Below are 53,026 nucleotides of genomic sequence, written 5' to 3' on the forward strand. Positions count from 1 at the left end.
TAGTCTTTAGTCTTTAGTCTTTAGTCTTTAGTCTTTAGTCTTTAGTCTTTAGTCTTTAGTCTTTAGTCTTTAGTCTTTAGTCTTTAGTCTTTAGTCTTTAGTCTTTAGTCTTTAGTCTTTAGTCTTTAGTCTTTAGTCTTTAGTCTTTAGTCTTTAGTCTTTAGTCTTTAGTCTTTAGTCTTTAGTCTTTAGTCTTTAGCCTTTAGCCTTTAGTCTTTAGCCTTCAGTCTTTAGTCTTTAGTCACAAAAATAATAAACGACACACATTTTTGTCATATCAAAACATCAACTTTCACTTAGGAGGTAGATTAACCCTTTCAACGGCATCACTTATCAAAACGCCATTTCGAAATCCAATCTCTGCCATTCTCTGTAAGTTTACCTACAGCTTCGACATTTTTTTTTGCTTTCATCGACCGATTTTCCGCAAAACTGTTATGTTCCCTCAAAATGACTTGGTTGGTTACAGAACAGGAACTTCCAGACCGCGTCGTCAGCAATAGGGAGCCAGCAAGAATTTATACTAAGCACCGATGGCAGTTTCTACGAGTAAGATCTCTTATCTCTAGACTATTGTGTGCTGCTTTGAACCGGAAGTGGTGAGACTGCAGCAAAGTAGTAGCGCCATTTGTAATTATCGTCTAGTTTTATGTGCTTCTGCCAAATTGGCTCATGCTGTTGATATGGCTATTTTTTTTGGTTTCACTCTCTGGAGCCACTTTTCTGGTCCAATTTCAATCTACTTTAAAGGTTGGTTTTTCGTTTCTAAATGAGTTGCAATCATTAAAAAAAATATTTATAACAAAATTCTTTCAGTAATTATTTTTTATTAATGTAATTATTTACTGTCATTAATTTTTCATTTTCGTCTTCGGGTTAACTTTTTCAATTTTTTTTCTTCACCATTTTTTGTTATTTGCTCACGCCCGATTCAAACTCGTGAGGCCATTACAATATTAAGTTACCTGACCCTTGCCGGCCTATGACATTTCCTATACATACATTTACCGGATTCCGTCGAATGTACATTTGACCCACCTGAAAAACTCGACAATGGTGAGCTGTAACTAATATACTGGAAAGCAATCCTCCTGCTCCCCGCAAGCAGTTGTAAAATGATGATTTATTAACTGAGTCGCGAATGTTGGGAGCAGTTTACATGCAGCAATTAAAAGCTTACAACACGTTTACCCGATCATGGGGAAAGAATGCTATTTAAATATTTTAGTTTGGCTCGCTCCCTATAATTTAATTGCTTTTGCCCTTAATTGAAAGCCAAAGTTTGTGCAGCGAATTTATGCATTAACGGATGACAGAGAGCCCCCAGGTTAATATTTGAACTGCAGCAGAATTAAAGTTTTATTTTTTTTCTAAAAACATCCTCAATTTTCGACAAACAAAGGGTTTTAACACTTTCCAGTAGTTCATATATCAAGCATGCATGCACTGCACCCATGCATGCCATCGCATACTGCGGAAAAACCCTAATGCTTGCCTATGGAAAGTTTACTTTGTTAACATTTCTTCTCTTAGCTCGTGACACAAAGTTCTTGTTAAGGACTAGTCCAAATGAGACGTTGTGTGGAAATTTTATAGGATTATATATGAAAGATTCATGATCATATATGAATTTTCCTCTAACTTCTAAATTTTCAGATTCAAAAGTGGACTGTAGTAAAAAAAACCATTACATAAAGTATGAATATATATATTGTTGGGTTACGAGAATCCTAATTACAACTCTGGGTTCGAATGCTCGGAGTTCAGGAAGACAGAGAAGGACGAAACATCTCCAGAAGCTACAGCTGATCGATGCAACAAGCTGTTGAAATTGGGCCATAATGAACTGTTTATTGTAACAAAATCTTGCCAAAATCACCATTTTGTATTATATCCATTAATTTTAGTATTAAGTCGAATAGTCATTGGTGCAGAAGATAAATTGTTTTGCTCGTTAAATATTATGTTGTAGTTTTCGTAATAAATGTTAAATTATAGTGTTGCATTTCCTTAAAGAACGTTGTGTAATAAATTGTGCTAAAACATTAATCGTGTTGTGAAATAAACTTTGTATGTAACTTACCAAAATAAGTGTTTAATTGGAATCTGGAACCCACAAGGAACGCCGAGGAACACCACCATACTCCAACCAAGGAACCCAACCCCACCTAAGGAACCCCAAACATCGGAAATTGGTCATACAGTCCACCCAAGGTACCCCAGCCCCCCAACATTTGGGTCCATCCGAACCGGATCAACCAGCACAACCCAAAAAGCACCGCCTAGAAGCACAATTTTAATCGCCATTGCCCCCGGAGCACAACAAAAAGATTCAGAAAACCCGCAAAAATCATCTCACAACCCACGTCGCTCACCATTAGTCACCAACTCACAACTTTGTTGGTAGACTTGCACCTTGTGAAACAGAAGGCTCAGCTATCGCCTTTTATCACTGGAAAAACGTTGCGTTTAGCATTTCTTCTGTGGATATCTTCTGGATCTTCGGAATAGCAACACTCACTTCTCCAAATTGTGGCCCGAATCTTCCAGAGCAGCGTACAGCAGAAGGATAAACCAGTCACAGCCGAAATACTGGTTTCTCAGGTAAACTTTATGAACAGTTTATGTCCAGCCGAAGTTTTGGTTTTGTTGTTTATTACACCATCCCTGTTTCCTTCTATTTGGTAAACAACCCGCTGTGAGAATTGGATCTCACTCAACCCAATACGCTGCACCACGATCACTACAACAACCTCAACATCCCACGAGCCTCACCACTACTTGGACTTTGGCATTCGGCTTAAGGAGGTACCAATACCACCGACATCAGTGACGTCGCATCAATCATCATCTACCGATCACCAATCATCATCCACCGGTCATCACTGATTGAAATTAGTGGTGACGTCACTCCATCTTGGTTTCGCCAAATACTTTCCGCATGAATGATCACCATGAAACCAATTAATCGCAACCGCGATTAAACACAACACCACCGCAGTAATCTTCAGCGCACGTTTCGCAAGTTTCACGAGGAATATTGGATCGGTTGATTAATGAGGCAATAATCACTATCCACGGATATCCAATTTTCGAAGCCGCCATTGTGGTTGCTGCGCACTTCAAGTTCAACGTCGGAACAGCTACTGGAGCTTCAAATATTGAACCTTGATCTTACCTGGAATCAGCTGTGTTGCAGTATCTCATGTGCAGGATTCAAATGGTTCACCTACTGCACTAAATAACTGTCGTCACTTGGCCAAAAATCGCGCGGTCACCAGCGAACTACCCGGAGGACAACACTTCTGTTTCGGTGAGTGAAATTCAGCGAACTACTTTAGTATATGAACCAGCCGAAGCTGGACCCGCATGAAACTACATATATATTTTCCCGTCTCACGAACACACTGATACTCATAACGGTATTTGATTGAGTTTGAATCATCGCATTCGGATATCGATTGATACAAGGGGTCTTCTGATGCACTTTCGTTATCGAGTGCATTTTGAAATTGTGTACACCGTTCAACAAAAATTGGATTCAAAATATTTTGGAAATTGAATCTGCGGAACGAGTTTTTCGGTCAGGTTAGTAGAACCGATGGTATACGTCCTGCCGAAGCTATATTTTGAATGCAAATACTACATAAACGTTATCTCAACCCACCACCCCCTGCTACACTGTTTGGTACCGAGAACATCCAAGAGTTGGTCTGAGGCACCTCAATAATAAGGCGCGCAATTATATTCATTGAACGAAATCTGCGGCTAGGAATTCATACCTGTAAAGGTGTTCAGCTTTAGTTTCTGTCAAGTAAGTTAAGCTTTACAGTGCATGTCCCTTGCCGAAGCTTTGACGGAATTTTTACTACATCGCATATTTCCTTGTCGCGTATCCTGAAATTGATCTGATCTGAGGGCAAATTATTACAACCGCTTGTATACGGAGAGGCGCACCCACGCGTGAAGGCAACGCACGCGTTTCAACCGCTAGGTCGTTCGGAATTCGGAGTTCGATACCTGAGAATGAGTGCAACTTAAGGTTTCTTAAAGTAAGTTAAGCTCTACAGTGTATGTTCCTTGCCGAAGCTAGTTCAAAGTGCGAATACTCACCGGTTATTTTACTACCATACACCACCGTGAATCATCTTTTCATCGAAAACCATGGCTACCTCCGGCGCAACCTCTTCTGCTAAAAATCCACCGCTGAGGAATCTTCAAACCAGGTTGAAGGCGTTACTTGAAATGTTTAAAAACTTAACCACGTTTGCGAACACATTGGGCGAGGTAACATCAGTTCAACAGATTCAGGTCAGGTTGGAAAAATTGAACGAACTCTGGGATAAGGTCAACGATGCTATCATGGATGTTGAAATGCATGATGAGTATCCAACGAAGGAAGGCAACTGCCCAGGCATAAGGTTGGACTTCACCACGCGCTTCTACGATGTTAAGGCGAGCATGTTAGACCGGATCAAGGAGCTGGAAGGAAATGCTGCGAACACTAGTGTCTTGCAGTCCACTCGTATCATGGATTCATCCATTCAGCCAGTGACGGAACATGTGAGGTTACCCCAAATACGTCTGCAGACATTCGACGGCAACATTGACCAGTGGCTGAGTTTCCGAGATCTTTTCCTGTCGCTGATCCATTCAAAGGTGGACTTACCGGATGTGGAAAAATTCCACTACCTCAAGGGATATCTAGCTGGAGAAGCTAGATCGCTCATCGACCCCTTGGCATTGACGAGGGCCAACTACTCCATCGCTTGGGACACTTTGATGTCAAGATACAACGACAGCAAGGTTTTAAAACGTCGTCAGGTTGGAAATTTGTTCAAACTTCCGAAAGTTTCCAAAGAATCGTCATCGGAGATCCAGGTGTTGCTCGAAGGTTTTGAACGTGTTGTGCAAACCTTAGACCAACTAGTGAAACCTGAAGACTACAAGGATTTACTGCTGTTCGAAGTATTGTGTTCCAGGGGAATTGTGGGAAGAGCATAGCGCGCTGCAGAGCCAGGATACCGTAAAGGATCTTACGCAGTTCCTGCAAACGAGAGTCAAAATTCTTGCCTCACTGCCATCCAAATCACATGATCCCAAGCCGGAGCTGTCACAGTTACCCAAAAAGAATGTCGTCCCCAGAACCAGCTATAGCGCAACTCAATCATCACAAGGATCTTGTATTGCTTGTCCAGATTCGCATCTCCTCTACACGTGTCCAGCGTTTTCGAGACTGAATGTCTCCGCTCGCGATAAGCTACTGAGACAACACTCGCTATGCCGCAATTGTTTCCGGCGTGGCCATCAAGCTTCGGAATGCAGATCAATGCAGGTGTGTCGGAAATGCAGGGGAAGGCACCATACTCTAGTGTGCTTCCGAGAAGATAACGCAGGATACAGCAATACGCGAATGGTACCACCCCCCAGAAGTAGTCAACCAGCTGCTCTCCAACCGAATACTTCAACAGAAACAGTTTCTTCAAACGTAGCAAGGAGTCGTTCATCAACTATTATTCTCGCTACAGCAGTCGTTTTAGTGGAAGACGACACCGGCAAGACCTTTCATGCAAGGGCATTATTAGATTCAGGGTCAGAGTGCAACTTCATGACAGAGGGGCTCTGTCAGCAGATGAAGATTTCAAGAAGGCGTTCGAATATCTCAGTTCTGGGAATCGGCAAGGCGAATACCACTGTGAAGCACCAGATTTCAGCAGTTGTCAAGTCGCGAACATCGGGTTTTGCAAGAAAGATGGAGTTTTTACTTTTACCAGCGGTTACTGCCGATCTGCCTACTACCAGCGTGACGGTTTCATCTTGGAAGTTCCCACAGGGTGTGGAACTAGCAGATCCAGTTTTTTTCCAATCCAAATCAGTGGATTTGGTCTTCGGCGTTCAACATTTCTTCTCCTTCTTTCAAACCGACAACAAAATTCCACTAGGCAGGGGGCTACCAATGCTGATAGATTCGGTATTTGGTTGGTTGGTCACCGGTGCAGTCGAACATCAGGATTCATCACCACACATCGTTTGTAATACGGCATCTACAGTAAATCTCGACGAACTTCTCACCAGGTTTTGGTCGTGTGAGGAGATAGGGTCTCCGAACACATTTTCCCCGGAAGAACAACGCTGCGAGGAGCAGTTTGTTCGCACAATCCAGAAGAGTTCTGATGGGCGATATACTGTTGGCTTACCGAAAAACGACCAGGTGCTTTTGACGATGGGCGAGTCGCGAGGCATTGCACTTCAGCGACTGAGTGGCTTGGAACGCAGATTGGTGAGGGATCCAGATTTGCGGAGCCAGTACAACGAGTTCATGGAGGAGTACATACAGCTAGGGCACATGCGCAGGGTGCATGCGGGCCCGGAAAAACGTTGCTATCTACCACACCATTCAGTCATCAAACAGGCCAGCACAACCACGAAGGTTCGAGTGGTGTTTGACGCATCATGCAAGAGCAGCACCGGTATTTCCCTAAACGATACACTCTTGGCAGGACCCGTTATCCAGGACGAGCTTCGAGCTCTCATCATGCGTTGCCGCACGAAACAAATTATGATTGTCGCGGACATCGAAAAAATGTTCAGACAGATCGGAATCGATGAAGAAGACATACCGCTTCAAAGCATTCTGTGGAGGAAGAATCCATCGGAGGAGGTGAAGACCTATGAACTGACTACCGTCACATACGGAACAAAACCGGCACCGTTTCTTGCCACCAGAGCCTTGAAACAGTTGGCCACAGATGAACAGGAAAGATTTCCTAATGGAGCCAAAGCTATTATGGAGGACGTCTACATGGACGACGTTATAACCGGTACAGATAAAGCAAGCGCAGCCTCGAAACTTTGTGAGGAATTAATCAATCTAACGAGGAGTGGAGGGTTCCGACTGCGAAAATTTGCTTCGAATTCAACGACAGCCTTGCGCGTAATAGAAGAGGAAGACCTAGTGCTGCCGCATAGTAACGAGATACAGCTCGACCCAGACCCTGCAGTCAAAACCCTAGGTCTTGTTTGACAACCTCGGACAGACATTTTGCGATTCAACTTTACCATTCTGCAGATATCAGAAAACGAAAGGTTAACCAAGCGGAAAATACTGTCGGCAATCGCAATGTTGTTTGATCCTCTTGGATTAGTCGGAGCAGTAACCATTACCGCCAAGATATTTATGCAGAGGTTGTGGAAATTGAACGACAAGGGAGAAAGGCTCGACTGGGATCAACCAGTACCAGTTGAAGTAGAAAAATAATGGCGTAATTTCCACCAGCAGCTTCATTTGATGAACAATTTGAAGATTAAACGTTGTGCAGTCATCCCAAATTCGGTACGTATGGAGCTACATTTCTTTTCGGATGCATCGGAGAAGGCATACGGCGCCTGCGTGTATATCAAGAGCATCGACACTCAAGGATGAAGCTTCGTACATCTACTAGCATCGAAATCGAAGGTCGCGCCGTTGAAATGCCAGTCGATACCAAGGTTGGAGCTATGCGGAGCTCTTCTGTCAGCCGAATTATCCTTCAAGGTACGAGATGCGTTGAAGACCCAGATTGATATGCACTTTTGGACGGATTCAACTTGCGTTCTACAATGGTTGAAGGCGGTTCCAACTACCTGGACAACGTTCGTGGCAAATCGTGTAGCCAAAATCCAAACAGCGACGGAGAATTGTGTTTGGAGACACGTTCCTGGCATACAGAATCCTGCAGACTTAATTTCTCGTGGATTAAATCCAGACCAGATCCAGGACAGCAATCTATGGTGGAAGGGTCCCGAATGGCTACTACAGAACCATTACCCGAACCAGCCAAGTAGCTTCAGCACCGAAGGAGTAAATACAGAAGTACGACATGTAACAGCGAACCTGGCAACTAGTCAAAATGATTTCGGAATGGATTATGTGAACAAATTTTCGTCATTTACTAAACTTGTCCGATGTACTGCGTACTGGATGCGTCTAATGCGAATCTTGAAGAAATCAGAACCAAATCCAAGAAGTCTTTTAACTGTGGTAGAACTTTGGGAGGCCGAATACGTCATAATACGACGAATACAGAAGGAGACATTTTCCGAAGAATGGAAGTGTTTAGCTGAGGGAAAGGATGTGCATCGGAATTCGCCGCTGCGGTGGTTCGTTCCTCAAATATCTTCAGAAAACCTTATTCGAGTTGGTGGCCGATTAGGAAAATTAGAGGAGTCGGAAGATACCAAGCACCCAATAGTGCTACCTGCAAAACACCCTTTTACAAAGCTCTTATACGAGTAGGGTAACGGACCTATTTTGGACCGCTTTGGGAAGTGGCAATGCTACTTTCTGGAATAAAAAAGGATATTTTACAATTTTCGACTGCTTTATCCGTTCATTACGACGATCAAGGTTTATTCTATCGAAAAATATCGTCGTGTGTTGCAAAGTAACAAGATTTAAGCTTAAAAACACGTTTCTTCAATCATTACTCTGGTCAGTATTTTGGACCACCAGGTTTCTATTTTGGACCACCCTTTGGACCTATTTTGGACCACCCTTAAACTAGAAAATTTTTTTTTCTAAATTTTGCTATATTTCGACAGCGATTGATGCGCAATTGTGCGAATTATTATGATAATTTTGTCTTTTCTTGTTGTTATAGAGTTGTTTTTGACATTTCTTACGCACACTTGCTGAGCGTGTACAGATGAGACGGGACAATTAACCTCAAAAACTCTCGGTACAAAAAACGGGCACACATGGTTGTTTTTGAGGTTGATTGTCCCAAAACTGATAAGTGTTGGTGAAACAACCAGCATAATACACGCTCGAAATTCTTTAACCAATTATCGTTAAAAAGTAACCATTTTCACACCTTTCCGCGTTAAGTGATTTTTTGGTTTTTTCCATAGAAGTCATTTTTTGACTTCTCTTGAGAAGTGGAAATATGGTTACTTTTTAACCGCAAGAAATTATTGCGGAAAAGTTGAAAAATGGTTAATTTTGAACCATATCGCAAAATGGAAAGGAAACAGGTAATTTTTTTCTTTAAGATACTAGAATTGGGATGTTTTGAACTGGAAAAAGAAAAATGATGCGGGTTTAAGAGTAACTTCTTTATTTTTCTCAAAATTAATCCTTCCGGCTCAAAATTACCAGGAAGCAACTTTTGAAGAGTCGTTGCCATCGCTGGGGGCAGGCCACCGGAAGCACCAGCAAGAGCACAATTGGCTTCATTTTCCACCTTGAACAGTCCGTTCGGAGGCAAGCCCCAGATGATTAGCAACGCGTTCCCTGCTGGTTGAAATTTTGGTAAAAAGTTTTCGAAGTTTCTAGTATCGGCAGAGGCATCACGGGTTTGAATCTCTTTATTGTTTCGCTCCCGTTGCGGTATTGCAGTTGTGGCAGAACCATGTTCCGAATTGAGGAAACTGCAATCACTCTTTTTGGTTCTGTTAGGCTAGTGCGTGGAACCATTATGCAGGCTCAAATTTGCCAGCTACCAAGGGACAGGCCGTTTCATATCTTCTATTTCTACTCGCCGTATATCCCGGGTTCAAAATCAGGAACCGGACAGTGAGAGGAAAATTCCTTTGAGTTGTCACTTCTCTTCTGTCTGGCAGACAATCGTTTCCACGGGAGCATACAGCTGAAAAAAGAATGAAATTTGTTATTGATATTTATTTTTGTTATAATACTTATTCCACTCACCTGTTGCAATTTTCATGGTCACGGTTGTTATCCATTTGCCCAAGCCTCTATTCTATGTGAACTTCCAGCGGAACTAAAATTTCGACAGCCGCCATACAGCTGGATAAAAACCTTACAAAAATATTTTGGTTTTAAAATCAAATTCTCAAGAAATCTAGCAGGAAGATTTTCAGGTTTACTACCGGAAGGCTTATTATTTCTTATATTGGATTTTTGGGAATCATTGAAACTTCCACCAAAGAAAACGGGATTCCGCTAGTAAGCCGGGAAGTTCCTCCGGAAATTATCTACCGTTACCATATTTGTGTAAACCAACTTACCGTTGCATCCGATGCAGATACAGGTTGTCATGAATTGATAGACACACATTTTGAATGTTTTTGCTGAAGTTGAGTCTTAGCGGGTGGCAAACGGGTGTCGGAGTGGAGTCATGGCTGGGTAGCACTAATCCGAGGGTCGCTGACGACGATGGGCATCACACTCAATCATGCGCCAGGCAAACATATCAGCTGGTCGACGCGGATTGCTGTCTTTATCGATGCGTGCCCGTTCCGTATCTGGAAATATTTTTTCGCAGCCCAAGTAAGGTGTCCGGTACCATCTACAAGCTGACGACGAAACAGATGACGCTACGGAAGATTCTTTCTGTTTTTCTGCAAAGAAATTTGTTATCTAATTAAAAAAAAAATCATCTTTCATAAGCAATCTATTAAAATTACCTTTCGGCAGAGTGAGATCCTCCAGTCGAAGAACTTCAAACAAATCCGGTGGAATCCAAGCCTTGATTGAACTTGGATTTAAAAACGAATGTAACGCGTACACCTTTATTGCTCACTTCCAAAATAAAATGGCGAAGATTTGGCTGTCGAATTTTTAACCATATTTGGTTAATGCGCAAAAACTTCAAAAATGGTTGATTTTGTAGCTTAAAAAATTCTTAAAAAATAACCATATTGGCAGTTTGGAGGCAGAAACCAAAAAATGGTTATTTTTGAACCATAAATGGTTAAATAAAAATGAGCGTGTATCGCGAACACTACCAGCGGCAAATAGGACTATAGACTAGTCAAGTTTTGTTTGTTCGATAAGAACAGAGTAAAAACAGTAAAATTCCTCTGTTATAGAGTGTGTTCCAAATGTTATGAAAATTATGACAGCACACTGAAATCTCGACAAAATTTGGTTCTGCAGTGTTCAATACTGGCCAGTTGGCTTGTCTTTAGGCTCAATTTTCAGAACGCAAATCTTCTTCAGGCGACCCAATGATAAGTTGAGAAAGTCTGACATCATGAACTTCGCGACATCAATTGATGCATTTACTTCCAAAACCTTAGTGGATTTGGTTTGGCTTAAGTTCTGTAGATAGATTCAAAAAGATAAAAATGTGCGAGATTTATGCTATCTTTTAAGCCATCTAAAAGCCAGATTTTTTTTCACAAAAATTCAGTTTTGTTTTAGGTTAAAACTTATCGTTAGAGTAATTTTCCAACAGTTTTTTTTTTAAATTGCATAACCACAGGGGCTGAAAAACTAGATTTTTAGTACTTTATCGCTTGTAAAATTTACACATTTAAACCACCTTTTCCCAAGTTTTGAAACCTATATAGCTATAATTGAATATATTTTTTGATAAAATTTTTCTAATATTATCTAACTAATATATTTCAACTGTTACAAAAACTAAACTCGTTGCATATTTGCCGAATTGTTGTCGTTTTTTCCAAACCCCTCCTTAAGACGGGTTCTATATTTCGTTTCTTCTACCTAACCAAGTTTTTTTTCCTCAAAAATCATTCCTGAATGCACTCATTTTACTGGCAATCCTAAATGGTTGAAACTTTCAATAATTTTTCATGTAGCATAAAAAACATATACTTAATAAAAAATTGGTGCAAGTCCAAGTTTTCATGTTTTGAGGCTTTATTAAGCTGTAGCTTTTAACAACTGCTTATCAAACAGTTGCCATTGATGTACATAGATTGTTAGATTAATGTGATTCAAAGCATAGTGCACAAAAAGTAAGTTAAAACTATATGATTGGCTTGGTTTTATGCCGATTAAAGTGAACGTCGTCTAATGGCGAGTTTGGGCTTTGGCGAGTTCATAAAATAAAATCATGCTTAAATTCCAAATTTAATTCCTAATGAGTGGTTGAAATAGTGTGCATCATTCTTTCATATCGTCGTACAACGTCTTATTACGCTCATGAACAAGTTTTATACCCAGGTTATGTTGAGTGGTCCAAAATAAGTCCCTAAGGAATAAAGTAGGACCTATTTTCGACATGGGTCAAATTGCTATCAAAACCAGTTATTTTACTTTTTCCAGCTTGCCAAATAGTTTTCGCGTGTTTTATCATAGCTGTGAACATGTTTGTATTTGTAGAATTCATCACAGCTATGCAGTAAACGTCTTGAAAGTTGACTCCAATAATGGCAAGTCCTCCTGAAATGGCCCTGATTCGGTCCAACTATGAAAAATCAAAACTTTATTTTCAATTTTCTCTCCGTTAACAGCTTACTTAAGTAAAATTTTAGATGTGATTAGAATCATAAGAAGTAGCTTTAAGTATATTTGTTCAAAATTTTTATGAATAATATGATTTATGAGAGAAATATTAGCAAAAAGCTACAAGGTGGTCCAAAATATGTACCCGGTCCAAAATAAGTTCGTTACCCTACTACCATCAAAAGCTTATGCACGCTGGATCACAGTTGTTGCTAAGCTCAGTTCGCCTGAAGTATTGGCCACTTGGAGGTCGTAACGTTCCACGCCAGATCATACATAATTGTAAACAATGTTTCCGCTCAAAGCCAAATCCTATTCAACAATTTATGGGTGAGCTGCCGTCAGATCGTGTTACGAAATCAAGACCGTTTATGAAGACCGGAGTTGACTATTTTGGCCCAGTGTACTTGCGTTTGGCACCAAGACGACCAGCAACAAAGGCTTACGTAGCAGTTTTCATCTTCCTTTGTACCAAGGCAGTGCACCTTGAATTAGTTTCGGACCTTTCGACAGAGCGGTTCCTCCAAGCACTACGCCGGTTTATTGGGAGAAGAGGATACTGTGCCGATATTTATTCGGACAATGGGACCAATTTTGTGGGAGCCCGTAGCTTTCTGCGGGAATTACTGGAGATTATTCGCAACAGCCAACATCAAGAAAAGGTATCCAAGGAGTGCGTCAACAATCACATTCAATGGCATTTTATCCCCCCAGCTGCTCCTCATTTTGGAGGCCTTTGGGAAGCTGCGGTTCGATCGGCCAAGAAGCATCTCCTGAAGATCTACGAATCTGAGCGCCTTTTACCGTTCTTGCAGCAACACGACGAAGCTCCGCTATTTTGACCAGATTTGGCATCATGCCACTATTCTAAAATTGCCCTGGAGTGATAGTTATGAGGCCGATTCTGTCCATTTTGTTCCAAAGCGCATGAACCCGCCAAACTGTCCGGAGCTGCGCCCGAATGGAGCAGTACTGGGCAATATTGAAGCTGGAACTTCGGAAAAACAAGAAGACCGTCAAAGACGAGAAGATGTTAAGAAATTGAAATGAAAAACTGAGAAACTGGTACTGGATGACACTGTAAAGACTTTGATGGAGGGCATCAAACGAAAATGCGTTCAATTTTACACTCTAGACTCATCGATTAACTTTTTTGATTTTTGAAGTGAATATGTGTATAAAACTACCCTAAAATTTTGGCTTGATTCTAAAAATTATAAGAAAATTTGCATGTGTTCGTACAAAAGTTGGCATAATATTTCGTGTTCGCCCATTAAATACAAAAATCCAATCATAAACATAAAGGGTGATTTTCCAATCGTTGTCCCTTTACCCATTGTTGCACGGAATGATGTAAATTGTCAATATTTCATCTGATTTTAAACTTTTTCCCAAAAATAAAACTGAATCATGTTAATTGGAATGATCATTGATAAAATAAGGCTTTTAACGATATTTTCTGCTGTAAAATATGCATCTAACGACAGTTTTAATTTTTTTTGTTTTTTTTTTTTCACGCGATTATTGTGCTACTTGTTTAACAAAACCTTAAGATTCCTTCTACGGCAAATAAGGTTTTACGCCAGTATTAAACATCTTTTGAATTGGTTTTCTTTACGAGGCGTTTGTTGGACAATTTTAACACCATGATTTAGGAAAAAAATTACGATCCATACAGAATCGGGAAAAATATCGGATCGTGCAACAATTAGTCCGCTCAATCTCTTCCTGCCCCATTGTTGTACATAAGCCCAATATAAAATTTGAATGGAAATTTCAAATTTATTAATTAGTATGCCTAAAAAACTATAATAAGTTGTTTTAAACGCCAAAAATAATATCAAAATTTCTGAAAGCGATTAATATAGTCCTGAAATAGCGCAACGTGTTTTGATAAGTACGGGAAACGAAAGATTTTATTCAAAAATGACCAGAGGTGTACTGAAAGTTAAAACAACTTATTTTTTGGAATTTTGAAATATTTGTTGGATTATGCAATACGTTTCGTCGTGTGAACAAAAATCAAACCTTAAATGTAACCCAGAAATGGATGAAAATAAAAAATCGCAGTTAACTGCTTTGCATAGCTTGCAATGTCTGAATAGTTTCAAAGTCACTTAAATTGCTTTGGCTTTGAGGAACTACTTTTTTATCAGAATTATTTTGAAATCCTTTATCTCGACCATTCACTAAAAATTTTATGCAAAGAATCTAAAGATAGTTTGAAAAAAAAAATCTGTTTCTCCAATTTCGAGACGACAAATCTTAAAGAACTGTATTTCATGTCAACAGCGAACCCCTAGCTTTTGTTAATAATATTGTTAAAATTGGAAGGTTAGAAGACCCGAAATATTATCTATCATGTGTTTCTTTCTCTCAGAAATTCAAAACTGCCGTCGAGCTAGACCAGAAATATTTGAGTAAACCTTTTTTTTGGCTCTTATTATTCCGAAAAATAAACAGTCTTAACTTTGTGAAGCTTAATTTGATCAAATCAGTTTTTTAGCTGGAAAATTCCCAGCAAACATTTTTGTAGGTGTATTTCTCAACAACTTTGTTATACGTTTCATATACATTATAGAATGATCGTATGAAACTCGAAGTTAGGGCTTGTGATATAGCTCAGTTGCCAACTGCAACGTTGATAAAGTCGCGAATGCCATAAAGATGGTAAAATGACTATAATCGAAACAAAAAAAAGTATGAAACTCGAAAAAACAGCATTTCCCTACCAAAGTGAAGGCAATATACATACATAAAAAGAATGCAAGAGAGCACAAGTGTTTTCTTTCAATGCATGCGAATGCCAGCGACAATATTTGCTGCTTCTGTCATTGAACAATTCTTGCAAACACACCATCTGATTTTTATCAATCTGGTTGCACTGCTGGTCGCAGAGAGAAAATCAAACTGTTCTTTCACTTGACCCAGGGCGTGTAAAGCTTAGGGTGTGTTCTTATACCAATGCATGGAATCATCCATCTTGTGACAGGCAATCGTAATCGTAGGCATGGTAGGCGAACAATTGGCTGTCAAAAAGCGCTCCGTCTCCACCCCCCACCAATGAGAATCTTTTGGTACCCCTTGCCTACTTTTCCTCAATATGCATCCACCCGTATCTGAAGGCACTCTGACTTGACTCACGCGAGAGAAAAAAAAGGAACGAAATCGTCTTCAAAATCTGCAAACATGGCGGACTTTTTATCATTTCAGATTTAAACCATTTAATCCGAGTTCGAGTAACAATTTTTAAGACCTTTTATTTGCGTTAGTTGGAATTATGATTAGCAGTAGCGTTTTTAACGACTTGAGTTATCATTTTTAATGCGATTTCATGTTTGCTGGGTTGTTGGGAAAAATTTCAATTTGAAATGAATGTTTCTTGAAGATTGATGAAATGCTACAAAGGCTACATTCTTTACAAATAATCCCACTTTCATGAAAAATATATTCAAAATAAATAAATTTTTGAAAGCTATATTCAATGAATAAGACGAACAATCTGAAACTTTGTGTGCAAATATTTTATAAAATCACATTTTCTTCATAGGGGTAAAGGGGGGCAAAACAGATCGCGTCCTTTTTTAAAACGAACACACACATATAGGATCTCAGTGAAACTTCATGTTTGTTTGAAGAGATCTAAATTCTACTTAAGACTAAAGCGTACATCTTTCAAGGATATAATAGCTACACCCATAGAAGAGGTTGCAAATATCCAATGCCTATTTAGCAAATCTCTGTGCCGATAATGCGCTGAAATGTGCACTGTGCCGAAGATGATATGTTTGAAAAACCGTAACTGGCATAAGGACTCGGCTCCCAACCAAAATGATGCATGACCACTACATTCAAGCAAAACAAGAAAAACATTCTATGGGATTTCCTTCCTATTGGATAATTCATCCCAGAAACAAGAAAAAAAAAATATAAACTACAGCGCCCGTAGGGAGAGTCGAATTCAAATCACCAATTATATCGTCTTGCAAGTCCGACATCCTAACAAGTGTGCTATTTGAGCTTCATGAAGGACGAGGGATATTTGTCATAGGCTTTCTGCCACCGAACAATCACAAAAAAATCGCACAACGACGGCTTCCCGGCGTTTGGCCGCCTTTCAAGGTAGTCCTTTGTCTTGCGATGGTAACGGGAAAGGGAACGGGAGTGAAGGCAAAGGGAAACCCATTGAATGAGAACTGTGCTTTGCTTACTGCCTGCTATTACATACACACGCTACATATACACAGCTGCCAAAGCCGGGCAGCTTGAAGCAATGTTTTTGTTGTTGCTTTTGCTACATACGCACAGCTTAGCCGTGGTTGTTTGCCCATGGATTGAATTGAAGCAATGTTTTTTTTGTTGCTTTTACTGCATACACACGCAAAGCTTGGCCGTGGTTGTTTGCCGGTGGATTGAAGGGATTGAATTAGAAGGATGTTTTTGTTGTTGCTTTTGCTACATTCACACGCACAGTGCTCGGTTCGCTGGCTGCCTGGTGTTGGCCGGTATTTGTTTCCATCCTTCTTCGTCTTATGATGCGATAGGGAGGGACGTGAAATCGTTTTTATTTTGTTTCTTTCAGACATACGCAATTCGGTTGACTTGGGAGGTTAATGCCGGTGGGAGCAAATCGAATCAGCACCGGTCGCGTTATCTTCTTGTACCAATGATGCTATGTAATTGACTACACGCCATTGGCACAGAGGCTGAATTTTGGGTGTAGCATCTTACTAATGCTAACACCGCCAGCCCACAGAAAGAGTACTATGTATGTCGTGACCGAGACTCGATCTCATGAACTCTGGCTTAGAAGACTGAAACGCTATCCTCTAGGCCACAGTCGGCGGCTAAGCTCCTTTTATCCTTTCACCTGCAAATTGGCACTTTAAAAAAATTTAAATACCATTCCGTTAAATCTATGAAATTTCAATGACACAAAATTTTATGTTGGTAGGACACATAAAAAAAAGCTCAATACTGTGCAAATATGGTTAAATTACACTTCACTTTGATGGCTCTGGTTAAATTCAAAGGCAGATTTGAGTTTCTGAGGAAAGTTCACGAGTGATAAATACTATTCCAGACTCTCAAACCGGCTGCTTCGTGTTTTTTCGATTTTGGCTCCGAATTTTGCCATTGAACCTTGAACGGTTTATATGATAGACCTCGTCAAAAGGGGCCGTCTTTAAATTGGATTTCATTTGAACTGAAAGTTCTCATAATAAGCTTCCGTATCAAATATCAGCCTCTTTGACTACATGGTGGCTGAGTCTTTAGAAGGTTTTTAAAATGTGCAACCATTGGATAAAGAAAATCGGACATCATTAGGCACGACATAAGATTTGCCTCTGCAACTATATAAGCCACAGACAAGCTATTTAAAAATGATTTTGTAAATTGTTATGTAACTTTTTTCGAACACATAAACTTTACGATCTTGTTGACCAATCCTCTATGAGTGCAATCGCCAAAAAAAATCGAGTGAATTCTGTTGAAATGAATAAAATCTTATATATAAAAATGGAGGCATTTTCTTTGTAACAACATCACGTATGAATGGTCGGTCGTAATGAAGTGAAATTTGGTATCCGAGAGTTTTTCGGGTCAGAGATGGTTTGTATAATAGTTGCAAGAATCTCACTTTTTATGGAAGGGGAGCTCCTAAATAAAATCAACTAGAAACGGGACAAAACTCGAACAATTTGAAGACGATTTTTATGAAAACAGATTCACGAGCACGAAAAGTTATAGAACTGTAAACATTTTCCAACGATTTATTAGGTAACGGGTAAAACGAAGTTTACCGGGTCAGCTAGTACATCATGAAAACCAAAATCTTGCGCTTAGTTGTGCACCGATTGGCAAATCACCTTAGTTGAGTTTAAAATATTTATAGTAGATTGCACAAAACCAGTCATTAAAAATATAGTTGAATTTATAATACTTAAAATTGTATGTAAGTATATATGTATGTATGTATGGTTCCCCCATCGATAGCAAGGTCCAGCCTATGTCTGTCGTCTGTGTGGCTCGGCCTTCGAATTGCTTCTCAGGCTGCCACGGCCGATGTTTCGTCGAGGGAAGGCATCCAACCTTCAGAAACCTACAATGGTTGGCAATCCACTCCGCTTGTAATAGTCTCTTCAGATTAACCCCAGATGCATTCCCTCTGAAATATATGATTATTCATACAATGAAACGCATCTTACCTGTCGGCAACTTATGGGATTCGAACCCAAAAGTTTTTCTTGCCGATACCGGAAATCGAACCCAGTACGCCTGGGTTACCAGACTCGCGCCAGCCTATCCACTAGACCACATCAGCGCTTAATTTATAATACTTAAAATTGAATGCATGAAATCGATCAAATGATATAGTTGAATGTACTATATCTATAGTTGAATACGAAAAATCAGTCATATTGGTATAGTTGAATCTATTATATTTATAGTTAAATGCACAAAACCATCAGAGAAACACATTATATTTATAATTGAAAATCTAATATTTATATTTGGTCGAGAATTAATCGGTTTGACTATAGGCAAAATATTGTTGGAAAAACTATTCTATATTCATCGTATATCTACTCGAAGCGTAGCCTAGCAGCTAATTTATCTCGAAGAGCTTGTCATTTCGTTAGAAATGGTAACAAAATGCCTCGAAAGTTGCTTTGGTGAGTTACGTTATACACCACAAGCAGAAAATTGTGTTTTTGTGAGTAAATATTATGTGTATGTGTCAATAGGATCTTGAATTATGTATATATGTGCGTGCACAGTGTATTTAGGTGAACTTTTCGTAAGCTACTATACAACTCGTAAGTTTATATTTTTCAGAATGCTCTTTATGCTTCAGAAGGTGCTTCGTTTTCCCCATGATTTGCAGCTTTTGGTACACTAAGTTTTCAAAGTTTTTATCTCCACTTTAAATTTTCTCTGGGAAATTCCGGCTTGCAGTCTTTTTAAGAGCAAAAACGGTTTTTGTTTTATGTATCCAACGTTTCAATCCGTTTTGGATCTTCTTCAGGGACTAAAAATTGTATTTTTCAATTAATTTTTGGCCGATTACAAATTATTTGTTGTGAGATGTTTACCTAAAAAGTGTCGTTTTCTTGTTTTTGTCGACTCGGCTGGTCTTGTAAAGCTGTCTATTTATCTGTTTTTTTTAATTTTCCGAATTAATTCGTGTTTTATGACAATAAGGTGTAGTGATTGACTTACTGTGTTAGATGTTTCTCGGATAAAATCCGGGACCTATTTCTGCTTCTACCGAAAAACGATATCAAATCTGTCAATGAAACTTTGAATGCTCAACACAAAAACTTACAATTTACAGTAGAAACAGAAACAGACGGTCGAATGCCTTTCCTGGATATGATGCTATTTAGAAACGAAAATTAAAAAATAACAACCGATTGGTATATGAAACCAATAGCATCGGGGCGGTTTTTAAATTTCCACTCGTTTCACCCGCTTCACCAGAAGATTAATGTAGCTGTGAACTTTGCTAAAAGAGTTACGCAATTTTCTTCACACTCAGGAATCATCCAAGCCAAGAACGTCATCCGAAAACAACTTAGCTTGAATGACTACCCTATGTCTCTCATCAATCAATCGAATCATTAATAAAACGAATGAGAAAACGATATCAGAAACTGAAAAAACGATACCAGAAACAGCTATGAATGAAACGGAAATACAGAAAAATGTATCTACCGTTCTCTGACCAACATTGAAAATCTTTCAACACAAATAATAAAAACATTGCACTCTGATTACAAATATACTAGAGTTGCAAACAAACAAATGAAGACAATTGGATCGTATATTGTTAAAGACAAAACGCCATACGATGAATACACCAACGTCATCTACAAAATAAAATGCAACGGCACCTGGAAAAACAACACCAGCAACGGAAGTGAAGAACACCAAGAAGAGGATGACGAAACTTGCAAGGCATGCTATATAGGTCTCACTAGCGTAAAACTAGCGTAAACACCGATGCCAAACCAACGAACTTAAACGCCTGTGGGACCTAGGATACACAAAACAAGACTACCCCATAGCTAAACTCCGACAACAAACTGCACTCCTGGACCTCGAGATAGCTATGAACCACCTGTTCGACATTGATGGAGTCCGAATCATCGACAGGGGAGACAACCAAGGAAAACTACGAATGCTGGAAAGTTGCCACATTAAAACCACACCTTACACTATAAACATTAAAAAAGATTCAGAAAACATTCATCCTACATATGCCAATATTTTCAAAACTATACAATCAATTAACGAAAACCCAAAACACAAATAAAAAACACCACCCTACACACAACACAGAACAAGCTGACATCTAGAAACAACAAAAACAAAAGGTGAAAAGTGAAAACTGTGCCAAAGTTTCGATGCTGAGGAAAGTTTATCCCAAAACCGGACAACCGGATTTTATCCGAGAAACATCTAACACAGTAAGTCAATCACTACACCTTATTGTCATAAAACACGAATTAATTCGGAAAATTTAAAAAAACAGATAAATAGACAGCTTTTCAAGACCAGCCGAGTCGACAAAAACAAGAAAACGACACTTTTTAGGTAAACATCTCACAACAAATAATTTGTAATCGGCCAAAAATTAATTGAAAAATACAATTTTTAGTCCCTGAAGAAGATCCAAAACGGATTGAATCGTTGGATACATAAAACAAAAATCGTTTTTGCTCTAAAATAGACTGCAAGCCGGAATTTCCCAGAAAAAACACAAAAATCAGTCGATCCCCAAACATAAAAAAAAACATTTTAAATTTTCAGCCAAAAAGAACATGAACCTGTTGAGGGTCTGATCACATCAGTGAAGTGGTATCGACTAGCCCTCATCCATCCCAGAAATTTTTACCCGTCACAGTCCCTGGAATGTCAATTTGACAATAATGACCAAAACCAAAGCATCTCTCTTGCTTCTCAACCAATTTATACAAAATGTTTAGTTTTGGAAACCTCGTGATGTATCTGAAATATGTTTCTCAAATAATATTCAGCTACAACACTTCCATTTTCCGATATTACGAAATTCCGGAAAAAAACATGCTTCGGAAAAAGGCTATAGATCAGCTACGGAATGCTCAAAAAGAATTCGGTTTTGTGTTCAAAAAAGATATTCTATTATATTTTATTTTCGAAATTTTCCAAGATCATGACCACATAAAATGTGAAAAAGTGGTGTACAACCCGTACTTTTCAATTAATGAACCGTCAAAGTTGTTAAAGTCACACAAGATATATTTTTAAAAGAAGTTTGGAAAGGTGACGTATTTTGACACATTTTTGCATTTTTAGATTGTCAAAATATGAAACATAGCATTTTTGACGAATTTTTAAAAGTAGCTGTTTTTCGAACTTTTTTGTCAATTTTCAATTTCTCAGATTTTTTTAGACTTAAACTCAATTTTTTACTAGATTTTTACTAGATTTTTAATAATATTCACCAGAAATGAAGCGATTGCAGAAAATCCAAAATAAAATTATGAAAGTAGTGACACGTTGCAACTAGTACATGCACTAGGCATATATCTTATACTTGACATGCTTAAATGGTTGTCTGTGAAACAACGAAATGCTTATAATAGCCTAATGTTTGTCCATAAAATGAAAATTGGATTGTTACCTTCATATTTGGCTCATGATCTACAGTTTGGAAACGATATTCACAGTTACAATACGAGGAGGGCAAGTGATTTTAAACTTCCAATAGCTAAGAAAGAAATGATCGCGGTGATTTCTTCAGATTTGCAAATTCTAACAAGTTTTTTAATCTCACACAATCACAAACACCTTCCTGCACCCAATTAACATGGATTGCACAATGGGGAAAAAGTGTATAAACATCGAAGAAATTCAATATCTTCCCTCCTACACGAAACAAATCTATGAAAAAAACTTTCCTGTATTGAAAATCTTCGGAAAATCGATTAGACGTAGTTTCAGACGCCGCACAAGCTTACGAACGAAGTTAAAGTGCCTTTTAAACCCCTAATTCCTCTATTTTTGTAAACAATCCAGGAAAAAAAACCAATTTATTTTGCCCTCAATTCCCCAAGCCATAACTAGAAAGTAGCTAGTGAAATACTAGTATTTGGGTCTTTCAAATACTGTAGCTGAATTCAAAGGAATCTTCGACTACTTTGAAATCATAGTTTCATTCAGCTAAGAGGTTCTTCAAACCTTTGATTATAAGTCCCCGACATTATTTCAGATATTTTGATCGGACTTGAAAATTTATTCAATAGCCTGCGGTAGCTAAAAAAGCCTTCATTCGATTTCTCGGAAAAAAATTGGTCAAAAATTTTCATGTCCGAACATGATTTTTCTAAACTATTTCAAAAATTGTAAGGGAATTGCGGGTAAAACAACCATAACTCCTGTTTACAATGCGTGCGGTGACTCGAGTAGGCTTCGTTGAATTCCTTGGAAAAAAAACACACAAGACATGTACCATTTGGTACAAAATTTTCAAGTCCGAACAAGCTTTTTTTAAATAATGTTGGGGAATTGAGAGAAAAACAGCCATAGCTCATATACAGTACCTATCATCTATTATATAAAATTCTCTTGTAACGGTGTTTGTAGTACTACTCCTCCGAAATGGCCAAAACAATTCGAATGAAATTATTTTTAGAATATTCTGTAGCCATGCGAATCGGTTTATATCGAATAAAATAAACCAAAAAGCGCCTCAATTGTCCGTAACAATTAAATTTGTAGTTATTTGAATCAAATTAAAGTCATGGCATCCATTTTCTCGAGATTTTCTTTCCTTTGGGCGGTTTGTTTTTCGCCTCCATGGTCGAGGCGTCGTGAGCCAACGTCGCGAGAGGATTGTAACCATGGCATAACATACTGATCAGTAAGAATATTTTGGCGCGTATTTCTCAACCAAGCATATTTTCAATGCAAGGGGTGGCGATATGAAGCCTTGATGTGATTTTTTTCTTCTTGATTTCTAGATCACTTCTACAGCACATGGTTATAAAAGACGCCTAGATGTGACTCAGATTGACATTTTGCCGATTGAATAAAACAAATAAATTTTGTTTTGCCAAAATCTGAAATTGAAAAGTCAGGCATCCATTTTTAGAAATTTTCTTTTCTTTGAGGGAATTGTTTTTCGTCTTCATGGGCGAGGCGTCGCTAGCAAACGTCGTTGCAAGATAATAGTAAGTTACTATTAGTAACCAAAGCATACTGTTCATTGATCACTGGAAAAATTTAAAAATTTGGCGCCAGTTTCTCAACCTATATTTCTTTTGCACGTGGGGACGCGAGCAACCTAGATGGGTTTTTTTCCTTGCTTATTTGTACACAGCACATGGTTATAAATGACGCCTAGATGTGACACGGATATATATTTTATCGATCGAATTAAAACCATATAAACGATTTCAAATATAAAAACCATTTTTAATTCGTTTTAATTTAAGAAGTAAATTGTTGTCCAAAAATATGAATTTGGTAATGATAAATATTAAATAATGACACTTTGCGGACGTTTGAAAATAAGAAATTGGGAAGCTTTACATTCAATTTCGTATAATCCAATACGCCTAGAACGCCAGACACATTAACTAGACAAGAGTCTCTTCTTTAAAAAAGATAAGATAGGAGTGAAGTTTTTAGAGGTCGTATGAACTTTTTGAATTTTTGCAAACGTAAGTTGAAGTTATCAATAAAATAATCTACTTTTCAATAACAAAAAGTGAGGATATGCATTTTTCGGAAGAATTTTCAATTAAGAAAGTAGACTAGAGCAAGTGCAAACTTTAAACTTTTACAAAAAATGTATACATTATTTCTTCATCCAAAAATTGTTGGGCCCAAAAAAATCTGATTAAACAAACTCAATTCTTTTTTTCCATCATTCATCAAAAAACCGTTTACACGCCAGAAAGGATATCCCGAGTATTGAATCTGAAGCGGGTATTCAAACTTATTATAAAGGTCTTTGTAAATCAAGGTCTTTTGGTTGAACAACATTCAGTGAAATTGAAGTACCAAGCATTAATTTATTCCGGAGAAAACTAAGGACATATCAATGAAAGTTGATAAAACAGACAAACAAAAACAAGTATTAAATTCATTTTAAGTCTTTTCACTGACGCATCTGATAAAAGACCTATGTGTGTTTGAAATGAACTCATGAAACCATCAAAGCCTGAACAGATTAATTCTTTTCGATCTATTAAATTTTAAAAAAATTGCGTACTGCACCGTACCAACTAGAGAGAAACTTACCAATATTTTATTAACATTCCAAAAGTTTTTTCCTTAACCTGAATTACTAGTTCATTGTAACTGATAGGCTACGTTGAAGTTAATAAATTACAAATTACAAATTACAAATTTCAATGATATGTTATTAAATCTTGATAATATTACATAATTACAGATTACCACCAACAATGTTCAGGAACTTTTGAAATCAGAAAACCCAATGCTTCAATCAACATCTTTAGAATAATGGGTGAATATATTTAAACATATGTTTTCCTCTTTTCAAAACCAATCGCTTCTTTGATTCATTGGGTAAATGTTCAAGGAATTAATTTGCATTTTTTGCTTGAACAAGAAAAGGACCTTGCAGTATACAAAATTAATGCCATGACAAGTGCTGTTTGGGAACATTTTAAATTGAAATGTGTAAATTCTATAACTTAAGTATCAGGCGAAACTTTTTGGAAATGATTTTGGTGAAAAAATGGATTTTAATTCAAACTACTTTGAAGCATGAGGATGGCGAATAAAAAGCTGTTTGAAAATGGTTAGTAAAGAATCTTTTCTTATGTGTTTCATTTCTTCAGCTCTAAAAAATACACCATCCAAGGCTAATTGGGAGCTGGAAGCGCTGCGTCAGGCAAAATATTCGGTAAATACTTCAAAAATTGTCCTGATATTCAAAATTCTATTTAAAAAAGATTCATAAGCAATATATTCCAATAAATGAGAAACTTTTTATTTCGGTTTAAACCTTAATGTGAACTCGAATAAAACGGAATAAATCTACTAAATGGAATACAGCAAATGAAACATACATATTATCAACATTCAGTTAGTTATGGAACAAATAACAAAAATTGGATTTTAAAAGACCCGTTGATTTAAAATTCTTCGGTTAATTTTGATAGAATTAAGAGGGACGATTCGAGTATAGGAAAAAGGGGAAATGTAAAGTAAACTAGGAAAAATGGAAAGTGGACGCCAAGTTTAACATGGTAAGACGAAGTTTACTGGGTCTGCTAGTAATTGTATAAAAATTGGAAGCACGCGCACTGTCACTTCGACTTTGAACTTCCATAACTTTTTGCTCTGATGATATTTTTTGATCAAATTGTTTGCGTTAGATAGATCAACTATCACACTATTGTATCACAAAATTTGAGCTTTCTGGAGTTTGTGTGGCCTGAGATACAGTAAATCTACGAAAATCGGACTTTTTGGACTTTTCGCATTCAAATTGCAATATCTCTGAAAGTACGCTACATTTTTTCTTGAAATTTTGCAGAGTGATTGTTGAAATGTAAAGCTAGCCTGTCTGAAGTTTTCAAAAAGTTCTATTGATGAGATCAAAAGTTACGCGATGTGCAATATTTCAGGCATGAACCAAGAAATGCGATTTCTATAGAATTTTGGACTCCCTTGGTAAGGTCGTGCGGCATCTGAAACTACGTCCAATCAAATTTCCGGAGATATTTACTAAAGGAAAGTATTTTTTCATAGATTTTTTTTTGTATTAGAGGAAAGATATTGCATTTCTTCCTGGTTTATACACTCTATTCTCCATTTTGGTTTGGAAGAAATTTGCAAAATTGTATTAAAAAATTTTTTAAGAACTAGCTGACCCGGTAAACTTCGTTTTACCATCTAATGCATAAATCGTAATAAATGTTTAATTTCATCTACACTTCCTTAACTTCATCGTGCTCGCGAATCGATTCTTATGAAAACCGTAACGAAATTGTACGGCTTGTGTCCAATTTAAAGTTGAATTTGTATTGGAACACCCTTCCATAAAAAGTGGGATTCTTGAAACTATTATACAAACCATCTCTGATCCGAAAAAACCTCGGATTCAAAATTTCACTTCATTCCGACCGACCATTCATACGTGATGGTGTTACAAAGAAAACGCCTCCATTTTTATATATAAGATTTTAAAAATTATTTTTCAATTTTAAAGGGCTATAATTTTCATTATACTCAAAATAATGACTTCAAACCTGTTCAGTTTTGTTATTCGAGTTAAAATGGTATTATTTCACTGAATAAATAACTGCTATCCTCATTTAAAAAAAAGTCATGCATTAAAGGGTTAAGGTCTGATAAGAGAGTCTTTTCTTGGGCATTCAGGGTGCACAGAAAAAAATTTTTGCTGTAAAATTACAGCAAATATCCTGTAACAAAAAGGAGCAGGACATTTGCCGTAATTTTACAGGTCGAAAAAAAAATTACAGGTCCTTTATTTTACAGTAAGCATATCAATAAATGGCTTCTTCAAAATTACAGGCCGGTAAATTCGGTTCATTTTTTTGTATATATTCCAATTGGATTTTCAAAAATAATAAAACGTTCATATAAACAGTTTTTGAATTATCATTTTTATTTTCTTCAATTCATTTTAAGGCAGATAAAAAAAAATACAACTTTCACTACACTTCCGGCATTGGCAAAACACAATCCACAAGCACTATTCTGCGTTTCGTTTTAGTCGGCAAACCGAATTTTGGATTACTTTTTCTGCCAGTTGGAAACCCGCAAACGGCTACTTGTGGAATTGAGGGTCAAAACTTAGTCCAAAGGTCATCTTGGTTTGGATGTGGATGTTTGGAGAAGAATCATTCGGGCAAACCCTTGAGCTGGATGATGTTATACTTCGCTCTTATTTGCTGTAAAAAAAGGAAAACATTAGATTTCTAATCAGGTCTTAGTTGTTTTTAAGAAGAAAAAAAACAGCTTATTGTTGATGATAAGTTATTTTCTTTCAAATACTATCAATTTCAATCAGCAAAAATTAATTAAATCCATGCACAACGAAATCTGATTGTTTGCAGCTGGTAAATAAAAAAACGTTTCCTCACTCACCTGGAATGCTACGTCTTCTGGATGAAAATATGTTACTGCTCCACTCTGCTGGCGGAAAATTCTGGTTTCCGTACAACTTTTGCGAAGCTTTTCGGAACCGACAGCTTAAAATGTTTTCCGACTGGCGATGATATTTAACAGATCCCCGGTGCTTGTGAAAACTGCGGCGAATGAACAAAAAACGGATGTTAGTTTCTGGCTGGTGGCAATTTTTTTTTAATATTACTTACGGCATAATTGCGGACATGATTATCTGCTTTGCCCGGACAGCGGCCGTCCGAACTGTGCTGCATGTGTTCCTAAACAGCACGATCCGGATGATTTTTGCACCTTTCGCTTCGAGATCCGTGGAATCCTTGTAACTGCATAACACTGTTTTGCCATTGCAGCTGATGGTCGCCAAATTGACAACATTGTTGTTTCCCGAATCTGCGAAAACGATAAAGCACCTAACCGATCGCCCGACGGTGTTATTTTGTTGTTTGTGGAGCAACTTCTGGATTTGCTCCGGCACGAAATCAAAACAAAATAAAACGGTACGCGCTCTCATTTTGACGTTTATGCACAAAACTGGGATGCCAGGCACACTTTTCCTAACGAATAATTGAAAATTATTGGAAGATACGTAATTCGACGACAAGTAATTTTGGTTCGACCTGTAAAACTACAGTGCATGTCCTACTCCTTTTTGTTACAGGACATTTGCTGTAACATTAAATGATTTTTATTGACGTTTAAACTAACCAACTGAAAGTTACGTGTTTTTTTTAAATTACAGGTTGTTTGTTTTGAAGGCAACTATTTTCAATGACACGTAATATTCATTATTTTTTTCTGTGCACAGAAAAAATTATTTTCTGTAAAATTACAGTAAATGTCCTGTAACAAAAAGGAGCAGGACATTTACCGTAATTTTACAGGTCGAGGACATGCAATTCACAGGCAAGTTTAAAATTACAGGACTGTAATTGCAGGCGACCTGTAATTGCAAGCAAACTGTAATTACAAGCGACCTGTAATTTCAGCGACCAGTAAAATAATCTGCACTTAATTTTATTGTTTTGATTCATTATAATAGAGTGAAATACCATAATTGAATAAAACAAATTGTATTCGTATACACGTGTATAATGTACATTATTTATTAATTACAATAACAATACATAAAAGAATAATTTTCGAACCATGTTTTAATGGCTTTTTTTAAACTTAGCCGTAAAGGGCACGATGGACATAGATTGTTCGGTGCGTTTTCTGCGACACAAAGTTGCGAAAATCCGGGGAAAACCCCCGGAGAATCAGCCGAAACGACCTCATCGTCGTCGTCGCCAATCGGATCATCCCCATCGGTGCCGCTACTGTCGTCGATCTTCTGCGTCTTTATCCGATTGCTCGATTCAATCCAAATCTCACACGGACTCATCCGGCTCAGGTCTAGCTGTAACTGATCCGGTTTGTTTTCCTTGAGTTGGTTGTTATATTTTATCAGCAAAATCTGGAAAAGAAATGCAATCTGTAGTAGAAGCTTTATTCTAAGACTCACAAAAATTTTCTGAGGAATTTAGCAAAATTTTGCTTAAATTTGACCACACACAAAACTTTCGAGGTTCCACTTAGCAAAAATGAGCTGTTACTTTCATGGTTCAACAAAAGTCATTAATGGTTGAAAAAAAATGAGCGTGCGCCATTTCGAATTAAGCAGGAAAAAAGTGTTTTGATTTCGTGTTTATGAGTAAAGTGTAAATCAGTCATTGATCAACCTGTTCCGCGCAGAACCGCCAACCAACAATGTCAGCTTTGCTGATCGGTGCAACCCGATTAATGTATTGTGTTTCTGTTTTATGTTCCCGGGGCGTTCATCCCAGGCTGCTCCGAAATCCACCTAAACAGGTGCGGGTACCACTGAGTATTCTTCCGGTGTGGATGACATTGGGTGTTCCGGCCAAAGATAATGTTGGGATGTACGCCCGAGGAAGAGCTCATAACATCTCTGTAATGGTGCGACCCATCAACTCTTTATACAAAATAGTTGAACCGTTTCGGAATTCCCCGCTCGGAGATTTGGGGTGTTCGATTGATCCGGCATCGTTGCTGCTGCTCACGGAAGTCAAATCAATTCATAGAGAAGAATATTCTGCAGAATTCGATCGGTAAGTGTAATTTCAACTTAACAACAATTATATTTAACTTAAAATATTTTTTTATTTCAGCTAACGGAGAAGAAAATTGTCCGATGGCACACCACAGGTGAAGAAGACTTTACGACTCGCCAGGAAACTCAGTGCCGAAAAAGCGCTGATTACAACCGGAACTGGTGCCCATGCTAGAGTGCTGCTCCTTTGGTGATGATGACAGTTGGGGCAAACCTCAACTTGCAATCAAGAATGGCGTAAGTTTTTAGTTCAGTACCAACTTATTCAAATTTCTCTATAATCATTTCGTTTTTCAGAACGCCATTAGGGAACCTGTAATAAACAGCACCCAGTAAAGAGAACTGGCCTTCAAATTAAAAAAAAAACCTTTTGAACAGGAGGAGGAAGAAAGTGAAGATGAATTCTCAATTCGCATCAAGGTTCTAATACTGGACAGCGATCACAGGTAAAATAATTTCTAACATAAAAAAAAGATATAAAGTTTAAATTTATGACAACATTTTTGTGGAACTTGTTATGAAACCATTTATGTCACCATTTTTGTGGAACTCATATCAAGTAATTTGATATTCGCAAAATTGCGTTTTTCTGCTAAGGTGACATACTCTTGCAATTGTTTTTTTTTATGCAATTTATATCGTGTGTAATGAACATAATTCTGGAGTTTTCACGGGAATCCTAAATTCAGAAAATTAATCTTGAACACGATTTCTTCATTTTGAAATAAAACATAAAAAATATCAGCATTGTAATCCGGATCTCTAATTTCACATCTGAAACTGAAATCTTCACCTGTAATCTGATTAATGAAATTGATGTCTTAATCTAAATGAGATCTGTTTCTAGAATCTCAAAATCCGACACAAAATTTTATATGAAAAGTCCTAACTTAATTTTAAATCAAAAATGTGATTATAATCTGCTTTAGGTTTGAATTTTAAGCACTTTTAAGTATTGATGCAACTGATTAGAAATTACAAAAAAAATATATATATATATATAATATTTGTAATTACACATATAAACAAATGTTAAATTTTTTTTCAGAATCATCATCGAATCCGAACATTGAAAGCGGGTCAATGAATCGCAATGAATATGCTGACCATATCTTATTTTATTATTCGGTCGGCGCCTTAAACCTGAATCTCCAATTCGGACACGATGAAGAATGGTGCGACGTAAAACGGCGAAGAATAAATTTAAAACAACATCTAAAAAAATCTTATTAATTAAAATGGATATCACAACCCAAAGAAAAACAGATTTAAAATTTATGAAATTTCTAGTAATTATTGGGAGAATTTTTTGTTGCTACTTTTTTAGCAAACAATGATTTTAATTTACTAAAACATTAGTAACCATTCAGTCTAGGACACTTTTTGCTAAAATTTTAGTTTAAAAAATTTGCTAATTTCATTGCTAACTTTTCAGCTGGTCAAATTTGAGCAAAATTTTGCTAAATTTCGGCCTCGAAAATTTTGTGTGCTAGGTCACTTACTCAAAATGTACCCTCAATCAACAAAAACACCCATAATAAAATTGTACTCACCGAGCTTTATCAATTAGGCCATCGGAATCCATCCCCATGCATTCAAAAAGAGAGCAGTTTTGCCAATCCTCGTCTCTACCATCAGTTCCTCTTTGTATAGTGGATTGGTCTTAAATTGGCCTGAAATCTGAAATTATGAAATAAAAATTCTTACAGGTTCAAAATCAAATCAGATTGCTTAAAGCATCAGAAATCTGAGAAATATTGTACGCAAAATGCTTCCGATGTTTACGTAAAGTCATGATATTGATTTTTTATTGAGCGATTTAATTTAAAAGAACTTACCAAGTATAACCTTCTTTTCTTCTTCGAAGAAAAAAAAATAAACCTGCAGTCTAAAAAGTTGGCCGCTTATTACTGGAATCCACGCGATCTGGTGTCTGCGAAAAGATGCTAACGGAAAGTAATGTAAACTGCATTCACAAACACTCCACAATCACTCGAATTTTACAGTCCTAAAATTCAAACCAGCCTGTAAATAATGTTCTCACTTAAAAATAATGCTTCCACCTGTAAAGCTACAGTACATGTCCTGCTCCTTTTTGTTACAGGACATTTGCTGTAATATCAAATGATTTATCATTTATTTTTCAACCAATCAATTGAAAATTACGTGATTTCGAAATTACAGGTTGAATTATTTTGAAGGTAACCATTTTCAATGACACGTAATTGTCCATATTTTTTTCTGTGTACTCCACATTTCTGTAAGAAATTAGAATTTCAAAAATAGTATATTTTTGGGGCATTTTTCAGGTCGTTATTAAAATGATCGCTATTAATAAGTTAATACAGTTCAAAAGCATCTTCATCCAAAATCCTATTAAGCTCGGGCGCCCTTTATTTTTCAATTTTTCATAAATTATCATGACAAAAAGGACAAACAAGTTTAAAATTTTACAAATTTCACAACTACGTTTTTACCGGTCACCCCTTCGAACCGTTTTAATTACACGCTTGGTTTCGCTGCGCTAGTCGATGCAACTAAACAAACGAACCAAAGTTTGCCGTTTAACATTAGGTGGGTAGCGGGTTGAAAGTTTCGCAAAATTGGTTATTTTCCTTCCAGAGAATTCCACCGTGATGGGTTTATTCTATTGTGTATATATTTAAATTAGCTTAAGAAAATTGTTCAAGACACTTTTTGGCTGATGAGCTAGGCAGAATTATCTTAGTTGATAAAGTTTTAAAACTCTTATCTATAGATGGTAGAATGAGGTAATTATCTAAAATAACATAATCTCTAATCTTTAATGTATCTCCATCCTTGTGAACCCCATCCTTAGTTTATTAACAAAACTACTGGTATCCCATGAAACTAGAGTTCGTTCCTGATAGTGGGAGTGAATGGTCAGTTAAAAGACTGATAAATACTTTAGCAAATATTTTAGCGGGGTGGTTAAATTCGCTAATTAAATAAGATCACGTCCCGTCGTTGGTCGCTCGGGAAGAAAGCTGGCACATTGCTAATAATTCTTTTTTTCCTCCTTTCTGTTCTGTTCTCCCACAGACTGTGTGAATGTGCACAAACATCGCCATCGCCATCATCGAATGTGCCGCGCTGTGCTAGTCCGTCGTGCACCAAGATGCCATTTCCGAAACTTCCTGCAGCAGCATCCCTCACGTCAACGCCTCTGCCAATGTTGATGCTGATGCTGGTGATGATGATGATACCGATAAACTGGACCGGCACCAGCAATGATCCGCCGGAGCGTGGCGTTAGCAACGTGTCCAACTTCCGCCATTTTTTTGCCTGTTGCCCTCGAAGCGGCTGCTGCTGCTTGAACTTGGGTCGCTAAGCTGCCGTTGCCTCCAGGAAGAGTACGTGGGTGGGAAGCAAATAAGCATCCGAGAGCCCGGTGCAAGATAGATGACTTTGCATTGCAAGATTTACCCAAGAGATTATAAAGAGTTCTGGTGTACTATTTACTCGTCGCTTTGCTCGAGTACAGGAACATATATCTACACGCAAACATAAACCAGCACAGGAAACTAAAAGACGCTTGTTCGCTTTAAGAGTATCGATTTTAGGAAGAGCTTCGCTAGGTCACTAGGGTGCATAGGAATAGGGTGTTTGAATGAGAGTTGCGTTTTTTTTTCTGTTTGGCTCCGATGCGAGAAATAACAGTTTCGAGAGAGTGCTAGGAAACTGAATAACTTAGGATAGCTAGAGTATGTATACAATGAATGCGACAAATAGTGATTACGAGTTTGGTATAGTCATCGAGAAGCAGCCCTACGAGTCGCAGTATTCGGCGGGAAACTTTAGCAATGACACAATTTACAATGAGAGCGTGCAGATCTGCTACTATGCGCTGGAGTGGGATTACGATACGACGGTGTTCGAGTTTTGGATCGGCGGGGTCGTGATGAACATCATAGCCTTGCTAGGGATACTCGGAAACATTCTGTCGATGGTCATCCTATCAAGGCCTCAGATGCGTTCAAGCATCAACTATTTGCTGATAGGACTAGCTCGTTGTGATACCATCGTGATCTTGACCTCGATGCTGCTTTTCGGCCTACCAGCTATCTACCCTTACACGGGATATCTGTTCTACTACTACTACGTCATTCATCCGGTGATATCGCCGGTCGTCTTTCCACTGGCCATGACAGCTCAAACTGCTAGTGTCTATCTAACGCTAACGGTAACTCTCGAACGGTACGTAGCCGTTTGTCATCCGCTGCGAGCACGAGCTCTCTGCACCTATGGCCGAGCTCGGATATATGTGATAGTGATACTCATATTCTCTCTCCTATACAACATGCCCCGGTTCTGGGAAGTTACGGTATCACCCATAGATCATCCGGACTATGCCGGCGCGTACTGTGTGAGCGCATCTTCACTCCGCACTCACTCGCTGTACATCAAGGTCTACGTCCACTGGATGTACACCGTATTCATATATCTGCTGCCCTTCAGCGCCATTTCTTTCTTCAACATCATGATCTACCGCCAAGTACGGAAAGCCAACCGCGAACGGCAACGACTCTCTCGCTCCGAAAAGCGTGAAATCGGTCTCGCAACCATGCTGATCTGCGTGGTGATCGTGTTCCTAATGTGCAACCTTCCGGCCATGGTGACCAACATCATGGAAGCCGTCTACGATGACATCAACGATTATCTAGTCAAAACGTCCAACCTCCTAGTGACCATCAACTCGTCCGTCAATTTCATCATCTACGTCATCTTCGGGGAAAAGTTCAAACGGATTTTTCTTCTGTTATTTTGTAAGTCGCGTCTAGGGCGCGAATCTCCCGACGGTTTCCTCCATGAGGATAGTTCCTTTTCCAATGGCGACGGTAGCAATCGCAATTCAGGCCGATTCCAGCGAGTCGGAACGACCCGCAGCAGCACCACCAAGATCAGCAACAGCACCCTCGGTAGTATACGCACGACTCGGACCACGATCCGGAGCACCCGGGCTCCCTCCCCAGGCCCAATAGTGTACTACCCAGCCCGGGAAACGCTTCCTAGAGCGCCGGCCGCTGGCATCGCCCGGAGCACCTCCATGTTCCAACCGTGCTGGGATCGGGAGAACGGCAACGGTATCATGATGGCCACTTCCGGCTTCTAGCCATTGCTCAAGGGCTCCCCGGAAACCTACCAGGAGGAGGAGGCCAAATTCTAGCCATTCTAGCGCATAAGTAGTGTAAATTTCAGTACTCACGGTTAAGTTGTGGTTAAGTAAGCTAAAGATAACGATACCTGATAATTCCGTTCTAGGTCCTCGCTTCGCCAATCGAGGAGGATAAACGGTTGAGCCCTAGATGCTACTTGCTCTGCGCAGAAAATGCTAGGGAATTCCTAATGTATAGGTACGATTTAAGCGCGAGATGCATAGGAAAGATTCTATATTTACCAGTTGTTTTTTCTACAAAAAAAATCTAATTAAAATTCAAAAATATTAGCTCAAACTAGAGAAATGAAAGGAAAACTTGGCGCAAACTTTGAAATCAAGAAACCACTGATTCGACAATGGGTAGATTGAGCAAACTTTGTTCATATGACATGTGCAGTAACGTCAAATAAAGCATAAAATCACTAAAATTCCTACCTACATTCTAACTTTGACTTGTTGTCATTACGTACCCGTATCATTCAAGTTTTAAAATGTATCGAAAGGAATATAACGAGGAGAAGAATTATATGACTCGTTTTAGTTAAATTGTCAATTTTTCGTTAGGACTCGTTGATAACTCTCAAACGTTCAACGGGAGTGTATTATTCAGTACTTACCTGTTTGTTATAGAATTTGGTAAAAAAAATTGAACTGGTACGAAATGACAGATGTCATAGTAGGGAAGATGTGCAAGTGCTGATAAAAGCTAGCAAGTTTGAATAGACATTCAATAAAACTAAAAATTAGTTCTGGCAATCATAAAAAAAATTGTCATTCGACATGCATTTGGTTGACAAAACTCCAATTATTTTTTGTCTTTGCTTCATTATTTATTTTTAAATATTTTTTCTTAACTGTCCCTTTCAATCCTTGCGTTCCAAAACTTTTTTTAAATAAGGTCTGCACAGTTTGAAAATATATAGAAAATAATAAAAAGAAACGTTGTATCTCCTTTACTCATGCTCAGCTTTTGCGATTTTTTATTATTTATGATTCATCTATTCTAAACTTTCTATACATCAAAGCTGGTATAATTAAAATAGTCATTTATGCAAAAAAAATTAAGGGTGAGAACAAAAAAGAATATTTTTGTCAAAATGACTCGTAAATGTATCCTACAAGACTTGCCGAGTTGAATAGTTACGTACAATGCAGGGCTGAAAAGTCAAATAACAACACTGAAAACAGTATCAAAAAGTGCTACTTTTCGACACTGTTTTTGTTTATTTGGAAATGCACTGTCCACGACCTTCAAGATCAGAAGTTTTCTGACATAAGCATGGTCTTCCACATGCGGTCAATTTTTGAAATATACTTCTTGTTGGTTGATCAATGGATTGTTATGGGTAGATATGTTTCAAATACGACTAATATTTCAAATGCAACTCGTTGAAAAATTTGATTGACTAACCAGACTAACTATTATCCCTCTAGTGTACTACCCCACCTCAAGACGGGGTTTACTAAAAGCGGCATGAAACCAAAGACAGTTATTTATTTTTACTTACTTTATTTCGAGCCAAATACTTCAAAATATCCTAATTTTACAATCCATTCCAATGAAAACTTTTTGTCGGGGTCAATGGTTCAGCTAAGAGAATATTTTTTAGAAAAACATTTCAATTTGGTAGCCTCAGAAATCTTTGGTCCATGTGTTTTCGGTCTGAAACAATGTTTGACAGTTGTTAAGTCTAAAAGTTGTAACACTTCTGGATTGATTTTTTGAGACAAAACTCATCAATTAGGTTGAAAAGATGAAACATAAACCCTGTCTAAATGCTGGATTGGGAAACAACGACAATTGAAAAAAATGATTTTGTTTAAATATCTCAATTCTAAGTGGTACTATTTTTCCAAAATTATAAGAAAATATAGCTCCGAGTAAGTTATTTTTTTTTCAAAGTTTAGGCTAAATTGGTTGTAGTGTATAAAAACTACAAGTCAAGCGAGGGGAAAGCAGTTATGCATTTTTTTTTAATTGTCAATACAAATTTCTTATCCATAAAGTATTTCGAAGAGCAAAAATTATTTGAATAATAAAACTAAATTTCTATGAATTTTTAAGCGAGAAGAAAATTGGGATTCAGAGGGCTGACAATTGATAAAAATTCACTGATTTACTTATAAGAAAGATACTTCAATTCGATGTTGGAACTATTTATGAATATTTTTACGGTAACTATACTCTTAACGTCGGTTTTAGTATTTTTGGCGAAACAACGTCTTTTTGGTACCATCACTTATGTACGAAAATGGGATTTTCTCTAATTTCCTTAGTCTAACCAGGAATATAATTCTCGCAATTCTCACTTTAAAAGGTGCTACAAATAGGTTACTTATAGAGGTTTCTCGCTTATCGAGTTAACGCTTAACCAGATTCGACTGTATGCTATTAAGATGTTAAAACAAAGTTTTAATCCTAAATATTCTGAACACAATGTGTTTTATCCTATCCCAAACAATAACGCGAAGGCCTTCCTTTTTTGTTCTGGAAATTTAAAAACTTACTAAGCAAATTGAAATTTCATTATTCTTCAGACTTAAAAAAAATTTAAAAAAAATTTGAGTTCAGTTGTATTAACACACAAACTTTTATTTGAAAAGCTGTGAAAAAATCTACTGTTCAAGTCAAACAAAGAAAAAAGGATCAAAATTATGCATAAAATGTTTCTAAATTCTTGATTGTGTTTCTATAAGTCTGATCGCTTCATCCAACTAAACAAATGACATTGATTAAAATTGTTTTAGATGGAAAATATTGTGTCTTGAATTCTACCTTTGCATTGTATCTTTATTTGAAAATACGGAACTATCAGAATAAATATTTCGTAAAGAGGTTTTTTTCTAAACTTCAACAATTATGTTCGTATTATGGTTTCTAAATAACAAACACGAAATAAATTTTTTTTTTTAATTTAATTTGAATAAATAATTGAAAAACCTAATGAAGAAAATAGAAAAAGGTGCACTTTTAACTCAACCATGATAAAATTCTGAATCCATTTCTTGAACCTTCAGTCCTATTCGATATATAACTTCCCAAAATCCTAAACAAATATTTCAGTACTGAATTCAAATTAACAAATCCGAAAGCAGATGTCAAGAATTTAAAATTTTAATCTTGTTTGATTCAAACTTAAAACGAGGAACAAGTAGATAGCTTGATTGAAGATCTTAGGTTTTCAAAACTCTTATGTTCTTTGCCCTAAATATTGAATCCTCAATTTCGTTTTTGATTTGATATATTTAATAAAGTTTCTCACATCTAATTTTAAAATAATTAAATAATGAATTTTGCATAAACGTTTTAAAAGAAAATATTTAATTCCAAATTCAGAGGCTTTTATTTAAAAATCTGGATTATAAATTCATTGTACATTCATTGCTCTGATGTGGATTTCTAATTTTACAGTTCAACTGAATTGCCTTAGGTATATCTAAATCCAATGATCTTTATTTCTTCAATGCTTATGGGTTTTCTTTAAAATTGCTTATCTCAAGCTTAGAGGTCCTAAATAGCCGGTAAACTATTACGTACAGTAGGGTGTCCCATTATTTCTAAGCACCATTTTGATATAACCTTGCTCATTCTGATTGACATTTACACACTTCATTTACGCTGTGTGTTGTTGCTCACAGTTCAGCTTAAAACTCTGTGTATCGTGTGGTCCAGTTTTCATAATTTTCATAAAAATGGGAAGCATTTCCCCGGAAAAGCACTAAAATATCGTGCACAAATGGTATACTATCCCCAACATTTCCCTGAGTCTGTTGACGAAAATGGAAGCAGTAAACATTGGTACGGTCTGAAATACGATTCAAAAGTATGGAGAGCAAGTCAACTTAGAGGACAGAATAAATCTGGCCGGAAACCGGGTACGGTGGACAAAACTTTGGACCGAAAAGTCATTCGTGCTTACGCCAGTTAGAAGGTTGCCGCAGTTCGGGATGTGGCCAAAAAACGGGATCCCCTCGTAGCACCGTCCATCATACCAAGCAAATCTAGGCAATTTAGTCTGAAAACCTGGCAAAATCCGGGCATTTGGTTTAAAAATTTTCAACGTGAAGCCCGGGAAAATTGGGTCAAATAATCACCCAGCACTGTTTTGGCATCAATTCACTACTCAAAACTAGTCAAAACACGATGGCTTGGTAGAAATCCAATCGTACCAAAGGAGAAAAATCTGCAAAATTGTCCTCAAGCGAGACCGATTGAAACTTTTTGGGCTCTTGGGTAACCGATTGAATCTTATCTGAGAAAACATGTGAAGCCTGCAGATTCTATCGAAAACTTCGCAAAAGACTGGAAAAAAATGGCCAAAATCATCGCTAATCAGTCTGTGCTGAAGCTAATGAGCAGTCTTCGATCGAAGTTTCGATCATTGGTCTACGATTGACTGGAATGTAATTTTGTATTGAATCACTGTAAAAAGAATTAATTTTCTACTCCTTTATTGCGTTTATACTGTTCATTTTAAATCGTTTCTAGACATAATGGGGCAATCTGTATTTAACCACGAGTTCATCACTGTATTTTCTGAAGAACGAAGATCTAATTTTAAAATTGGAATAAACTTATTCTGAGTTATTTTATTTAAAAATGGTTTTAAAGCATTTTACTTATAAAGTTTTTAAGTGTCGGGAGAATTTTTCCTAACTTTGGGTTAGTAAGAGGGGGCCATAATCACACATTCTGAGTTCTTGATGCTTATTTTTTCCTTCAAAATATCAAATTAAGATTTAAAAACTTGATTTATATTTTTCAGATCTAGTAAGCCGGAGCCTAATAGACAGACTTTGACTTCAGGTATCACATCATTATTTACGGGGTTCAAACGAACAGCTAATATCTCATTGCCCGATAAGAAATATACTCTACTTTTCATTAAATTCTAGTTCTTACTAATGGCCGATTTTTGCATCGCCACTTATGGAAGTTTTTGTTGGGCATCAGCAGAATTATCAGCCAACTTAGTAGCAGTGCTAGTAGGTCTAGCAAACAGCTGATTAGTTGGATGATTGTGTAAGAACAAATATAATTGAAACCAATATTCACCACACTTATTTTCTTCATATAATGAGAAGGCGACACCATCAGCATCCTCTAGCGGACAAAATGGAAGCACTAATTCGAGAAATTCGTCTAATTTGTGAATAGCGTGTATTCCGACTCTACTTGATCAGGGATGCCAGTTATAATAAATGGAATTGTTTGTTTCTATTCTTGCACCATAAAAATTTATTGAATCAACAAACAAACAAAAAGGGGTCTAAGAAAATATCTTCATTTCATACTTGTAAATATTTCTGACAAAATATGGAGCGGAGTAATTACTTTCAATTACCTTCCTTATTTGATTGTTTCAAATGATACATAGATTTGGATGCGCAAAAAGCGTTTTTTAAGAAACAGATTTTAAATTCAATCGGTCAGAATAGAAAAAAACTGCTGAACTGTTTATAAAAATTGTGCTAACTAATAGTTGAGGAAAAAAATATTTACGTAGAAATATCGTTATTTTCTCTTTACTAGATGTCGGGTGTCGTTTTTCAATTTGGCAAAAATGGATGTGTAAACGATTTTTATTAAAAGATGGAATTGTTATTGTCTCGTGCTAGATTTTTTTTTTTTTTTTTTTTTTTAAATATGTCTTTATTTGTACCAATTCATCATTACATTTATATTACATTATTACATTAAATTAGGTGTTCAGTTCAATGATGAACTGTCCAGAGCCCTATAATTTATTAATCACTATAATTTATTTATTTGCATTAATTTTGCTGAGTGCAATCAAGTATTTTTATGTAGGAGAACATCCTGTAATGTCAAAAAATATTTTAAACTTACTACTAAAAACTAATACTATCCTAAATTAAAACTAATTATAGAGAGAACGAATCTCTGCGATGGGTCTCGTGCTAGATGTTTTTTGTTAATATTTGAACATTTTCAAACAAATTGGTTTATCATTATCAAACTATAAAGTTTGTTAGATAATTTATCAAATTTAGATCTTAGGTCAAAGGGTATACCGAGCTTTTATCAAGCAATAACATGCCAATAATCTCCTGGTGCGAATATTGAATTCATTTCTTATTTGAGCGGATTTTTTTTTAATGTGTTCCTAAACTAAACAAAAAAGTGATGAAAATATGTTCGGACGGCCTCCCTGATCAGCATTTTGACAGCTCCAGATTAACATTTTGAAAGGGCACAAATTGATTTTTTTTTTTGTATTAATTGAGACAAATGTGTGGATACTATTATAAAGCAATGGATAATCCAAAACACAAAAAAAAAAAAAACTTTTTAAATATAACTAGAAAAAAATAATTATAATTTGAATTTTTGAATTTCATTTTTTATTTCTTTACCTATATTTAATTTCCTAAGCTTTTAAAAATTGTATTAAGCTTCCACTTATTTTGATTTGCCGTTTTGTATAACATATTCTAGGTAACGGATCGTTGTTAAAAACTCGAAATGAAGACAAAGATGAAATTTTTTTTTTGGATTCCGATTTAAAGAAACTAAAAAGCGCAAATGTTTGATTAAGAATACGTAGTTTGTTTGTTTACTCGTAAAGTGCTGGCGGAAATTTGCAATGCATAAATCTACAATCTATGCTGGCAGATTTTATCGCGAATGTCGTAAATCAATATATTTTAAGTTATTTATGAAGTCATAATAAATTAGTCATTTATTACGAATGCTTGACCTCAAAGTTTTTGAGTCTAATAACATTCCCTTTTCATTTTTCCATTTTTTAAACTTTGCGTTAAATCGATAGTAATAATACAATCACGATGTTTAAGAGTATCAGCAGCGGTCAGGTGTCAAAGCTATAATAACACTCAATTTTGACACTTTCTCCTTGGTATTGAAAAAGCAAGCCAGGAGCCATATTAGAATACCGACCAGCTCCTGATATGACTGGCGCTAAAGTGTCTAGGAAAAAATTACAACAACAACACCTATCGGAGCGTCACCAGTGGCAAAAATGGAAACCAGTTTAGCACTTACCGGTGCGCAAATGAGCTGTTAAAGCTAAAAAAGCACCTATAGTATGTGTCCCGGGTTAACACCTGGGATAGCACTTACCGCTGCCGATGCTTTAAGGGTTTATATAACGTTTTAAGAATTGTAAGAATATGCGCTGTTTATAATGGATATTTTTTCAAAAAGTACTCATTTTACTTCCGCCTTTTTTATATGCTACGCTACACTTTTTACGATTGTCAATTGAAAAATCAGGACACCTGGCATCTCTGATCAAAGCTCCGAAAAAATTCACAGTGTAATACTTCCATTTCTGTCGCCAGATAGCGCTATTCGCGTCTCCCAATTTCTCGTTAAGTGGTGTATATCGGTTCTAGTATATCCGACTAAACGTACATCTGTCGAGGATATGATGGCTAGAATCTTACAAACGCTAAAACTACCAAGCCATAGAATGTGTACTATGTATGCCGTGACAAGGAATCGATCTCATAACCATTGGCTTAGAAGACTTGAACGCTATCCTCTAAACCACGGGCGGCAGCTGCACATTAATTCATTAATCATAAGTTAGCGGACTAATATGCGATGGATGACTTCTTTTTGGTGCCCTAGAACTTATAATTCAATTTCAACGATCAGTTAACCATCCTGTAAAGTATTTGTGGGAAGATACAGTAAATCATTAACCACATTAACCACAAAATCACAAAAGGCGATAGTGATATAGTTCAGGTGGCCAGTCAGTTGCCTCCTGAGCGGATGCCCGCGAGTTCGAACCCAATAGTAGACATCGAACACAGTTGTACCGGATAAGTTTTTCAATAACTCTCCGCCGACTGCAATTATGGTATAAAGTTGCGAATGGAGTAAAGATAAGATGGTGAAACGACTTAAATCTAAACAAACAAATAAACAAAATCGCAAGATCAGATGATATGGACGACCCTTTTTCTTGGCACAAAGCAGAAATCACGTCATCATTAATTTTGCCAAATTTCCATTTGAATTAAATGACTCAATTTTTTTTATCTTAACTCATTTTAAAAGCTGTTGAACAAAATGGAAAACCCAATATTGCTTTAAATTTTAGTTTCAAAAACTTGACTGGATACTTCTGGTTGTAAACTAAGCAAAGCATCATACCTCAACGCAATATAAACCAAACTAGCATCGATCAAAGTCATTCTAGGAAACTACTAGCTAGCTCCCTCGCATTACTCAAAAGCTACTTTCACGGCCAAGTTTCTAGGATTTTCTGCAAGAAAACCATCCAACCCCATCAGAATCCACCTCGAGAAGAAAGTAAATATTTTGATTAATTATTAAATCTTCACCAGTTTTCCCTATCAACGAGCAGGAAAGGACGGGTGCCAATTTCATAATATTCCTAGCAAGTAAAGATGCCAAAAGCTTTAGCTCTTTCGGTCAACAACCATCAGCTGCCTGCGTCCACTAGTAACCTACTCTCTGAAGGGTGGCGTGGGCGTTTTTCCGATTTTTCTAATTGACAGTTGCGGTTTAAAATGGCATTTTGAGCCAGCACCGCAACTCGACGGGGGCGGAAGTTTCGCACCATTTTGTTGTTGCTCGTCTTTTTTTCTTTTTTTCACTTACCCACTTCCAGCTCAACCTTGGACTCTTTCATCTAGAGTGGTGTCATAAAGCGGATTACGGAAATGGCTCCCGGCTTCCGGCCTGAATGGATTGGGACATTAAAAACAATGATTTTTGCGAGCTTCGCGAAACAGGAAGTCATTGAGTGTTACTTAAACAAATTGCCTGGACAATATCGGCTTTGATTTAGAAAATTAATTCTAGGGACTAACTTTGTGAGAATTTCTTGAACCAAGGACTGTGAAATCAGACTGAAATTAGAGGTCCCTAATTGAATTAAATGGCTGAGCTGTTGATTTGATTTGCTAAAACTTAAACTGCTATAATATTCTCAAAACGTTCCAATTTTTTCTATTTAGGGCACAACGCCAAAGCTCAACGCTGTCAATGGGCATCCCGATTGGCAGAAACACACTGATCCATTCATATTCAAAACAGCTTTGTGTTATTTATTCTATTGATAAGCTGTCAATGTGAATCTTTTCTTTTGCTCTTCGTCGCCCACTGGACCTTTACAAAAACGACAGACATAGGTCAATCAAATTATTCACTGGGAAAGCTTACACAGAGCTCAGTTCAGAAATTGATTGGACTTTTTTAATGATGCGCTTGGAATTTGCAGATGGAAATTTAATTTTGGATGAGCAAGCACGCACAGCTTAAAAACTGTAACTTAAAATGAATCTAAACTCAATAAACATTTTTTTTTAATAATTTAATTGAAACAATAATCAAAACAAAATATTTTATTTCAAAATTAAATTCACTCAATCCACCCGTTTTCCGGTGCAAAGGACAAGTCATTGAATTCCCTATTTAAGAAAAAAACAAGCAAACAAACAGAAACCAATCGGAGTAGTTAATTCGTTAATACATAATCTGCTGCTCTCCAAACATTTATCGAAACGACATAATGACACGAATCGAGGCACGGTTATTGAGTCAATAATACACGAATCAGATTAATATTAATTTCACACCAATTGCTGGGAGCACTTCCATGTTCAGATGCGATACCATATCTCATTTTCATTTTCAGGCAGACAGGGAATGAAAGCGTGTGTTTATGAGTGACAGTTACATACATAAGTGCGAAATGAATCCTGTTGTTAAACATTTAAAAAACATTTATCGAAATCGAAAACTTTGTACATTCAGCTGTAAATAAAACGCTAAATTCCAGCACACAGGTTGCAGGCAGTTATCAGAAGAGAGAAAATAAGGTGTAACAATCGAATCACAAAAATGAAAGGAAATGTAATAAAGATGAAAATATATGTCCACAATCAAACGTTTGCCCGGCTTTTCTATTGCAATATCACAGTTATGTAAGAGGGGATAAATGAGGTGGGTAAAAATGTATGTACCTTTTTACATTCTGAAATATCGTAAAGATTAGAAAACTGATGGATTCGAAAAAAAGTTGAAGTTTGTTATGATTCACAATCTTTTCATATTTCTTTTAAAGTTGTTTAAAATCAGTTAAGATCAAGCCTCAATGTAACGTTGGAATCAGGAATCATATTCTCCTTAAATTGACTTGGAACTCGATGCATCTCAAGCAGATCGTAATATTATCTGTTGTAATAAATCAGCCAAAGCCGTTTTGGCAACACTGAAAAACAATAAAACTACTTAAATATTAATCAAGTAAACTACTTATCTACTTAAAAAATATCTCTCAAATCAAAACAATCTCAAGGGATGAGGATTTCAAAAGATATATCACAATTTGTAGACCTACCTACCTATGTAAGGGTCCGGCGCCGATTGCTCGACGCAAAGGGTTGAGATAAAAGAGCTCCACAGCTGGCGATCCGGAGCCAGCGTCTTCACTTGCTGCCAGCCATGGTTTTCGTCAACTGTGCAGATTTCAGCGGCTAGACTACGCCGCCACGAGTTTGTGGACCTGCATCTTCTTTAATTTCCTTCTGGATTCCAGTCAAGCGCCCGTCTGCAAATCTCGTTCTCATCTCTTCGCAGCATGTGCTCAATCCATCTCCACTTGCGTTCTCGAATCTCGATTTCTAGTGTTTCTAGTGCTTTCGGATGACACCGGCGATGTAGTTCCCCATTTGATTCCGCAGGCAGCGGTTCACAAATACTTGCAGTTTTCGCGTCGTCACCGCATATGTCCACCAAGTTTCGCACCCGTCCAGCAATACGGATTTGACGTTTGAGTTGAAGATTCGGATTCGCCAGATGTTTTGGAGCCCGCAAATGCAAAACGGGCTTTTCTGATCCGGGTTTCGATGTCTTTCCTGGTACCACCATCAGGCGTTATCTGGCTACCAAGATACCTTGAAACAAGAGGGATTTGCTGTGTTGATCTCCATCGACTTGGTCTTTCCGACATTGAATTTGAGACCTGCTGCCTTGGAACTTTCGGTGAGGTCGTCGAGTTTGCCCTGCATATCCGGTTGTGTTTGGGCGAGCAAAACAATATCGTCAGCCAGGTCAAGGTCGTTCAGATGCTTCATTGTTGAAGGATTCCACAGCGATTCGTTGATTTGTTCCAGTATTATTCGTAGCGTTGTGATGTGCTCCACACATGATCGTCCGGATCGGAATCCAGCTAGTTGCCGTCGGAGTGTAGCGTCGATTTTCTCCTGGATCTTGTTCAGGATCACCTTGCAGAGTACTTTGAGGGTTGTAAAGATCAACGGTATGCCTCGCCAGATACCGCACTATATCAGGTCTTCTTTCTTCGGGACCTTTACGAGGATACCCTGCATCCAGTCGGCCGGGAATTTTGCGGTATCCCAGATGTCAGCGAAAAGACGGTGCAACATTTGTGCTGGCAGGGTAGGGTCGGCTTTCAGCATTTCAGAAGGGATGCAATCGATCCCAGGTGCTTTGTTGGATTTCATGTTTTTGATTGCTGCTTCTATTTCAGCCAGCGATGGCGCTTCCGAGTTGACGCCGTTTATGCGACTTACTGTTGGCGCATCGAGCTGCGGGTTCTGTTAGCCATCGCTATTCGTGACTCGGAAGAGTTGTTCGAAGTGCTCAGTCAATCGTTTGAGCTGATCTGTTCGATCGGTCAATAACTGACCTGCTTGGTCTTTCGGCGGCATTCTTGCACCACTATGGTGGCGAGATATATCATATAATAATCGGATATCTCCAATGGCGGCGGCTCTTTCTCCCTCTTCGGCTAGGGAGTTTGTCCAGGCTCTCTTGTCTCGTCTACAAGCTCGTTTAACTGCCTTTTCCATCTCCGCATATCGTAAGAGGGCGGATGCTTTGGCTGACCCGGTACATGCCTGCTCAATTCCGACTTCCGCCTTTCTCCGATCATCGATCATCCTCCAAGTTTCATCCGACATCCATTCACTTCTTCTTCTTACACGAACTTTACCGAGAGTACCATGGCTCGTCGTGATAAAGGCATTCTTGATTCCACACCACTATTCTTCGACTGTTCCGTCTGTCGGCAGTTCCGAGGCTCGGGATTCTAACTGTTCAACGTATGCCCTTTTCACCTCTGGATTCTCCAACCGGCTGACGTCGTATCGACACCCGACTTTCTCCTCGCACCGTTGGACACGCGCAACTCTCAGTCGTATCGCGCCAAGGACGAGGTGATGGTCAGATGCAATGTCTGCTCTTTGTTTGTTGCGGACATCAAGAAGGCTCCTTCTCCATTTTCGGCTGATGCAGATGTGGTCAATTTGATTTTCTGTTCGGCCATCTCGGGATACCCAAGTGACCTTATGTGCTGGTCGATGGGGGAAGAGCGATCCACCGATCACCATGTTGTTGTTGCCACAAAATTCTACAAACAGCTCTTCGTTTTCACTCATCTGTCCTAGACCATGGCGCCCCATGATGCGCTCAAGGTGCTGATTGTCGGAGCCAATCTTTGCGTTGAAGTCACCTAAGTGGATTTTCTCAACCACGCTGTTCAGTTGACTCTAAAACTGCTCTTTCTCCTACAAATCGGCAACGTCAGTTGGCGCATAACAATGGACCAAAGTAAGGTTTCTAACCCGTGATCTAAATCAGGCTACAACTATTCTTTCGTTTATCGGTTCCCATCTCATGAGGGCCGCATGGGCCTGCGGACTAAACAAGAAACCAACTCCTCGTTCCCGAGTATCATGTTCTCCTCATATGTCAGAGTAAAGCAGGACTTGCCCGGACTGTGTCTTGTGTTCTCCAGTGTAAGGCCAACGGACTTCGCTCAGTTCCAATATCTCTAGCTTCAGGTAGCTAGCTTTTCTAGCATGTTGAGACAGCTTACTTTGTTGGGCAAGGGTAAAAACACTCCAAGTTCCAATTCGAATCCGTGTTTTTATGCTGTTTTTATGCAAAGTTCCAAGTCGGTCATTTCTTTCGGATTCTGTAACAATTTTATTAGTCGGGAGCAGTAGGTTGTTAGCCTAAGGTCCCTATCCCGCGATTGGGCTGCCATCTTGGACTTAGCCTGCGGGAGCCACATTGCATAGATTCAGCCGCTTGCTGCGAGACAGACGCTGTTTGGGCCGCCCCTGATCTGGAGAACAGACGCGTGCAGTCACCTTCTCAGTCTGCATGCAACTAAAGCATCCACCGGAGCTGGATACCCGATTTCCACTTAGGATACTCGCATCCCAACCGGCACCACGGGGAGGTTGAGATAGGAGTTGTGAATAAGAGGTGATATGACCAATATGGCGCCTCGTGTTGCACATTATCCACAATTTGTTCCCAGTTCTTATGCGCTCCTATTTCTTGGCTCCTTCCAACATCTCCCAGGACTCATTGAACACCGCGACTCTTCGCCAGATCAACAGTTTTGAAAACGAATACGACCGTATTCTAAACCTCTGTTTCGTAAACGAAGGCTTCAGGAATCCGACTATTGATTTAGCTCCTGCTCCTCTTGTTAAAGTTATTTCTCATCACCCAGCTCCCATAGAGAAAACTGCTTCCTTCTATCAGGACTTCAAAAACGTCGATTACGAAGCTATCTCCCTCGTCCTAGGTTCCATCGAATGGGAGAACGAGTTCGAGCTTTCTAACCCCAATGTTGCCGCCGCGACTTTTTAAAATATACTGAACTACATAATCGATCGTCATTTTACCTTTCAACCCACGACCTCCCTGGGTCATTAATCAACTGCGACAACTGAAGACGGCTCAAAACCGTGCTCTTTGTTACAACAGCAATCACAAGTCCCTCAGCAAAAAAGAAGAATACCGCAAGCTAAACACGGTATACAAAAAAAGCAGCAGACGTTGCTACCAGAACTATCTTCACCGGCTACAGCGCAATTTTAAGACCAACCCGAGATCTTTCTGGAAATACGTCAAAAATCAGCGGAAAGAATTTGGTCTTCCGTTTCAAAGTGCTTGAACGGCGAACACGGATCCTGAAATACAGGGTCCGGCAATTGAACTGCTACAAAACTTAAGGAGTGATTATTACGAAGTATACAAAACCGAGTTAGATGACACCTTGTCACCTTGTTAACATTATGTCTAAGATGTCAGAGAAGATTTTTGTTAATTTTGTAATCGAGTGTTTTTTGTAAAAATAGTCCTCGAACCTTAACGTAGTGCTTTGATTGCCTAGTTCCAGGCTGTGAACAGTTGAAAGACATATTTCGTGAGTTGTCCAATGAGTGTATGTATTTTTTTTTTATTTTGGCTCGCACTTGGAAGATACCTGGAGATCAGAAGTACCCAAGTATAGTATGTTGGGGATCGTCAAGCTACAGTGGCGATACCTACCATGGTGAAGATCATAAAGATGCACCCTGAGAGAATTTCTTGGCCTAGTAACACTAAATTGGCAATGATTTTAATACACCGGATCAAAATCACCGTCGGATCTTGGAAGATGACCTTTAGACCCAGCCTTACAAGATTCCTAAGATTTCAAGACTTCTCGTTTGAACAGAAGCAAGAGCGGGTAGAAAAGGCGAAGGCGCATCTTACGAGGTCCGCGCATGAAAAATTTGGAGAATATCGTGTTTTCTATCGATGAATTCATCGCCGTTCAGTGGTTCGTGAAAAATAGAAAACTACAGATTTTGGTTGCCAGAAAGATCACGAACCTATGCAAACGTATTAAAGGCCACAATACGACAGAAATCTGTCTTATTAAAGGTCTGGGTCGGAATCGCCCGTACTTTCCTGGTGAAGATCAACCGAACACCCTGAAGAGGTGTAGATCAATCAATTTACGTATCGAAAATAGTTCTACGGCATGTCCTCGAACTGTGGACATGTCCCAATTTTGGTTTTGGTTGGTGGTTTTTCAGCAGAACTTCACATTGGCTTTCCAAGGAAAAAGGCCCCATTTTTGTGTGTGGGATTTTTTTAGGGTTAATTTCGAGTACGGAATGATCGGGGAGTTCGCCGGACGTTTGTCGACAGCCAGGAAGTCTGGATCGGGGGGAAATAGAGAACCGGAAGCCGCTGAGACGACAAAGAGAGTTGCCGGTAGTTTCAACCGAAACCCTACTCTCTCTCCGATATGCCGCAAATAAGCTAGGTGTATCGTCTACAAACGTTCATCAAGCCAAAAAACGAGCCAGACTATCGACTTACAAGAAGGTAGTGACTCCAAATCGCGATGATAAATAAAAAAACAACGGCCAAAGCGTGATCACTTCCATCTGTACCGTTGAGCCGTCAACACGTACGCCGGAGCATCGTATCGTTGCTGTGTACCTGCAGGAACATTTTACATTATTTATTTTTTTTTTCCTTACCTGTTTTTCAATCAGCACTTTTCAGTGCTAAAATTATTTTCATTTTCTTTTATTCATATTTTCTCTTTTCTTTCCAGCATGGGGAAGTCATCGGCTGGCTCAAGGGCTGGTAGAAAGCGTATTGCCGAAACTAATTCAGGTCCATCGCCCAAAAAAGTTGAAATTTCCAACTCATTCGATGTCCTTCATAACATCGGTGATGAGGAAATATTCATATTTAATTCTGATAAGAGTACTAAGAAACCTTCTTCTTCTTATACTCTTAAAAACGAAAAGATTCCACCAATAACGGTCACGATTCCTGACTTCAATGCCTTTCGAAAAGAAATCGTCACTTCCGTTAAGGATGTGAAGATTTCTTTTCAGATCGGTCGAAAGGGAACTGCTCGTATATTGGCGGAATCTTTTAATGATTTTCAAAAAATTTTAAATTATTTGAATAATAAAAAACATCAATTTTTTACTTACGACACTAGAAGTGATCGTCCATTTAAAGTTGTACTTCGTGGTCTCACCGGCGATCAGACACCGGATGAGATCACAGCTGAATTAAATTCTTTGTTAGGTTTTTCTCCAATTCAAGTAATTCAAATGAGGAAAAGAACCAACACGAATAATACCAGTAGTGTTGGTTTTGCTCCTGAGCTTTATTTGATCCATTTTAAAAAGGATCAGGTCAATAATTTGCAAATTTTGGAAAAGGCTCGTCTTATGTTTCATTGTCGAGTAAAATTTGAACCTTTTCGTAAATCCCATACCAATTTTTTACAAAATATTACGCAATGTCGTCGTTGTCAAGCTTTTTGTCATGGCACTAAAAATTGTAGAATGAATGCCAGATGCATGTTTTGCGGCTCATTCGATCATGAAAAATCTAAATGCCTTTTTGGTGGTGATAAGCCAAAAACAGAATTTTTTAAGTGTGCGAATTGCGCAGGTAATCATTCCTCGAATTCTCTAGAATGTCCCGTTAGGGCAAAAATTGTTGCTTCTAGGAAAAATCCCAAAGTTTCCAGAAAAGTTTCTTCTCCTCCTTCCTCTTTTTCGTCTTCACACGTCAGACCGGCAAACAACCTGCCTGTTCGCAGTCAGCCTCGGCCTACATTGGAATCACGGCTGGGTAATACCCGAAGTGATTTTAATGTTACCTGGGCTGATTCTGCGCCACAGACTCGTTGTTTATCGTTCTCAGAGGTGGTTGAAAATGGGTTGCCCTCTTCAGGTTTAACTAATAAAAATGGGAAAAAACCAAGTCTCAACGTTCATGCGAAGGCTTGGGAAAATCCCCGAAATTCAAATACTTTTTCTTCTCCTTCCTCTTCTGATTCTAACAATTTTGTTGATTTGGGTGAGATTACTGAGGAAAAATTAAAATTTTTGCATCACAATTTAATGGAAATGATGCAACTTATGTTGAAAGCAAATTCAATGTTTGAAGCTTTCCAAACTTCTTTTAATTATGCTAACAAAATTATTATGACTTTACGATTCCCTCATGGATCCAAATAGATGTTTAAATATTATGAATTGGAACGCTAGATCTTTGCTGGCTAACCAAGATGAATTCTTTTTATTTTTGAAAACTCAAAACATACATATTGCTGCCATCACTGAAACTTTTTTTAAAGCCAGACAATAACTTGAAAAGCAATGCTTTCTTTAAAATTTTACGAAATGATCGACTTGATCGACAAGGTGGGGGGTGTAGCTATTGTCATCAATAGTCGTCTCAAATTTAGACTTCTTCCTTCTTTCAATACAAAAGTCTTAGAAACAATTGGAATTGAATTAGAAACTTCTATGGGGAAAATTATAATTGTTGCCGCATATTTGCCTTTTAAATGTAGCGGTGAACAGAAAAAATTTTTTGAAGGGAGATTTACAAAAACTCACCAGAAATAAATCTAAATTTTTTTATTATTGGTGACTTTAATGCAAAACACCGATCTTGGAATAATATTTCATCAAATTCAAATGGGAATATTTTGTTTAATGACTGCTCTGCAGGTTATTACACTGTTGAATATCCTAATGGGCATACTTGTTTCTCTTCGATTAGAAATCCTTCCACAATTGATTTGGTTCTAACGGATTTAGGCGAGCATTGTAGTCAATTAGTTACTCATGCGGACCTCGATTCAGACCACCTTCCAGTAACATTTTCTTTATCCCAAAGTCCCATTGAAAACCCTTTAAAATCAACTTTTAACTTTCAAAAGGCTAACTGGGAGCGATATATGAATTTTATTGAACGTAATTTAGATGTAAACGTTCCACTGAATTCAATAGAAGATATTGATTTGGCTGTAGAAAATTTGACAACTGCAATAGTCAATGCTAAAGCCGCTTCAATACCTAAAGTTAAACATAAATTCAATCAACCTTTGATCGATGATGATCTTCAGTTTTTGATACGACTGAAAAACATTCGTCGACGCCAATATCAACGTACTAGGGATCCTTATTTGAAATTAATTTATTGCGACCTTCAAAAAGAGATCAAACGTCGTTTAAATTTCATTCGTAATGAAAATTTTGCTAAAGCAGTAGAGGATATAAAACCCTACTCAAAGCCATTTTGGAAATTAAACTAAAATTTTGAAAAAGCCCCAGAAGCCAATTCCTACTTTGAAAGATGGGGATAAACTTCTTTTAACTAATTCAGAAAAGGCTCAAAAATTAGCCCAACAATTTGAGTCTGCTCATGATTTTAATTTAAACGTTGTAAGTCCAATTGATGCTCGAATTTCCCTAGAATTTGATGATATTCTTTCTAAGCAAAATGTGTTTGAAAGTTCTTGTGAGACAAATATTGATGAACTTAAATTGATTTTCAAAAAATTTAAAAATTTGAAAGCTCCAGGGGAAGATGGGATTTTCTATATTCTTATTAAAAAGTTGCCTGAAAGCACTCTAAATTTTTTAGTTAAAATCTTCAACAAATGTTTTCATTTGGCTTATTTTCCCAATAAATGGAAAAATGCCAAAGTAACTCCAATTTTGAAACCTGGAAAAAGTGCTTCAGAGCCTTCAAGTA

The 53,026-nt window shown here is 37.8% G+C and overlaps 3 protein-coding genes and 2 long non-coding RNA genes across 5 annotated transcripts; 3 read left to right on the forward strand and 2 right to left on the reverse strand.

Annotated features, from left to right (window-relative positions):
* The first annotated feature begins 4,164 nt into the window (after nt 1-4,164).
* LOC129759655 (uncharacterized) lies at nt 4,165-5,004 on the forward strand. Its single transcript, XM_055757165.1, has one exon. The coding sequence runs from the start codon at nt 4,165-4,167 to the stop codon at nt 5,002-5,004; it is 840 nt and encodes a 279-aa protein (XP_055613140.1).
* A 748-nt stretch (nt 5,005-5,752) lies between these two features.
* Nucleotides 5,753-7,024, forward strand: LOC129759652 (uncharacterized). Its single transcript, XM_055757163.1, has one exon. The coding sequence runs from the start codon at nt 5,753-5,755 to the stop codon at nt 7,022-7,024; it is 1,272 nt and encodes a 423-aa protein (XP_055613138.1).
* Nucleotides 7,025-9,099: 2,075 nt separating this feature from the next.
* On the reverse strand, nt 9,100-10,276 carry LOC129759656 (uncharacterized). The gene is made up of 3 exons (XR_008740209.1): nt 10,009-10,276; nt 9,689-9,799; nt 9,100-9,626 (listed from the first exon to the last, which is right to left on the reverse strand). It is a non-coding gene; the product is annotated as an uncharacterized LOC129759656 (long non-coding RNA).
* Nucleotides 10,277-26,827: 16,551 nt separating this feature from the next.
* Nucleotides 26,828-27,812, reverse strand: LOC129759653 (uncharacterized). Its single transcript, XR_008740208.1, has 3 exons — nt 27,565-27,812; nt 27,335-27,495; nt 26,828-27,138 (listed from the first exon to the last, which is right to left on the reverse strand). It is a non-coding gene; the product is annotated as an uncharacterized LOC129759653 (long non-coding RNA).
* A 5,068-nt stretch (nt 27,813-32,880) lies between these two features.
* Nucleotides 32,881-34,744, forward strand: LOC129759654 (FMRFamide receptor-like). Its single transcript, XM_055757164.1, has one exon. The coding sequence runs from the start codon at nt 33,214-33,216 to the stop codon at nt 34,618-34,620; it is 1,407 nt and encodes a 468-aa protein (XP_055613139.1). The 5' UTR covers nt 32,881-33,213; the 3' UTR covers nt 34,621-34,744.
* Nucleotides 34,745-53,026: the final 18,282 nt, after the last annotated feature.

The sequence above is a fragment of the Uranotaenia lowii genome, unplaced genomic scaffold, assembly GCF_029784155.1.
Source record: "Uranotaenia lowii strain MFRU-FL unplaced genomic scaffold, ASM2978415v1 HiC_scaffold_231, whole genome shotgun sequence".
In the NCBI taxonomy this organism is placed as follows: domain Eukaryota; kingdom Metazoa; phylum Arthropoda; class Insecta; order Diptera; family Culicidae; genus Uranotaenia; species Uranotaenia lowii.

Coding starts and splice junctions, on each gene's coding strand:
- LOC129759655 (XM_055757165.1), top strand. CDS start 4,165: ATGGCTACCTCCGGCGCAACCTCTTCTGCTAAAAATCCACCGCTGAGG.
- LOC129759654 (XM_055757164.1), top strand. CDS start 33,214: ATGTATACAATGAATGCGACAAATAGTGATTACGAGTTTGGTATAGTC.
- LOC129759652 (XM_055757163.1), top strand. CDS start 5,753: ATGGAGTTTTTACTTTTACCAGCGGTTACTGCCGATCTGCCTACTACC.